The sequence below is a fragment of the Solanum lycopersicum genome, chromosome 5 (genome assembly GCF_036512215.1).
Source record: "Solanum lycopersicum chromosome 5, SLM_r2.1".
Classification (NCBI taxonomy): domain Eukaryota; kingdom Viridiplantae; phylum Streptophyta; class Magnoliopsida; order Solanales; family Solanaceae; genus Solanum; species Solanum lycopersicum.
In genome coordinates, this window is record NC_090804.1 from 37,572,395 (window position 1) to 37,644,483 (window position 72,089).

Sequence of the window (72,089 nt, forward strand, 5' to 3'; positions counted from 1 at the left end):
TTTTTCCTGAAGAGTCTCATTAAAACCCTTAGTATAATCATAACATCAAATAATAGAAAAGAAGGGAAATTTAAAACTTTTACAACCTAAATAATTTTCATAAAGATTCAAGCGAAAGTCATTCTATACTTTATATCAAACAATCTAATACAAATTTTAGAATAAGCTTCTGGGAAACAGCCCATACGATAGTCCAAAACATAAAGAAATGACATAATGAAAGTATTGGTCTCGTCCTCGAAGCTATGAGAACTTACTAATTCTTTAACTATTCTTGCACCTTAGACACCTATGCTATAAAGAAACCCCATCTCCAAAACTATTCTTCTTCTTCTTCTTCTTCTTCTTCTTCTTCTTCTTCTTCTTCTTCTTCTTCTTCTTCTTCTTCTTCTTCTTCTTCTTCTTGACAATTTGACAACACATTACACATGTTTATCACATCATTGGTCCTCTCTCGGACTCGAATCCAAAAAGTAAGCTTGTCAAAATATGGCAATCTGATCCAATATTGTGCTAGAACGTGAAAACCTGATCCAAGTTCTTCCGGAACATTACAACCGATATCAGTTAGCTTGCAAGTATGTGACAATACAATTTCCATTCATACACCACATTCGGAATCACAAGTATATCATCAAGATAATACATTTACATCCTGATTTCATGTCTACATAATTCATCTATCTTAGTTAAAAAATGTGATAAATATTGGTACATTCATATATACATTCAAGTATAACAATGAAGCAAAAACATGCATACATCACAGAATCATAAAACCACAACCATCACCTACCTCGAAATAAACTTGAACCCTATGAGACTTGATTGTTCCCTTGCCGAATTCGTTCCGCTTGTTCATGGTCTACATCCATTGATAATAAATGGGAATCAATAGAAAATCACCAATCATCCAAATTACTAACAATCTATGATCCCTAGATCAAACCCATGATCCCAAATAGTAAAACTAAGTTTAAATTACACCATAAAACCAATCAAGAAACCCTTCCCCATCAATATTGACCATTCGGTTGCATTATACAGATCAAAAAGTGAATTTGTTAAGTGAAAACCTTACCTTTAGCCTCAAGAATGGTTAAAAATGAGAAGGAAAATCCCAAGAGTCGGTCTTTAGATCTAAAAGTTTAAAATTGTCAAATTAGATCGTTTAGGGGTTTATTTAAGGTCTAACTTACACTCATACACTACAACGGCACCCATCCCGTACTAGTGGCATCGCTATAATGCTATAAATTCCCGTTGTAGTGGCACATTCAAACCAGTGAGCTCTCATTGAAAATTACGACTTTAAGTCCCGTGTCGTTTGCAACAATGACACCCATCCCACTATAGCGGTGTCACTGCAGTGGCACACTCCCACTACAAGGGTGAAAATAGGGACAAAACCTTTTTTAGGAATTTCAATTCCCCCTTTTACAATGTAACGACCCTCTTAGTCATTTTATGAATTTTAATAATTATTCTTATATTGATCATTTTTAGTAGTTTGTATAAATAAATTATGACTTATAAGAATGGGTGAAAATATCTTCATATTAACAAAATATTATTTTGTTGCTAATAATAATAGAAAAGGAAAATAAATAAATAATAATAAATATATATATATATATATAATGGCAATGTTGATGGCTGTATTGGACAGAACAAGTTCAGGCAGCCGCCGAGGGAAAAAGATTAAGAAAAGGGTTGGGCGAGTATAACATCTTCTTCAATTGGTTGAAAAAAATTTAGCAGTTTACTCTTAAATCTTTATACTAGTCCAGATCATTTTATTGTTATATAGTTGCTTGAGTCGTGTGAAAAAAAATAACAAAAAGGGAGTGAGCAGTGAATGCTCTTCGATAAGAATTTGTTGCTATGTTCATTTGAATCGATAAGTAGCTAATCTAATATTATGTTTTATAATATGCTTGTTAAATAAGGAAATTGGAAGGAGTCTAGCAGTTTGTTTTCGATGTTTTGGTGGGGATAAGATCTAAAAGTCGTCATTAATTGATGACCAAATTCTTTTTCATTCGAGGGATTGCAATAATTAAAAAAAACAATGCTCAAGAGGTTTATAAGTATGGAAAGGGGTTCAGGTGTTTAATTTTCTCCATTTAAGTTACTATATGTAACTTCATAATAATTTGGGCCTTTCTTTTTTTTTATTGTTACAACTATTTTGGAAAAATTAAGTGTTGGTATTATTATTATTATTATTATTATTATTGTTATTATTATTTTATAACATTAGATATTTGTAATATTATATTATAATGGGTTGAGGATAATCATAGGACAATGATTAGAAGATAAGGGTGGGGAAAATTATAGTTTATATGAATATGCAGATTGTTATATTCCTGAGAGTAAATGCCGATTTTGTAATTAGGTTCTAGTGCTCTACAATTTATTTTTATTAATTATAACTTTATCATGGTTCAATTTTTGAGATGATGGGATATGTTGTTAAATATATGTTCATTATATTATATGAATATAATTAAATTCATCAAACTGGAGGAATTGAGACTCAACCCTAGGCTTAAAATTTGGAAAAAAATTTATAAGAATTGACATACTAAATAACATCAATATTTGAAAACTTAAATATTAATTTGGGTGTTGTAAGCTTCAAAATTGTATCGTGATTATTAATATCAATAGATTGCTTGAGTTGGAAGTTCAGCAAAAGGGGAAAACTCAAGTCTCAGAGTGAATTCTCGATTGATTGAGGCAACTAGATTTCTAAACTCTTTCTAAGTGTATGGAATGCTTGCATTTCTTTATGGTGTGTGTTTGGGAGTAATGGGATTTGGAAGGGTTGACTTGTCCACCTTTATTAAGTTTAATAATAAAAAAGGGATAATAAAAGACAATGTGATTATTTGTTTGTATATGATGTGTCAGAATGATACGAATACTGGTGTTATAATGGGAAGGCTTATTACTATAGAATGCAGATTGTAATTCGAGAATGCCCAAACATATGCGCATTGACTAATATATTATTAATTTGATTTGTTACGTGTGATTGTTTTATTTACTGGACCCCTATCATTGTGATTATTGAGGTGATTAAATGGCAAAGTAACATTTGATTATTGAGATGTTGTATCATCTCCTTACTTGATATCATATTGTGCACATGCATTGACAGGAGATTGGGTATGAGTAAAGGTCTAACATGTGGAGATCGTCCGCGTTGAGATCAAGTAAGATTATTTCGTCACGTGGAGATTGTCCGTGTGATAGAAAAGTTATGATCATGATTTAGGCACGTGGAGATCGTTCGTGAGAAATTTGTTTTATTATGATAGTGTGTTGAGATCGTACACACAGACACGTGGACATTGTCTGTGTCGGTATCTGGACCTCGCGAGTCCCCCATGGGTTATGAACTCTCGATGTATTTTCGAGGAGTATCATGTATATAGGGTTGAGAGAGAAATTGGTATTCTGAGGCATATCATTTCATGGTGTCATATTGCAATGCATCCCATGACATTCTTCATTCTTGCTGATTATGTGTTTTATTGATGGATGGGAATTACTTGATATTTAATTAACTCTATTTGATGAACTTGATCTCGTGTGTTGCTGATATTGTGAGTGCCCTTTTGTGTAAAGTTGTGATTGTTTAATATTGAGTTTGTAGTTAAGTATGTGTAATTTATTAAAATGATTTTAATGAGTTGGGTGCTATGACCACTGTGAACTATTAGGTTGGGCTGATTTCTTTTTGCAGGGTGTAGTTGTGGAGGTTCGGTTGGTGTTTAAGGAGTACTCGTATTTTATCCTCTTAGCTTGACTTTAGACGTTTACTTGCTGTGTACCATGTGGTTTGGTACTCAACCCTTGTTACTAAAATTTTTTTTGTAGGTTACTAGCTAAGACATTGTGATATTTCTCTTCTTCGTGTTTGAGGCTTCATATGGAGATTTGTTTGGTAGTTGTTAGTCATTTCTGCGGACATTCTTACTCTTATTTATGATCTTGTCCTACTCTTAGAACAATGTCATATGAGACTTGTATCTTTCTTCTGATTCATTGGTAATACTTTAGAGACTTGCGCACGTGACAACCAGGTTTTGGGGATTGAGTTAAGTTGAATTATTATTAACCTTTTATTTTATTTCCGCACGTAATTAGGTGATTGAGTTTTAGGCTGGCTTGTCTTGGTGGGATAAGACGAGTGCCATCACATCCATTTTTGGGTCGTGTCAAACACACTTTTAACCTACTACGTAAGAAAATGTCCTCAACGCTAAGATCGATGAACACGATCTACTTATTCAAATTCAATTTCGTCAAGTTGTAAAAATTCAATTACGAGTTATCTATCCATTGATGAAATCAAATTCATATTTAGTCCATGTGATTGCTACTGGATTTCCCTACACCTTGATGACTTTGATTTCCTCCTGATCTGGACAAGGTTGGGAAAATAAAAATACTACGACAACGTTTTTACAGATTAATGTTTCCCTCTTTGGCATTTCTATAACAACTAAAACCGATCGTTACAATGAAATAATGAGGTAAAAAACAAGATAATAATTCAATATTTATCTACTATTGAAGAACTCAAATAAGAGAAGAACAAATGAATTATGGATAGTTTCACTCTTCCAGCTCTACAAGCTTTCAACTCATCTAACCTTGTTACACATGAAAGACGAGGCTCCAGATTTCACAAATAGGCATGAGAACAAGCTGAAAAATCATTCATTTAAACAATTTGAAATGGGCAAATAGACCTGACCATATTCGAGCAAAAAAAGAAGAAGATGAGTGGTACTAAACCAGGTGATAGACAAGCTATGTAATAAAACACGAATAACTACTACGATATTAATCTAACATGAGAGTTCGAACCGACATAAAAGGCATCCATGAGAACAAACAAATTAGTGGAGAGGAGAAGTTGTAATGGCAGTGCATTCTAAATAAAGAACACAAAAGTAATTCAATGAAAAAGAAACAATGATTTAGGTATACTCTATCAAATAATCATGCCTAAAATATTGACACCTTAATAACCTAAAGAAACTTCATCGAAGACTACATATGATTATTTCCATAAAATCATAAGAAAGCTATATTGAAGTAGAAATAATAAGACGAGAATAATAACCTTTTCATGTGCAGTCACGGTAATGGAAACGATGAGGAAACTATGTTCAACCACCTACTTTAAAACTCCATAAATTCAGAAGAGAAACCAAGAGGGTAAGTGAAATTGAGTCCGAAATTGATACTACTCTTTGTTCTCCAGTTTAATTTCTGCTTTCGGTATCTAGCTCTCTCTTCTTTTCTTTGGTAAACTAACTTGTCCACAAGATTTTCTTTAAAAAATGTCAACCCCAAACAAGAAGGAAGAAAAGGATTTTATATAGGTGGAATTAAGGACTATTTAGGAGGGAATTCAGGTGAAATTTGGATAAAAATAATTTGAATTTCAATAATTTCTTAGGAATCAGGATATGAGAGGTTTAATAGTAGTGAACTTGTACCAAGAAAAACAAATTTCGTAGTTGGAAGATGATAAGAATCGCTAGATTTCTGGAGGAAGGAGAAAGGAAGAACAAGATTGATACATCTAGATTATTCTTGTACGAAGAGGATAAGTGAGAGAGGAAAAAGACGACACATCGATTCTGGACTAGTGGAGTTTTGATAAGAATTTTGGGTCGAAATTTGCTTCTCTTATGGGCTTGTTCCTGAAGGAGAAGAGGGGGACGTGCATGTAATGACCTCTTTTGGTATTGTTGTGCACTATTGCTATGTATATTGTATTTTAATGCAGAATGAAATGGGTTGGGTTTGGGTCTCTATGTTTTGAGCTTATGATGGGTCTTGGTAAGGGCTGTTGAAAACTGGTAATGTCCCAAAGTTTGGTATCCAAATGGAACAACTATGAAGAAAGTAAAGGGGTTGGATTGGAATTATTCATTTAACCCAATCGCCTGCAATTATAGCAACATGAACTTAAGAATATAACCAAATTGAGCTAATTAGTTAAATTCGCTCAAATCTTAATCATGAAAAATTTAAATATGATAAATTAACGAGCATCAAAAGCTTAGTAAAACAAAATAATTAACTTAATTACAAACTGTTGGGATTTAGCAAGTGTGAATGGGAAAAGAAAAGAGAGAATATGAAAAGTGAGGGAACTACTTTGGAGGGAAAATGAAAAGTCATTTCTCCCATATTAGCAAAAGAAATGAAAATTATTGTCCTCATAGAAGGAAACACTTCCATTACTTCGTAAAAGAGATAAGAAGAAGATGCCCCCTCGCGCCGTCATCGTCGTCTCTCGGCTTTGGCTTTGGCTTTGGCTTTGGATTTGGCAAATGATGTGATTGATTGATAAATTTTTTGGACAAAATTTATTTAATCAGTTTTTGTTAAATCAAATAAATCCTGTTAATATTATCTCTTATATATTTGCGGGTAACGGTAACATTCCAAAAAGTTGTTATTTTTCCGAAAAGTCGTTACTTTCCAAAAAGTAGTTATTTTTCCGAACAGACACATTTTTTTTGAAAAGTTGTTATTTTTTCCAAAAGACACAACTTTCTGGATAAAATGGGTCTGAACAGATTTCACTAAACAGACATGTTCCTTGCTGAAAATGGCTATAAAAGGAAGTCAATTTTTGATTTTTTCAAACACTGGAAAAAAAAAATTCATTCTCTGCATTTATTTTTCCTCTCAAAATAAAATCAAAGTGTCGATCAACTGAGTCTGTGTGTGTAACGACCTGTTTAGTCGTTTTGAGCAGCAGATTTTATTCTGGAAAAACAGGCTGAGGCGACGGACCCCACGACGGACCGTCATGGGCACGACGGACCGTCGCAGGGTCTCGTTTCAAAACACTTAGAAAATCTGAAATTGGGTACTAAAAATCGACTCTCTGAACTTTGTGACGGAATGGCAGGACGGAGCGTCACAGGTGTGACGGACCGTCACAGACCCTTGGTGGAAATTTGGGTCTCTGAACTCTGCGACGACCTGTAGGACGGACCGTCGCAGGCACGACGGCCCGTCACAGTTTGCATAATCCCAGTTGGAGTCGGATTTCTGGTTAAGTTTTAAGGGACGTTTTTAACTATTCTTGCCTTAATTATAAAGTTCGTGGGTTTATATTAATAACTCAAATTCTTGGGGGTTAAAAGAGGTAACCCTAAGTTAATTAGTGGGGTATTATTGCCATCTTTTATTCTTAATTATATACTAATTAGGGTAAAAGAAAGAGGTTTTGAATAAGAAAATAGAAAGAACAAGAAGGGAGAGAGAGAAACAATCGAGAAGAGGAGGAAAACACCAAGCTTTGAGGATTAACTTGCTTGATTTCAATTCTTCGGTGGAGGTAGGTTATGGTTTTCATGCTTCATAAGTAAACTCTTAATAGTGAATGATATGTATTTGTAGTATTGTAAACCCTACTATATGCTTAATGGTATGTTTGCATGAATATGATTATGTGATTGTGATAAGATAAGCATGATGAAAATATTGAATCCCAAATCTTGAAAAGAAACTTTAATATACATTATTAATGATGATGCCTTGGTATAGAAGAAGACTTGATGAATTAAAGTGATGGGATTGATGATGCCTTGGAATAGAGAAGGCTTGATGATTTACAGAATGATATTAGTGGATCGGAGTGTCACGTTCCGACACATAGTATTAGTGGATCGGAGTGTCACGTTCCGACACATAGTATTAGTGGATCGGAGTGTCACGTTCCGACACATAGAATTAGGGGATCGGAGTGTCACGTACCGACACATGTAGGGGATCGGAGTGTCACGTTCTGACACATGTAGGGGATTGGAGTGTCACGTTCCGACACATGTAGGGGATCGGAGTGTCACGTTCCGACACATAGAATTAGAGGATCAGAGTGTCACGTTCCGACACATAGAATTAGGGGATCGGAGTGTCACGTACCGACACATAGTAGTAAGGGATCGGAGTGTCACGTACCGACACAAGAGGAGGAAAGATACTGAATCTTGAAAGATGATAATATACTCAACTTAATATACTTAATTCCCAAATGAGTATGGTGTTGAGGCTTGAGCCCTCATGGATGAACTTGATGGTACTTATTGATGATTATAATACTTGTTGTTGCTACATGTTGAGATTTATAGTTGATTTACGATAATATTGATATATACTGTTCCCTATTTTGAGTTGGCCGATGATATCTACTCAGTACCCGTGTTTTGTACTGACCCCTACTTTTATGTTTTTCTTCTTGTTATTTGTGGAGTGCAGCAAACGTGCCGTCATCTTCGACTCAACAGTAACTCAAGCCAGTCTTCGTCACACCGGATCTTCAGGGTGAGCAAACGCTTCTAGCTTGGACTGGATCTTCTCCTTCATGTCTTGATGCCTTGAACTTCCGGCATGGACTAGCTTCTTATGTATTTTTAGCTTCTTAGAAACTCTTAGAATTAGTAGTTTAAAGTAGATGTTCTTGTGGTGATGACTTCCAGATTCTGGGGATAATGATAAGTTTTTGAGTTATAGAAGTTGATTATTGATTTTACTTATGAGTTTAAGTCTTCCGCATTACTTTCTGTTGATATTATATTGAAATGTCAAGGTTAGATTGGTTGGTTCTCTCACATAGTAGGGAAAGTGTGGGTGCCAGTCGCGGTCCGAATTTGGGTCGTGACGGTGTGACTTGTTGTTCTTCTTCAGTTCGTTTAAGTTAAAAAAGTTTGAGGTACCACTATTTCTTTAACAGGTTTAATCCATTTTATCTTGGGAGAAATTAATCCATAACCTTGGGTACAGTAAGGGGATTAAATTTCTTAAGGACACACAGTAGTTTCTGTGGACTCGAATTAATTCTTGTATTTTAAATTTTTTCTGCTTCATCTTGTTTCTGTTTCTATTCATTAACTTCATAAATACAATTTATTGTAAGAATAATAATAACACAAACTAAATAATTTAAAATTATAACCATAGCTTAAAGTAGAGTAAATTAATAAAATTATTAACCAAAACATCTAATAATTTTAGAGATGATTTTCAAATATGTATAAAAGACACTAATTATATAAAAATATATTTATTATTTTAAAATAATAAAAATGACTAAATTAATTGCAGTAACTATAAAAGCATTTTAAATTTTTATAAAAAAAAAATTCAATTCGTTTGAAATTGAAGAAGCTCAATGATTGTTTAATAACGTGAAGGTCCCGAATTGGGTTTCAAAAATTGTCCCTCATTGGACTTGGATTGCAGAAAGAAATTTGAGGGAAATGAAATTGACGAATCCAATTTTTACGAACAACGTATTCATCCTTCATAAAAAAGGCTTTTGGTACATAATTTAAGAATTATGGTGAAACTTTTGAAATGAGTTTCCTACATATCTCAATAATGAGGATTCAAGTCACTTGTACTTTGATACGGTTGATTTGACACACATTTTTTAAAGAACACAAATGTTATCTCAACTCAGGATTATGAAGGGATCGGAATGCCCGAGAATAAGATTTACAAGAGAATGGTGGAGTTCAACTGAGTCTTCAACATTGATCCCCATACATATCCATAAACATTAGGAATTGGGATATTTGTAGTTCGACTCCCTCGGTTGAAAAGGAAATATATTATGCTTAATATATCCTTTGGTTTTGGAGGATTGTAAAATAAGGTGAGTATGAAAAGTATGGTTTGAACCTCTTATCCATGAATGTGATGCACTTCACACCCATAATTAAGAACTTTCACGAACATAGTTTCGAAAGCTCTTGGTGCATGGTAACTTGGATTGGAAAGTTGCCTTCGCAAAAACCAATGGTGGAATTTGATTCTCAGCTCGCGTATTAAGAGTTTGATACTCTTCTACGAACTATGTCCGAGCTCACTTCTAAAAAAGTTTCATGTTGTGCTGCATCCTTATAGATGTCATCCACACCCCTGGTTTGATTATAGAATTGATATCCTTGGCTGCTCTCGACAAAGACTGAAATAAACTTGTCACTAGAAATTACAATTGAAAAAGTGGTAACATCTCTTACGACGCTTTTTTGGTTATGTTCTTTCACATTTCAGTGGATACTTTATTGTCTTGATTTTTTGAAGTTACTCTTTCTTTGAAAGATGTCATATAGGTATAGTCAGTATATGTGTGCACACTCAAAGTGGATAATTAGTAGATGTTTTGCCGCTTTATCTAGCAACTTCAATAAAAAAAATAAAGAAATATCAGTTACATAATATAATGAGTATATCTTTATGAATAGGTATACAAAACATTTTGAACTATATTACAAAATAAATAAGTATTGAGAGTAAAAGATAATGGATACCACATTCGAACACCGTGTGTTCATTATGACTCATGATTAGAAGAAGATTTAGAAATGTTATTTCTTGTTTTGTGCATGGATAACTCCAATGATCTCTATTGTGATCTACATAGCTTGACGATAATCCAATTTTAATGAGGTGGATGCTCGATAATATTTCAAATGTAACATAGTGGAAGCTTGATATACTCCAAATATTATTATTTGGAGGATCCATAATGTTCCAATTCTAAAGAGGTTGATGTTTGATAATATTCCAACTACTAAGAGAAGGATTTTTAGATAATATTAAAATTGTAACGAGGTGGATTACTCGATAGTATTTCAACTATAACGAGGTGGATCACTCAATAATTTTTTTCAGCTATAACTACGTGAATGACTCGATAATATTCTAACATTAACCACGTGGATGACTCAACATTATTTCAAGTTTAACGAGGTGGATGAATCGATATTGTTTCGACTGTAATCAGGTGGGTCACTCAATGATTATCGATAAAAATTCAACTTTAACAAGGTAGATGGCTTGATAATTATCCCATTATAATGAGGATGATGGCTCGATGAAATCAAACTGTAAAGAGGTGGATTGATGATGATTGTCCATCTATAACAAAGTAGATGACATAACAAATACCCAACTATAACGAGGTGGATTGCTCGATCGTTATCAAATTGTATAGAGGTGGTTGACTCAATAATGTTCCAACTATAACGAGGTAGATGAATAGATTATTATCCAACTATAATGAGTTTGATTGCCCGATGAATATCCAATTCTAAAAGGTGGATATGTCGATGATTATCCAACTATAACATGTTGGACTGCTCGGTGAATATCCAGTTGTAACGAGGTGGGAGGCTCGATGATATTCGATTCGCAACTTACACTAAGAAAAATTCAATGTTGTGGTGAATCATTTTTTCATGTAATCTAAACATGTGGTATGATTTGATAATTCATCCTCTTGGATGCTCTCGATAAAAAATGAAATAAAGTTACTATCAGAAACTATAATTTAAATAGAGAAGTGACATGCTTTACCGTATTCGCCAAATAAACTGACATCAACCTCCTTCAATTTTGACGTAGTAGATGGTTACATGATATGATGTTATATTGATGATGATGCTTCATTGAAAAGATGATGATTCTCCATTGGTATGATGATATTGATGTTCCTCAAGAAGATAATATTGAAGCTTCATTGAAAGGATGATGATTCTTCATTGATGATCCATCGGCATGATTATGTTGATATCTTTCTCAGTGATAATGTTGATGCTCCCTTTATAGGATGATTATTCTCCAGTGGTAGGATGATGTTCATGTTGATACTTTGATATGATGCTACTACTACATGGTAGGATGATGATATTCCATTAATAAAATGACAATAATGTCCCTCTAGGTGGTTGAACTGTCTAATTTGATAATATTATAAAAATATGCCTCAAGGAGGTTGTATTATTTCATTTTATGATACTGTAGAAATGTCCCTTTGGTTGTAAAGATGATGTCCTTCTGCATGTTCCCATGTCGTGTCTGATATCAACGAGATCTGTGAATATTCTTCAAATGCTATTGATGCTGAAAAATGTAATTTTATTTCATTGAAGAAGCTTGTACATGTTGACAATGATGATTTTCCTGGTTCCTATTCCGAAAACATCGTTTTCATTGTGACTAGTGCTTTGTTGGTAATTCGTTCAAGCTGTTGTTGCTCGTATTCCGAACTCTCTCTTTTTCATCTGAAAAACATTAATTACTTTCCTGCATCCATAGAAGATTTTTCAATTTTGCAAAGCTCCTCTCTCTTTTGACTTCTCCGTATTTGTTGAATGGAGGAATATGGTGAATCTAAGCCAATCTTATAAACCTCCGTCCACGGAAAAATTGTTAGTTTTTAAAACAAAGTGATTTGTGTTGACTTCTTGAAATGCTTGCTCATTGTCTTGCTATCTGCAGTTGATCACTTCTACATTGACAAGACAAAACATTTTATGCAACAAAATTTGAAGCATATAGATAAAATCTTCAAGTATAAGGGTTTTAAAAATCTTTAATTGAAAATATACTACTATAAACATCTGTATGTACCTGCTCTAATAGTGAGGAGGAGGTCTATAGTACCCCTCACCTCCAGATTTTGTTTTTCATTAAGGACTCTTAAGTACATATTTTGTAGGAGATTGCGAGTTGTAATAAATCTATGATGAAAGAAACTCCCATAAATTGAAGAACATAACATAATCATATAAGTGTATGCTCTTGTTATTTTTTTTAATGATTCTATGTCACGACCCAAATCCGGGCCGTCACTGGCACCCACACTTACCCTCCTATGTGAGCGAACCAACCAATCTAAACCGTAACATTTCAATATAATATAAACAGAAAGTAATGCGGAAGACTTAAACTCATTAATAAAATCAATAACTATTATTATCCCCAAGATCTGGAAGTCATCACCACAAGAACATCTATGATCAAAGTACTAAACTAAGAGTATTCTAAAAAGCTAAAACAAGTAAAAGCTAGTCCATGCCGGAACTTCAAGGCATCAAGACATGAAGAGGAAGATCCAGCCCAAGCTAGAAGCATTAGCTCACCCTGATATCCGGACTAATGAAGACTGGCTAGAGTTACTGTTGAGTCGAAGATGACGGCACGTTTGCTGCACTCCACAAATAAACAAGAAGAAAACATAAAAGTAGGGGTCAGTACAAAACACGGGTACTGAGTAGATATCATCGGCCAACTCAAAATAGAAATCAATATATACCAAGTAATATCATAAAATAAACTATGATACTCAACATGTAGCAACAACAAGCACTATATCATTAACAATTACCGTCAAGTTCACACATGAGGACTCAAGCCTCACTACCATACTCATTTGGGAATGATGTTCATTAGATTGAGTATATTAACATCTTTCAAAATTCATTATCTTTATTTCTCTTGTGTCGGTACATGACACTCCGCTCCCTCATATTCATTAATCCTCTTGTGTCGGTATGTGACACTCCGATCTCCTAAATCTACGTGTCGGTTCGTGACACCCGATCCCTTAAATCTACGTGTCGGTTCGTGACACCCGATCCCCTAATTCTACGTGTCAGTTCGTGACACCCGATCCCCTTATTCTACGTGTCGGTTCGTGACACCCGATCCCCTAATACTACGTGTCAGTTCGTGATGCCCGATCCCCTAATACTACGTGTCGGTTCGTGACACCCGATCCCCTGATCTCCTTCTATCAATTCATCAAGCCTTCTTTCTTACCAAGGCATCATCAATCCCATTATTTTAGTTCATCACGCCTTCTTTTATACCAAGGCCTCAATATTAACAAAGAGATTAGGATTTTGCAAGATTTGGGATTCAATAACTTTATCATGCTTATATAATCATAATTATATAATTACATTCATGCAAGCATACAATTAAGCACATAGCAGGGTTTACAATATTATCAATACATATCATTCACTATTAAGAGTTTACTACGAATATCGTAAGAGAAACCATAACCTACCTTCACCGAAGATTAGTGATCAAGCAAGCAATTTTCTCATGATCTTGGCTATCCTCTTCGTTTTCTCCCTCTCTCGATCGTTTCTCTCTTTCTCATCTGTTCTTTCTATTCTTTTCTTATTCAAACCCTCTTTCTTTTACCCTAATTAACATGTAATTAAGTGTAAAAGATCACAATAATAACCCACACTTTAACTCAAGGTTACCTTTTTTATCCTCCAAGAAATTGAGTTATTAATATAAACCCACGAAATATGTAATTATAGCAGGAATAGTCCACAACGCCCCTTTAAAACATAACCAGAAATCCGACTCCGACTGGGATTACGCAACCTGTGACGGGCCTTCGTGCCTGCGACGGTCCGTCCTGCAGGTCGTCGCAAGGTGCAGAGACTCAATTTCCACCAAGGAGTCAGTGATGGTCCGTCACGCTTGTGACGGTCCGTCCTACTATTCCGTTACGAAGTTCAGAGAGTCGATTTCAGTACCCAATTTCAGATTTTCTAAGTGTTTTGAAACGAGACCCCTTGACGGTCTGTCGTGCACATGACGGTCCGTCGTGGGTTCCGTTGTCTCAGCCTGTTTTTCCAGAAATAAAATCTGCTGTTCAAAACGACTAAACAGGTCGTTACAATAGATACCAATTTACCCATCGTTCGTCCCCGAACGATCACAAGAAGGAAAACAAGGGCGAAAAGGAGTACCTGAATCTGTAAACAGGTATGGGTATCTTTCTCGCATATCTGCCTCCTTCTCCCAAGTGGCTTCTTCAACCGGTCGATTCTTCCATTGCACCTTGAGTGATGCAATCTCCCTTGACCTCAACTTGCGAATTTCCCTATCTAGAAAGGCAACAGGCTCCTCCTCATAAGACAAGTTCTCATTAAGCAAAACTGAATCCCAACGGATAATATGGTTTCCATCCCCATGGTATCTTTTCAACATCAACACATGAAATACCGGATGCACTCCGGACAGCCCTGGAGGCAAGGCTAACTCATAAGCCACCTCCCCTACTCACTTAAGTACTTCAAATGGACCAATATACCTTGGTCTAAGTTTACCTCGCTTACCAAACCGCATCACCCCTTTCATCGGTGAAACGTTCAATAAGACTTATTCACCCTCCATGAACTCTAAGTCTCTAACCTTTCGATTCGCATATTCTTTTTGCCTACTTTGTGCCGCTAGAAGCTTTTCTTGAATAGATTTCACTTTCTCTATCGAATCCCGCAAAAGATCAGTACCCCAAGGTCTAGCCTCGAATGCATCAAACTAACCAATGGGAGACCTACATCTTCTCCCATATAGTGCCTCAAATGGGGCCATATCAATGCTTGAGTGATAGCTATTGTTGTAGGAGAACTCTGCTAAGGGTAAGAAGTTATCCCAATGACCACCAAATTCTATCACACACGCACGAAGCATATCCTCCAACACTTGAATCGTTCGCTAAGACTGACCATCGGTCTGAGGATGGAACGCAGTACTAAGGTCCAACCTAGTACCCAATTCCGCATGCAATGTTTTCCAAAACTTAGAAGTAAACTGCGTACCTCTATCTGATATGATGGAGAGTGGAACTCCATGCAACCGAACAATTTCTGAGATGTAAAATTTTGGCTAACTTCTCTGCATTATAAGTCACCTTGACCGGAATGAAGTGAGCAGACTTAGTTAATTGGTCCACAATTACCCAAATAGAATCAAACTTTCCCAATGTCTTTGGAAGACCAACCACGAAATCCATTGAAGTTCTCTCCCACTTCCATTCAGGAATGGGCATTCTCTGAAGTGTTCCTCCGGGCCTCTGGTGTTCATACTTTACTTGTTGACAGTTTGGACATTGAGAAATAATATCAACAATATCACGCTTCATTCTACTACACCAAAAGTGTTGCTTTAGGTCACGGTACATCTTGGTTGCACCAGGATGTATAGAATATCCGGAACTATGAGCCTCTGTAAGAATGGTGTTGATCAAATCATCGACACGGGGTACACACACCCTTCCCTTAATCCTCAAAACACCTTCCTCATCGATCGTCGCTTCTTTAGCCTCTCCTCGCAACACTTTATCTCGGATACGGATCAATTTTTTATCATTAAACTGTCTTCCCTTAATCTTGTCAAGAAAGGAAGATCTTGCCTCCACACAAGCCAACAATCCTCCCTTCTCATTTACTTCTAATCTCATCAAGTCGTTAGATAGAGTCTGAACCTCTCTAGCCAATGGGCGTCTAGAAGCTTTCAAGTGAGTTAGACTTCCCATGCTTCCCACCTTTCTACTTAAAGCATCCGCTAGAACATTCGCCTTCCCCGGATGATACAAAATAGTGATATCGTAGTCCTTCAGTAGTTCCATCCATCTCCTCTGTCTCAAGTTCAAATCTTTCTGAGTAAAGACATACTGTAGGCTACGATGATCCGTATAGACCTCACACTTAACCCCATATAAATAGTGTCTCCATTGCTTTAATGCAAACACTACCGCGGCCAATTCCAAATCATGAGTTGGATAGTTACGTTCATGCACCTTTAATTGTATTGAAGCATAAGCAATTACATTCTTCTCTTGCATTAGCACTGCACCCAAACCCGAATAGGATGTATCACAATAGACAATGAAATTCTTACCTTCCACTGGCAAGGTGAGAATTGGTGCAGTAGTCAACAGAGTCTTGAGCTTCTGAAAGCTTTCCTCACACTTATCCGACCATACGAATGGGACATTTTGCTTAGTCAAGTTCATCAGTTGGGAAGAGAAAGAAGAGAATCCCTTGAAAAATCGGCGGTAGTAGCTAGCTAACCCAACAAAGCTCCTTATTTCTGACACATTAGTAGGTCTTACCCAATTCTTCACTGTCTCAATCTTAGAAGGATCCACCATCACTCCATCCTTAGAAACCACGTGCCCCAAGAAGGACACTGCATCTAGCCAAAACTCACACTTGGAGAATTTGGCATAAAACTTTTTCTCCCTCAACATTTCCAATACCATTCTCAAATGCTCTTCATGTTCCTCCTTACTTTTAGAGTATATCAGTATATCACCAATAAATACGATCACAAATAGATCCAGATATGGCTTAAAAATCCCATTCATCAATCTCATGAAAGCAGCAGGGGCATTCGTAAGACCAAAAGACATCACTACAAATTCGTAATGCCCATACCTGGTTCTAAAAGCAATTTTTGGCACATCCGTTGCCCGTATTTTCAATTGATGATAACCGGATCTCAAGTCAATCTTAGAGAAGACACAAGCACCTTGTAACTGATCGAACAAGTGATCAATGCGAGGAAGAGGATACTTGTTCTTGATGGCTACCTTGTTCAACTGCCGGTAGTCTATGCACATCCGAAAACTCCCATCCTTCTTCTTCACAAACAAAACCGGAGCACCCCAAGGGGATGCACTTGGTCTAATGAAGCCTTTGTTCAATAACTCTTGAAGTTGTGCCTTTAACTCTCTTAACTCCGCGGGAGCCATTCTATAAGGGGGTATAGAAATTGGGCGAGTACCCAGTTCAAGATCAATACAGAAGCCAATATCCCTATCCAGTGGCATACCGGGAAGATCTGCAGGGAACACATCCAGAAACTCACGGACCACTAAAACCGACTCAATCGAAGGTACTTGGGTAGTGTCATCCTTGAGATGTGCCAAGAAAGCTAAACACCCTTCACTAACCACTTTCTTAGCCCGAAGAAAGGAGATCATACGCACCGGATTGGAAGTGTAGTCACCCTCCCACACTAACGGATCTGTCCCAGGCTTGGCTAACGTCACTGTTTTAGCATTACAATCCGCGATCGCAAATTGCGGAGAAAGCCAAGTCATACCCAGAATTACATCAAAATCAACCATTTCTAAGATAACCATATCTACATAAGTGTTGATCCCCACAAAATTCACCAAACAAGACCTATATACCTTTTTAACTACCACAGACTCACCCACTGGAGTAGAAACACGAATAGGCATATCAAGTAATTCATAATGTCAATTTAGACCATTAGCAAATGAGGAAGATACATGAGAAAATGTGGATCCAGGATCAAACAATACAGAAGCCATGCAATCACAAACCAGAAGATTACCTGTGATGACAGCATCAGATGTCTCCGCCTCCGATCTCCCAGGGAAAGCATAACAATGGGCCCTTACGTTTGTTTGTCCGTTGCCCCTACCATGTTGTGATGTAGTGGCTCCAGTTTGCCCATCACCCCGGCCGTTTTGGTGACCACCATTACCTCGACCACCACATCCTCCAGAATAACGGCCTCTACCATGACCACCTCTACCTCTAGCTATTGGGGGTCTATAACTCTGTTTGGGACAATTCCTCCTAATATGTCCAGTCTCCCCACATCCATAACACTCTCTAGAGTCAAGCATAGGTCTCTCAGAGAAGTGTTGACCGGTCTGAGGTGGACCCCAACTACAGTCTGTAGTGAAGACTGAATGGGTCGAACTGAGTAACCTCCGGAACCCTGTCCTCTAGAGTAAGGACCATTAAACTCACCTCCCTTTCGAAACCTCTTTGATGTCGATGCCATGGTGAATTCATCTGGCTTCACTCCTTCCACCTCTACCACGAAATCTACCACTTCTTGGAAGGATTTTGCCGTAGCCGCTACCTGTAAGGCTGAAATCCACAAATCTGACCTCAACCCCCTCACAAAACGACGAATCCGCTCTTGTGGACTGAAACAAAATTGGGTGGCATACCTTGATAGTGCACGAAACTTAGCCTCATATGCATTGACCGACATCCTACCTTGCTCTAGGCTCAAGAACTCATCCCTTTTCCTATCCCTCAAAGTCCGGGGGATATACTTCTCCATAAACAAACTAGAGAATGAGGCCCAAGTCATAGGTGGTGCCTCTGTTGGTTGACACTCAATATGTGACCGCCACAACATTTTGGCGTTCCCTTGAAACTGATAACTCACGAACTCAAAACCAAACCATTCTACTATACCCATCTTGTGTAGTAGCTCATGACAGTCAACCAGAAAATCATAAGCATCCTCAGATTCAGCACCCTTGAAGACAGGGTGTTTCAATTTCAAGAACTTACTGAAAAGTTCATGCTGATCATTTGTCGTTATAGGCCCTGTAGTCAGACGAGGAAACGTTCCTATTTCCAATGGAACATCAATGCTGGGAGCCGCAGTAGCCGCATGTTGTACCTCTAAAACCGGAGGTGTTGGTGCAGAAAACACTGGAGGTGCCTGACCTTGATCAGACAACCCACTGAGATAGGCGAGAACCTGATTGATCATCTGTTGGGTAGGTTGGGGTGGCACTCCCTCATTCTGCACTTGTTCATTTTCCCCATCCTCCCCTTCTCTTATTACTTCTTCAGTCAGTGGAGGAGTCACCGCCCTAGTATCAGATGGGCTAGGTGTTCATCCTCTTCCCTTAGAGGACGTCCTCCCACGACCTCTACCACGGCCTCTTTCCGCTGCTCTTCCTCGAGCTACAGCCCTAGTGGCTGGCTCAAACGCACCCTGTCCCGCTGGTACTGGTGTTGGTGTTGGCGTAGTCGTTGCTCTAGTTCTGACCATCTGCGAAATAGTGTGGAGATGGTCAGATACCAATTTGTATCACCTAGATACCAATTGGACCCAAGTAATAGCACGAAAGAAAGAAAGAAGAATGGAATTTTTCTAAAGTGTTATAGCCTCTCAAAGAAAAGTAAAGGCGTCCCCCTACCGTTCCTTAAGACTCAACTAGACTCGTTCTTGTGTGATGAGACCAACGAACCTAATATTCTGATACGAAATTTGTCACGACCCAAATCCGGGCCGTGACTGGCACCCACACTTACCCTCCTATGTGAGTGAACCAACCAATCTAAACTATAACATTTCAATATAACATCAACAGAAAGTAATGTGGAAGACTTAAACTCATTAATAAAATCAATAACTATTATTATCCCCAAGATCTGGAAATCATCACCACAAGAACATCTATGATCAAAGTACTAAACTAAGAGTATTCTAAAAAGCTAAAACAAGTAAAAGCTAGTCCATGCCGGAACTTCAAGGCATCAAGACATGAAGAAGAAGATCCAGTCCAAGCTAGAAGCATTAGCTCACGCTGATATCCGGAGTAATGAAGACTGGCTAGAGTTACTGTTGAGTCAAAGATGACGGCACGTTTGCTTCACTCCACAAATAAACAAGAAGCAAACATAAAAGTAGGGGTCAGTACAAAACACAGGTACTGAGTATATATCATCGGCCAACTCAAAATAGAAATCAATATATACCAAGTAATATCATAAAATCAACTATGATACTCAACATGTAGCAACAACAAGCACTATATCATTAACAATTACCGTCAAGTTCACACATGAGGACTCAAGCCTCAATACCATACTCATTTGGGAATCATGTTCATCAGATTGAGTATATTAACATCTTTCAAGATTCATTATCTTTATTTCTCTTGTGTCGGTACGTGACACTTCGCTCCCTCATATTCATTAATCCTCTTGTGTCGGTACGTGACACTCCGATCCCCTAAATCTACGTGTCAGTTTGTGACACCCGATCCCTTAAATCTACGTGTCGGTTCGTGACACCCGATCCCCTAATTCTATGCGTCGGTTCATGACACCCGATCCCCTAATACTACGTGTCGGTTCGTGACACCCGATCCCCTAATACTACGTGTCCGTTTGTGACACCCGATCCCCTAATCTCCTTCTATCAATTCATCAAGCCTTCTTTCTTACCAAGGCATCATCAATCCCATTATCTTAGTTCATCACGCCTTCTTTTATACCAAGGCCTCATTATTAACAAAGAGATTAGGATTTTGCAAGATTTGGGAATCAAAAACTTTATCATGCTTATATAATCATAATTATATAATTACATTCATGCAAGCATACAATTAAACACATAGCAGGGTTTACAATATTATCAATACATATCATTCGCTATTAAGAGTTTACTACGAATATCGTAAGAGAAGCCATAACCTACCTCCAACGAAGATTAGTGATCAAGCAAGCAATTTTCTCACGATCTTGGCTATCCTCTTCGTTTTCTCCCTCTCTCGATCGTTTCTCTCTTTCTCCTCTATTCTTTCTATTCTTTACTTATTCAAACCCTCTTTCTTTTACCCTAATTAACACGTAATTAAGTGTAAAAGATCACAATAATAACCCACAATTTAACTCAAGGTTACCTTTTTTATCCTCCAAGAAATTGAGTTATTAATATAAACCCACGAAATATGTAATTATAGCAGGAATAGTCCAAAACGCCCCTTTAAAACTTAACCAGAAATCCGACTCCGATTGGGATTACGCAACCTGTGACGGGCCTTCGTGCCTGCGATGGTCCGTCCTGCAGGTCGTAGCAAGGTTCAGAGACTCAATTTCCACCAAAGAGTCTGTGACGGTCCGTCACGCCTGTGACGATCCATCACGCCTGTGGCGGTCCGTCCTGCTATTCCGTTACGAAGTTCAGAGAGTCGATTTCAGTACCCAATTTCATATTTTCTCAGTGTTTTGAAACGAGACCCCTCGACGGTCCGTCGTGCCCATGACGGTCCGTCGTGGGTTCCGTCGTCTCAGCCTGTTTTTCCAGAAATAAAATCTGCTGCTCAAAACGACTAAACAGGTCGTTACATTCTACTTGATGCACAAGATGTTTATTAACTTGATCTACGGTTCATATTGTACTTCTCAAGTAAATTACTTGAAGTTGAAAACCAACAAATCTGAAAATCTTTAAAGGTGAGTACATAATTTGCAAAGTAATCTGTATTTTGAATAAAATATGTGATTTGAATAAATAAGGATAGTGTAAACAAATTCTTATTGTCCCTTATAGGAAATGTCACAATTTTTTGGAAATGTTTAAACCATTCGGAAAGGTCAAAAGCTTTCTTAAAAGTCACTATTTTTTATAAAAGTCATAACTTATCATAAAAGTTAAAACTATTTATAAAAGTCACAATTTTTCATAAAGTCACGCATTTCATGAAAGTGGATTACTATTTTTTGTAAGTCTTCATAAAATTAACAACTCTTTTTAAAAGTCATATCTTTTCATTTAAAGGGAAGGATATATTTATAATGTTATAACTTTACTTGGCTGCATTTGATAATAATTTGGTTTTATCTGTTGTTATTCAACTTTATTTTATTTAATATTATGTTACCATCATTTTGACTATAAAGTAGGCAGTGCTAAATTTTATTTATTTTTCATATTGTTTTTGTTGTTACAAGTTTTGTTGCTAGTGGTTATTTTATTTGTATTTCATTGCTCATGTTGTTATGTCAAAAAGTATTATTTAAATATTGCATGTTACTTTATTTTGTTCTTGTTAGCTTTATAAGGTTGTTTTGCTGCGATTATTTTTATACATTTATATATTGTTGGTTCCATATAATATTGAAAAACAAGTTAAATTTGGCAGTTGAAGAAATTCCTGTTGAGTTTCATGGCCTCCCATGTAAATAAGAATTTTTATTTTTAAGTTATTATTTGATTTATTCATTCCTAAATTTTTACTAAGTGTCTTTACAGGTACAGAGAGTCGCTTCCATTGAAGCCATTCCAATAGAGTTTGAATTATTAATTTTATTTATTTATTATTATATATATTGTTCACGATAGGCTCACATTAGTCTGTTTCTCCTATTATTTTGTTTACTTTATTATTTGTGTATATAGTATGTTTACTATACTTGTAAATTATATTTAATCTTCTCCTCAATTTAAAAAGAGAATTAAGGCTGGATCAATATCTGTGAATTTCGAAGGATGCCTAACACCTTTCGTTCGAAATAACTTGAACCCCTTACCTAAAATTAGGCGGCAACATCTTTTAAGATTTATTTATTTTTTAAATTCTTTAAAATTGAGTTAATTGATTATTTTTGGAGTCACCACGACGTTTCGTCCTATTTTAATAAAGTAGGGATGCAAACAAAAGGTAGTTATCACGCTTCAACTAGGCAACCATTGATTCATTTCACTGTGTTAGAAGTGATCATTCTCCCTCTGTTTACTATTGCATGAACTCTTGACAACTTTTCATAACCACCACCATCAAGATAAATCTTAACCTAATTGTCAATTTTAACGACTTTAGCCATCAATTTGTCAAAATCCTCTTTCCTATAAGCCTTGGTCATTTAATAGAACACATCACTTAGTACGTTTTTGATTCTCTTAAAGTTTGAACAAACATTTTCCAAAGGTGCCATATGCATGAAAAATTATAAAATTTTTGAAAAACAGTTCTGACATAATAAATATGCTTTCGTTTCTATCTGATACAACACACATTTGTTTCCTCTCCCCAAATGCACTTTAAACTGTTGGAAGAACCATGTCTAAGAACAAGCATTTTCACTGTCCACCACTTCATAAGCTAACGGTAATATGCATCCTACTCATAAGTAGATTGCAGGTTTATTAATTTCTAAATACACAACTATCCATATATAAAGTATCAAAATCAAGTAACCATATTTATGACATAATAAATTATAAATTTTTATATAGAAATCATACCTGCATCATCAAGCGTACTTGCTAATACAAAAGTTCCTTTATAAGCTCCACCAAGTTGTGCATTGTCAACAACAGTTATTGGTATATAGTAGTCAAACCCTCTCATTATTGATTTTAACGATATGAACAAATACATGAACTTATTCCTCCGACTTATGTGTTTGTATATAAGAATTTGGATACATAGTTGTTAACATATATAGATATTTAGGCAACTGTCTATATCCATTCACATGTTTACCCCTTATCATCTCTAATGCGCTCTCCTTAGCATGCCATGCTTGCTGGTATGAAATATCAATTCCATACAGTGCTTTAATATCCTTAATAACATCATTTTGGTGTATGAAATTTTTTTATGATTGTGTCATTTAGATGCTGTCATAACACTTATAAACACAATTGTAGATTGAACCTTTTTCAATAACCTATTCCTTATTAGACATGTATGCTCACTATTGAAGCACCTGACTTTGAATAAATCTGATTTCTTCCTAAATTGTGCACTGAATCTCCAACAACCATCTTCTAACAAACACAATAATCTGTAGTTGCATTTTTCAAGATAATTAGTAGCATGCATAACAGATATATTAATACAATAGATTCTTCACACAAGGAGACATTAAAGAAAAGTAGTATACTGATACATCAAATTGACTGCAATAATGAATCATTAGTGTTATGCGTTAGCATAAGGTGAAATGGACCTGATACCTTATGTCAATCTTAAATTGATAAAAAGATTAAAAAACATTAACTAGTAAGTATTCATCAATCATACTTGTATCTGATTTACTACATTAATGTATCATCATTATTTAATGTATCATAAATTTACCCAGAAATGTATCCATACTATTTCAACAAAATACACTGATACATAATAAGAACAATCATATATTGATACATTAACATATGAAAGAAAGTAGTTCAATTATTTCTGGTACATTTTAATAATATTAGAAAAAATCATACATACAAAATTATATTATATGTTAAATATGCATCAATTCATAAACACATGATTCATTATCAGCTGTAATGTGATAATGTATCTTGATTTTGATATGCTTACATAAATACCTAATACTTTTTATAATAATTGTACTGTAATTTACCATTCTGAGAACTCAAAATAACATTTCAAGCATTTAATGAGTTAATCTAATAACAACTAAAGTATGATGAGTGATTCACCAAAATTCAAATTCATGAATGAAAATCAAGTTTCATACCTCTTATTATCAGATCTCTTTAATTATAAATTTAAGACATATTTTATTTTGTATTTTGACATTATAGATACTAGAGCGACTTTATCCTTTTACAATTTGATCCATTTCCACGTCTGTATTTTTTATATCAGATATGTAATTCATCACCTCAAACTCTGGTATATAATACAAATCACCATTTTTTGAATCTATCAAGTTGAGAGGGAGTGCATGCCTTTTCAACTCCTTCAACACTGACGATTGAACCAGTCGATAAATAAAAACTTTCATTATCACAAACATCCTTATCTGTTGTATTGATACAGAAGGGATACATCTAAATCAAAACACGTGTTTCTTCACCTCTACGTACAGTTTTACTCCCATATCAATCTTTATACTCATTGGAGAGGATTTTCCTTATACAATGTGTCATATTTCCATTTTTTCTCGACTCATCAATATTCAACTCAGCCACAATTGTTGAAACTGGATTATATTCATGAAGAGAACATGGTTATAAACCACTATCCCATAACTCTTGTATCTTTCATATTTAATTTTTCTCTCCCAAACTTCAGAATGGCTCAACAAAATTTGATATATTCATTATCTATCCGATCAAACTCACAAAAACAAAATTGGTTCTCGGTCAAATATTGCATTATTTAAACAGAGAAAAAGACGAAAACGATATGAATCTTTGAATTGTTATTTGGTTTGTTATTTTGGGAATCATATTTCTATCATTGACATTAAGAGCCATAATGATTAGTTTGATTTAAAGAATTAATTTTTTGATTCTCTATTTTTATTTTAAATTAAAAGCGCAACATAAAAATATATAACCTTAAATTAATAATGTATCTTACCCACTTTAATGTATCCAAACTTCAATTATTCTATCCATCTGTTTTTTTAATTTTTAAGAGATTAATGTAATTAGAAAGTTAATAGGGATAGATTGCAATTTCATATTAAAAGTATGTGATTCCTACAATTTTAACAAAAAATAATGAAAAAATGAACAAGGACTAAGCCCAAAAGTTAAATTTTCCAAAGCTATCACGACCCGAGCCTACATGATGGATGTGATGACTCTCAACTACCATTGTTGGCCTTGAGAAGACCATTGGCCTGACTTACTTAACTCAGCGAAAGACTTAAATCAATGAAATAAACTCATTGAATAATATAAATTATGTATGTTGTCAAAAATGACACTTAAGTCTCATAGTAAAATATGTGCAATACAAGGAAGAGACTCAAAACTAAACTCTCTATGAAGCTCTATAATATTAAGATGGATGTTGGTAAAAACTCCACAACATTCTATACTTAAAACTGAAAAGCAATAGATGTGACATTTAGAATTCAAGGAGGCTCACCACTAACTCCGAATGCTCATCTGGATCAACGAGGTAATGGATGATGCTGACCCTGGTTACCTGCATCTACATCACGATACATGTAGGCCAACTGACATCAATACATTGAATGTAGGAGTATGTGAGTTGGAATACTAACAATAACTTAAGCTTGAAATGAGGATGAAAGAATACTTATGTTTACTATGCTCAACTCATAGGTAACTTAACTTAATATCAATATAAAAATCTTGTAAGCAAAGAAAAAAACTAGTTCATTAAAAAAATGCAATATCAACTTACTTTATTTGTATAAGAAATAATATAGTTTATGTGGGAGATTCTTGCTCAAAACTCTTTTGGAATTCTTAGTTTCCTCTTAACTTAAATGTGAAAAACATTTATAAACTCTAAAGGAATACTTAGTTCCCTTATAACTTTTGAGAAATGAAACTCAACTCTTTACACTCTACAGAACATGAAACTTGAGTCTGCAGGCGAAGTTAAAACATTTACTAAAGACTCTTGAAACATTAAGGAACTTTGATTTTGACTAGCTTTTTAACCTTTAGACTTGACTTTTATTAACTTCGATTTTGATCTCAGCTTAACGTGAATCAAATTATGATTTCAAGGTTACGATTCTCGTTTTTGTGATTCCTAGGTGCTTAAAAATCACTTGAAGTAATTAGAATCACTAAAGAGTGTTAATACACCAATTCTGGTGCATCTTGGGGGTGCCTTACCTCGCCTCCTGTTCAAATGGGACTCGTTGCGCCTGGTGCTACCCAGGTGTGTCTGACGTCTTTTTCCTCTCGTTTTCAATGCTAAACCCTCTTAGCCTCCATAGTTCTTTTCCCAAACCCTTATTAGCATTAGAACCTTAAATACCCATAGATATAACTTGAAAAGCAACCCAGAATTACAAATCAAACAACAATGGGCATTTAAACAACTCAACCAACATGAATTCGACAAGATTCTTTAAGAACTCACTTCTTAACTTGTAAGAAATTCTAAAACCATTTAATTGAAACAAGTTTTGTAAGTGCGTGAACTAATTCATCACAAAATATCTCACATAGCTTGATAGGTATTACTCCCGATGAGATCCACTCGAAAACCTTGTTGTTCCTGGCGAATCCTTGGCTTTTCACCCTTTTCCTTTACCTTTCTCTCTTCTCCAAGCCCTAAGCGTGATTTCGATTTTCCAAAATTGAGTTAAGAATTGTTTTTACCCCAAATAACCCCTCAAAGCCAAATGGTAAACTAATTGGTGAAAAAACAAGTTTGCCCTTCTTTAATACGGATTTAGAATATCCTTACTTCAATAACCTAACTTCCGATAGGCATATCTCCCTCATACGATATCAAAAATGCACAAACTCGGTGGCGTTTAAAAGTTATATCCCATGGATTTCCAACTATATAAAGAACTACCTCTAAATAATATTGAGCTAGAAGTCATGGACATTTTAAAATAACCAAAAGTAACTTTTTTAACCTTGTCAATTTTCTAGATTTTTCCCTTTCATCAAAAAAACGAATATTTTTAGTTTCTTAGCCTATTCCTAGCTATTTCAAATTGTCAGATGTTGCAATATTTCCCCTTGGGAACATTCATCTTTAAATGATATTTCTTTCACTTAGCTAAGGATAGTAACATCAAGTTCAACACCCAACAAACAAAAACAAGTCACCACATGCTTACTCATAGTTTAAAAAGTACTAAGAAGAGAATTAGTACGTTGATCTTTATTCTCTTCATAGATGTAGATATCTCTTCTTCATATCCTCTTCATCTTTCAAAGCCGCTTCTTCAACTAATTGGTTCCTCCAAAGGACCTTGATTGATGAAACCTCCTTTGTTCTCAACTTGCGAACTTGACGATCTAAAATCTGAACTGAAATCTCCTCATAGGATACGCTATACTTGATCCCAACATTTTAAGTTGGTACAATCAGTGAAGGATCGCCCATGCACTTCTTAAACATAGAGATATGGAACACTAGATGAATTGATCTCAACTCTTGTGGTAGTTCTAACTCATAAGCTACATTAACAATCCTTTTGGCTACTGTGATAAGGTCAAATATACCGGCACATAAATTCCCCTTCTTACCAAACCTCATGACACCCTTCATGGGTGAAACCTAAAAGTATACCCAATCATCGACCTCGAACTACAACAACCTTCTCCTAACATCTATGTAGGATTTTTGACAACTCTATGCCGTTTTAAATCTCTCTTGAATTACCTTCACCTTCTCCATAGCTTGGTGAACTAGATCTTGTCCTATCAACCTTTCTTCACCAAATTAGAACCCACCAATAGATGATTTTCATGTTTTCCCATAAAGAGATTTGTATGGAGACATTTTGATCCTCGAATGATAACTGTTGTTGTAAGCGAACTCAATAAGGGGTAGGTGATCATCCTAATATCCTTTGTAATCAATAACGAAAGACCTCAACATACCGTCTATGGTTTGGATAGTACACTCTGCATTCCCATATGCCCGAGGTTGAAAAGCAGTGCTTAAGTTAATCTTTGAACAAAAACCTTTTTGAAAGATTTCCAGAATTTTGCTGTAAAATGCGCACCTCTATCTAAAATGATTGAAACTGGAACTACATGAGGTATCACCACCTTATGAATGTATAACTTTACATAATCCTCTGCCGAGTGATTGGTCTTTACCAGGAAAAAGTGGGCTGATTTTGTCAATGTATTTGTTTTACGAAAAAACATACAAGTAATGTAAAAGTGACTAAGTTTAAAAAAAATCAATTAATCTTATAATTTAAGAAAAAACGAACTTCCAAATTAACAGAGTCGCCACTTGATTTTTTAGTAAAAATCAAGAAAACTTAAAATTATTTTTCAAAAGATTTAAAACAGATAAAAATCAGTTGGAAAGGGTTCGAAGTTCAAATATACATCCCGAGAAGGTATAAGGCCCTCCGAATGCCCGCTAACTCGCTGTTGATCTTCATTTTGACTAAAATGACTTTGAATTTTCCAACATTCATTATATAAAGATCATTTTTATCACTTCTATTACTTAAAATTATTATTATATTTTAATCAATTAGTGAAGAGAAAGAGATTACTTTAATAGAGAGTGACTAAAGGTAGTTGATTAGGATTCGAATAATGATAAAATAAAGGTTACGTAATCCATAAAAAAAAATTTACATTAATAATTTATCATTTATCATTTAAATTATTTATCTCTTTTTAAGGGAGAATAACTAAGGGTATAACCTAAAGGGATAAACTTAGGGGTTGACATAACCAAGAAGTAGAAATAAACCAAGTAAAATTATATGTATAAATAAATTTTGAATATATGTATATAAATGAAAATGATTGGCTATCGTTGAAAATCAATTAAATTGAAACCAAAATGTTAGTCAAACATGAATAAACAAAGAGAGGAAGAGGGATAGAAAAAATTTAATTTGGGCTAATCAGCCCAAATCCACAAATCTGATTGGCCAAAATTTTCCCCTGTCCTATGTTTAAGCAGTGCTTGACCCTTGTAATTTTCCTTCATACACATGCACTTAAAACATTTGACTTATTTGCCCTCAAAAATATGTATACTATTCGGGTATACTGCTTTATACAAGGCATATCCGACCCATTTGGGCTTTCCTAGACCGGCAATTTTTGTTGAAATTTATGCCTTGTATTTTGACCTACGTTTCACGTCATTGCGCCTACATATTGTATATTTTGACTGTGTATCAGTGTATATAGTCGGTTTATCAGCATGCTTTTGACTTTTCCGGGTTGAAAACATTGATTTCCAGCATTTCCTTTACTGTTCTAAACCTGCAAACCTATTTAGAGAGGGCTGGCCGACTGGGAGAGGGTAGGATTGAGCATTTGTGGATCAATAAATATCGCAATGAGGTGAAATGGATTCCGAATGGACTCGAGAAGATTTTCACATGCAACAACAAATGGAAGAACGTTAGAAAGGGGAAATGATTTTCAACCCACACACAATCTAACAACTAACAACAAATGGGAGAGCTTTTTTTTTAAAAAAAGAAATACAATCTAGTAGCTAACTTTTGCGGAAGAAATACACACGTCACATGGTACCAAACCGTGGGAGTTCTTGACATAGGATGCTTATCATGTATTAAAAGAAAAGAAACTAACCGAAGTAACCATTGAAGTTGAGATAAGCATGTTCATTGAACAATTCTTCTTAACTAATAAACAAATAAAATGTAGCAATATCAACTATATGGGAGCCAAAGAAGAATACCACTAGTAGGCTCAAACGAATTAAGTAGCAAACATAACTTGATAGTGGCATAAGAAAGCTATAACAGAAAACTACCTTTAAGCATGTCTAAGTATAATTTTCAACCTATGATTTGACTCCCAAAACATCAACAAAAATATTTATCACTTATCAAAATTTGTTAGGAAATAAAAAAAGTGGGTCATGCGTAGTTTAAGTAGGTATGAGGATAACAAATCCTTTACTTAACACAGTAACTAAATGATATAATTATATGACCAAGATAGCAACTAGTATACCCAATACAACTCGAGCATACAATAATCTATTTCTCATGGCGAATAAGAACGCTGTTAGGAGAAAGAAATCAAGTTACATCAACACATACTCAAATGAAAGATTCGCCTAGGAGAACTTAATGTGCAAAGAGGCTACAACTAACAAGCCACATTGGTTCATCCCATCCTAAACAAATAACTCGAGTAAGAAGAGAAATGAATAAAGACTTTACACGAGATGAACAAGCAAAGGAAGGATATACTCTAAGAATACAAGAATAATGAAAAAACAGACCATGAATATTCAAACAAGCAAACTTGATACGATAGCTAACAAAAAATAATCTCAAGATGCACAGAAGCAACAAAGATCGATATGAGAAGGCAAAGCCGAGAACTATAATAGTGGTGGACAATGAAATTGCAAATGAATAGCAGATACAACAAAATGACTCCAAATAACTAGTGTTTCGGCTTCATTCATACAACTTAAGACGAGAAATGATGACTCAAACATTGAGCGCAACACAATAGTGCCTACTCATGATAGTAAGAAAAAAAACTAAGAAGGGTGAAGGTTCAGTTAGGAAGATTAAGAAAATGAAAACAAGAAGCGTAACAATTTCTAGACTGGGAAAAACATTCCAAACAAAAACACACAGCCTACACATGCATTCTCGGACCATATTCCCGAACCACAACTATGGAAGAAACAAGAGTAAACTTGAAATATTCATAATTCAATCCGACTGTAACAAATAGCATCCAAACTCTAAGGAACAAAATCGACAGACTTCTTATTTTCTGTTCTCAATCTTCAAGGTATTCGAGGACGAGCAACCCACATGTACAACACACTGCTTAATCATGAAACACACCACTCGAAACCAGACAAAACTTCAACATATTATCAAAAGTAACTCAGAAAAGACATAGCATAACATAAACCAGATGGAGAAATGGCAGCAGAGAATGTCATATTTGTGAAACAAAATGATAATTATATGATGTGATATAAAGAGAGTTCATCTTCTCCTGTGCAGCAAACAAGAGATGAGCTGCTCTAGAAGATTCCACCACCACACAACTCGAATTTGAAGAATAACCAAGAGCTCTAGGCGAATCTTCGACTCAAAAATCCAACTCAAACACAACTTTGGTATTTCTATTTCTGTATATTTCTCTCTATTTTGCTCAAAACTGCTATGAATAGTGTTTGCCAAAATGAATCTCCTTCCCCCTTTTGATGAACAAGAAACAATTATATATAGAAAAGGACTAAGGTTTCGGATTCATGGAGGAAAAAGAGTGAAAACCTGGATGAGACCTTAGTCCCCAAATCAAAATTTTATTTTTTAATCTTTTCGCGGATTTGGAGAAGCCACTTTCCCCCCCAGAAATTCTTCCTCATCCCAAAGAGGAAAGGGAGATGGATGACTCTGATCAATCATCCGTCCTTGAAGCAACGTGGAGTGATATCAAGCCATTGAGGACGACTTCCGGATGTTGCGAGGATGAAATTGCATGTCTGTCATTGCAAAGCATTTTGCAGAAGAGTACAAGGCAACAGAAAGAGACGTTGGGGTCGTACGAGTCACGCGCCAATGGCTACGTCTCTCAATGCGCACTCAATCATTGAGCTTAGACACTATGCTGCTTCCGTCGTTCATTAATACGTTTATACTAGTTTTGTAAAATTGTAGAAAAATGTATTACTTTGGTAAATTGTTTTATATAATGACATAGTTTGGTTAAAAAGTCTCGTCCTTTGGATGAAGGAACATACGCGGGTCGGTTTAAGGGATTATAATGGGCCGGGTATTTTTAATTGGAAGGAGGGGTGGAAAATTGGGATTATGTATTGGGTAAAGGGTAGATGGACTTACTGGAAAATTGAAATGGGATGCGAGGAATTATGTGGGTTGGGATTAAGATAGCTAAAAATGTTTCAAGGTCCCAAAACTCTTGGTAGAAAATTCATGAATTGGTAATTTGATTTATAACGTAAGTATATTAAATTTAATTTAGCACATTCCTTCTAAACAAAATAAAATTTAATCGACATTAGTTAGTTAACGAGCTTCTTAAACTTAACGAGAAAAATTAATTTGCTTAATCAAAATATAAACAATTAAGTAATTAAACTAATTAACAAAGTACTTAATTAAATAAATATTTTTCCGACAATTTTCAAATATTTATAAGATAAGCTAATTATATAAAGGATATATACACTATTTTAAGATTATAAAAGCTTCAAAAATTACTTTGAAATGAATAGAAGAACATTTTGAATTTTATAAGGCTAATTATTTTAACTAGTTCAAAATTTAGGAAACTCGTGAGTTAATTTGACGGGGAGGGTCAAAATTAGGTGTCAACATACCTCTCTAAAATAACTGTGCATTGTTGTGGAACTCGGATGAATGGAATATCTGTAGCTATGATCTTCCTCCATGATCCACTCTTAGAGTCTATCAACCCTAGGTACACACAATCTACCTTGATACTTTAGCACACCTTCTCACCCTTGTTCAAAAGGTAATACTGTTGCTTATAAACGTTTGTCTTTAAATCAAGTAATATGGGTCCTTGGTCTTGTTTTTCTTTCACCAACGACACTAGTGATGATTCAGCCCCATTGGTAACAACTATTCCTTTTTCGGTGGCATTCATAAGTCTGACTCCCGGTTGTGCAAGTCTTTGCACATCTTTTGCTAACTCCCTCTTTTCTTCGTCAAATTGGGAGTTACTTGTTAGTATCAAATCCATACAGACACACTTGATGAATGAAGAACAGAAGAACTTGCAAGAGAAAGAGATGAGAGATCTAGAGAGAGAAAGAGGGACACCAATATTTCGTGGTAACACCCCGTGAGTAAACTTCCACGGCGGTGGGGTATATATATTAATAATTTATAGTATTTTTGGTTACAGAGAATAAATGGAAAATAAATAGTATAGCCTAAAATATTAATCGCGTAAACATTAATATATGATAGTATATCAAAGATTAATCAGGTTCCACAACCTAACAGTACTCCATATAAATAACCTTCTTAAAGAATCATCAAACAAATTAGCCTTACTTGGATGACAAATATTACTCATATCATAATCCTTGAGTAATTCTAACCACCTTCTGTCCCTGAGGTTGTGCTCTTTTTAGGTAAACACATATTGTAAGCTCTTATGATCAGTGAATATATCAAGATGAAAAATATATAAGTTGTGAAATTATATTTTCAAGGCAAGAACTACAACAACTAATTCTAAGTCATGAGTTGGATAATTCTTCTCATTTGTCATTCTACATGAGAAAACAATCCAAACCAACTCTTCATGTATCAGAATATACCACAAAACCTTGTGTACCCTCAAGTAAGGTGAAAACTGGGGCAATAGTCAACCTTGTTTTTATTCCTAAAAGCCTTTCTCACAAGCTTCAGACCATTGAAATTTAATTTTCCGACACAACCTACATTCACAAACGATAGTTGTTTAGAAATTGAAAAAAAAATTGAGACTCTATTGTTTTTTTACGTATTATGTGATTTTTATGATTCAACTTGTTCAAGGGATATGAGATAGATCAAAACCCCTCTACAAACCTTCTATAGTAGCCAAACCCAACAAACTCTTTATATCAGTTGGATAGTGGGTCTAGTCCAACTCTGAATTGCTTCTATCTTTTGGGTATCAACTCTAATTCCATTGTGGGAAACCATGTGTACCAAGAATTCCACATACTTAAGCCAAACTCGCACTGGAAGAACTTTGCATACAACTCATTATCTTTCAAAGTCTGAAGGACTATCCTGAGATGACTAGAATGATATTATTCATCCTTGAATAGATTAGTATATCAACAATGATGACGATAACAAACATATCTATATAAGGATTGAAGACTCTATTCTTAAGATCTATGAATGCTGCAGGCGCATCAGTCAACCCAAATACATGACCAAAAACTCATAATGCCCATATCTGGTTCTAAAAGTTATCTTTGGAATGTCACAATCCCTAACTTCAACTTATAGTAGCCTGATCTGAGGTCTATTTGTTAAAAAAAGGTGGCACCTAAAGTTGATCGAATAGATCATTCATCCTCGAAAGAGGATACTTATTATTGATGGTAAATTTATTCAATTGACGGTAGTCTATACACATCCTAAGAGAAACATCTTTGTTTCTCACAAACAAGACCGGAGAGTTCCAAGGTGAGACACTTTGTCGAATAAAACCCTTATACAACAGATCTTTCAATTGTTCTTTCAACTCTTTCAACTCTCTAGTGCCTTCTATATGCCGGAATAGATATAGGATGAGTATCGAGAATGATGTCTATGTCGAAGTATATTTCTCTTTTAGGAGGGAGTTTGGGTAGATCATCAGAAAATACTATTGGGAGCACTTTTACTAGAGGAACTAACTGAAGGAGGTGCCTCAACACTTTAGTCATTTAATCGGACTATGTGATAGATACAAACCTTTGGAAGGTGCAAAATGAAATAATCCTTAGGCACTGCTGAACTACTACTCCACTATATAACTGACTCATTAGGAATATGAAACTTGACAACTCGATTTTTGATGTACTGTGGTTTCACTGTACTTCCAATGCTTTTTCCTTAAGATTGGTGTGTGTCTAGAGCCTTTTTGTAGTATGTTTTATATGATTCTGTCTTTGTTTTGTAGGAAAGTTGTACAAAACTGAAATGTAGAAGGTTGTGGAAATTCAGTGTAGATTAGACCTACGAAACCATCGACAACCCATCATCTCATCAACGGACCATAGGTGATGATCGTCAATTGAGGGTTCAAGCATGTGGAAGCAACTCGAGGAATTCTTACCAAGTGTGGGGCTACAGAAGGATCAATGGTCCGTTGACTGATTGATGACCTATCTTTGAAAATAGTTGATGTGATAACAGAATAACGCCGCACCCGGTGTTAAAGAAAAAGCTAAGTATGGAACAACGAGATCATCGAATGACTGTAAATGAATCGATGGATCGTGTTATTGGTCTGTCGATTGGATAAGAGAAGATGCAAAGGAAAGACTTTAAAAAGATGCTAAGTATGGACCGACGGAGGCAGTCGACGGTCGTCAATTAAAGCCGTATTTTCGACAAAACTTTCCTTATTTTGAATTATTTTTTATTTTGGACTTTTTTTATAAATAGAGTGTAAAACCTCATTTTGGGGGTTAAATTGAACAAAAGGAAACAAGAGTCACTTTTACAAAAGAGAAAGGAATGAGAAAATAATGCAAAGATGACAAGAAAAGTAGGGCATAAGAAATAATGAAATAGGTAGGAGGCTTAGCCGTAATGTCAAGGAGGGAAATAAGTCACTAAAATTTACCCATATGTACTATACGTGACCCTGATCGTATGTTAAAAGCCAAGAAAGTCCTATCGTGATACTAAGAGTCTAGTATGGTGAACTTAAGCAGCAAAAATAAAGGTTAGCCTATGGCGACAAGTACCCACTAGGTGTAAATTTGTTCTGAGCGTGAGTGTTGATTAATTATTCTTATACATAAAATTGAAAGCAATGTGTGAAAAAGGCGGATATATTATGAAGTAAGGGCACTAGCTACATTATCGGTAAGTTGTACCGTGGTGAGAGACAAAGAATTGAGGTGTCAGTGCATGGTGAGTCTTTTTCATGGTCTGATCCATAAGTGTAAGCCATCAAGACTAAGCGAAGAAACATGCACTAAAGTAATAAAAAAGTTGGGATTGATAACTATATTATTGCAGAAGCTTAAAAAAGGGATACTTGTGTACAACATGTTGTGTTGACTCATAGTGCATCGCTTGAGGACAAACAACGAATTTAAGTTGAGGGTGTTGATATACGATGGTTTCTCGGTAATTTTAATACCCTAGTACTCGCTTTCCATTTACCCCACCACCAAAAAAAATGCAATTGTCCCAATGCATAAGAAAATAAAGAAAGGGTGGTAGGTGAAGCAATCCTGGGGCGTATAGCGCCGAAGATCAATAAGCAGATGGGTCCGGTTTCCTTAAACCTGCACAATTAGTAAGGACACCCTCAATAGTGTCCACAACACCCTCAGTGGTGCTCCTCTGAACAACCTCTACTTTTGATCTAGACTCCCAAGCAACCAACTCTCTAGCCCTCATCTGATGGGTCTCCTCATCCAGCAACGACGCTCTCCTCATCCAGCAACGACGCTCTCCCCGCAACCTCTAAATCTATCCTCTCCTTTTCCAAGCACGAGCATCCTCACCTCACTGGTGTGGTGAAACGGTCTCTCTTGTCTTGCAAACGAGGCTCACACGGTTGTACAGTGGTAGCGGTGAATAGTGTAGCAAGCTTGTGTCCTCTAATTTCTCAACTGGAGCAGACTCAGGCTTAGGTAACCTCATCTAAAGGATTCTGTCCATATAAGCCCACAGACTCACCAAAACCTCCTAAAGAGTGGTCAGATCAATGGTAGGGGCTGGATGGTCTAGAACTCAGATCTTGAATGCATCTAGGCGCTGATGGAATGCCCGAATCTTCAGATCTTTCTACTGTGCTACATTCTTCTCAATCCAGTTATCACCCTTGGCAATAGATTTCTGCATCTAATGTTGTATATGGTGCAGCAAGGTGGCCATCTGGGCGTCTAGATTCCAGACCCGAGCAAGCGAGACTAGTGCTACTGAAGGTGGGGTTGACCGGGACGAACTACGCGCCTTACTGGTGCCAAGGGCAGACTCAGCCGGGATGGTGTCAGTAGGATCTAAAGTAGCATGATTAGCCCCTTGGACAGATCCTACCGTCTAGTGACTACAGATCAACTCTTGGCCCATGCCTTGGTGCCGCCTCATTGGAGTCATCCATGATGAGACCGATATCAAATGTTCTGGTAAGAGTATGGAGGACATATCTGTGCCTAATGGGCCCTCTAGCATCCTTGTGCAGCTGAAAAATCAAACATGGAAACGGGTAAGTGGTAGAGAACTTAAAAGTCATCTCATGGATGACGGAGATCAACAATTGTGACACATCGAACTCCAACCCGGCTACCAGAGTTGTGACCAAGAATGCTGTATCCCCAAGTGAGTATGTTATCCGCAGCCATGCAGGATAGGCGGTGGTGGAAAAACAACCAGAAGAACAAGGATGCAAACATGACATTTTCCTTCTTTAGAGCCAATCTGCTCCATCACAATCAATAGAGAGTCGCTGTGCAATCCACCTCTTGGTTGACTCTCTAAGTTCTCCGCTCTACTAAAAGTGTCCACTCTTGACCACGTCCCATCTGTATTCGAACTCAAGGGTGAGGGGAACCCTATTAGTATCAATGGATCCACCGTATAAGAAGCGGTAGATGGTAGGAGAAGAAATGCCCACCCAACAGCCTCGAACACGATCATATGTGAGTGGATGTTATTTGGCAGGGTTAGTCTTTCTATCCAAAGAACCTCAGAGAGACGCTACATATGAAGCGTAGAACTCTCGCACAATATCCTCACAATAGGACACCATACTCCTCGCCATCCACTCGAGCCAGTGGCAGGTAAACAAATCATGCACTGCAGGGACTGTGGAATCTCCCTGTAAGAACTCGCCCCTCAACAGCCAACGTGCAAGTCATCACTCCCATATTATTCATTAATTTGGCATCCCTGCATATCTGGTACTGACCATCTACAAACCACCGGTTGGTCTCATCAGCAACCGGTGCAGGGATATGATGCTGCGGTGCAAAAGCAGACTTTGAACTCTGGGCCTCATTAAATAAGGCATGACGGGCAGGCATGGCTGGGGGAGTGGCTCCCTATGATCATGAAATGGAGGTTGTAGCCTCATTTTACCGTATAGAGTTCGCCAACTCTGAACCGGAAGCCTCCTCAGAGCTAGATGATTTCTAAGAACACGAGGTAGACCTAGACGGTGTGTCGGGCACTATGCGCTCCTCATTAGACTGGGAGGCAGTGAATACTCTGGCTTCCACCTTCTGGGGGTCGCCTCGAGTGTCTCTAGCAGATGATGTAGGGGTCCTGGTGCCAAGGGGCACGTATTTTGACTGACCATTTAGCTGAGGAGATGGTGCCACATACATAAACCTCCCCATTTGGTAGACTATGTCTGGTTTCAGGGTCATAAGTACACAAAACACACCTTGTTAGGCTAATTAGAATCAATCTACAAAAGCAATAGAAGCATAACAAAATATGGAAACACAGGACACACAGTAGTGCAGAACTTCAAAATTGGGGCGACGGGCACAATAGACGGCCCATCGATGAATCTACTCTCCGTTGATAGAGTCCACGTGTGAAAACTTGATCAAATTTTAGTAGTAAACTTTCCACCTACTTTCAGTGAAAAACGACGAACGTGCAGAATTTCCCATTAATTAATCAAAGCACCGTAGTCCACTTGCGTTATTTAATACTTTGAATAATTCAACATTTTTCAAAGATCAAGGTTTCAGTTAGCGATGAATGTGCAGAATGGTCCGTCGGTGAAACAAAGGACCGTAGTCCACATATGTCGTTCCATAGTTAAATAGTTTCAAGGGTGAACCACCAATGGACCCCATCGATACTCCTCAATCAACCAACAATATATAGACGGGGTCTTGTTGGATTTGTCAGAGACACGATCTGAGGTCTTTGTTTTACCCCAAAAATGGTCAATTTCAAGCATACATAAGTTCACCCAACATGCAATAACAAGCAAATGAAAAATGTGTCATACCTAGGGCTTCGATTTTGAAAATTTTGACCACGGATTCTAAGAGACTAACAGTCCCTAAGTTGGAAAAACAAGAAACTAGACCGTACACAGATTCCACATCCAACCCATTCACTTTCTATCAGTCTAAGGGACATAGAACCCAATTTTTAACAAGATTAACATGCAATATTGTCTCTAAGTGAAGACCCACATACCATCTAATCGATTCATCACATGAATGAACGAGAATTCATAAAGTAGAGAAAAAGGAAATACATGGAAGTAGTAGTGGAGTGAATGAATGAGTGATCTTGCACAACCAACTAGCGTGCCGACTATGAACACCGACCAGAGAAATAATGGAAATAGAGGAGAAAATGAGGAGGTTGGGGTTTGGAAAATCCAGGAGTTTCAGAATGTTGGAAATATAAATAAAATGGAAGTGAGTGATTGTGGAAGTTAATGGGGCATTAAGGGAATAAGGGAGGGAGACAATTGATGGGAATTTGAAAACATGTGGGAGGATAAATGAACAGTTATTTTGTTATATAGCCGGTCGGGCCGGGTTGAGTCGATCCCTTATGGTACCCCATCGATGGACCGTAAGTGAGTCTAAGGATCGATTGTTCCCTAACTTATACAAAACAGTAAAACATACCAGGGATCTACGGGCACCATCGACAGTCTGTTGATGGATTGACGAACCGTCATTTGGTTCGAAGATCTGTGCACCCATTAAGCCATTCTTTTTGTGTTTGCACCCATCAAGACATTCTTTTTGTGTTTGCTAGACATTTTTCTAGAAACGGGCCCTAACTACTCTCTAGTCAACAGACTAAAAACAATATAAGAAAATTACACATGACATTGTGTAAATCAATACGAAACAAAAGAATACAACTATTCCTACAAAGAAAAGAAAAGAAATATTGTTTGCTAGAGGATATACATTGGGTTGCCTCCCAAGAAGAACTTGATTTAATGTCGCGGCACGATGCAAGACCCTTGATTACTGAGACTTCATCAAAATGATATTCCTCAACCACTTCATGGGCACTCTCCGCATGCCCTAAGTAGATCTTGGTTCTTTACCCTCTACCGTGAACCTTGCACCCTTCTTGTTTTCCAATTCAAACGCTCCATGTCGGAACACGTTAGTGATCAAGAGTGGACCAGTCTATTTGGGCTTGAGTTTGCCCGGAAACTAGCGTTGCATAGAGTTAAATAAAAGTACCAAATCCCCAACAACAAATTCGCGCTACTCAACCTTTTGGTCATGGTACTTCTTCATCTTCTCTTTGTAGAGGGATGAACTTTCATATGCTTTTAAGTGAAACTCATCGAGTTCATTCAACCCATTAAGTCTAATTTCCAATCCTTCCTTCAAATCCATCTTCACTTTCTTCATCGCCCGCATAGCCTTGTGCTCTAACTCAACTGGCAAGTGACAAGCCTTACCATATACAAGTTGGTATGGAGACATACCTATGAGAGTCTTGTATGCTGTCCGGTAAAACCGAAGAGCCTCATCAAGACTCCTAGACCAATCCGTTCTATTAATATTTACCATTTTCGACAGGATCTGCTTGATTTCTCTGTTGGACATTTCAACTTGCCCGATAGGTTGTGGATGGTACGAAGTGGATACATTGTGGAGAACCCCATAGTGTTCCAATAAACCTTTGAACAACTTGTTGCAAAAGTGGGATCCTCCATAACTAATAATGGCCCTAGGTGTGCCAAATGTGGAAAATATGTTCTTTATCAAGAACGCGGTGACACTCTTCCCTTCATTGTTGGCAAACTCTATGGATTCTATCCATTTTGACACATAATCTACTGCCACAAAAATATACTTCATCCCATGAGAACTCACAAACGGGCCCATAAAATCAATTCCCATACATCAAACAACTCAATTACTAGAATGGGATTCCAAGGGAGCTCTTGCCTGCTCGAAATACCTCTATCTCTTTGGCATCTTTCACATGCATTGCCGAACTAATGAGCATCTTGGTTGATGGCTGGCCAATAGTACCCACACTGCAAGATCTTATGGGATGTACGGATACCACTATGATGCCCTCCCACAGGCAAGGAATGGCATGCCTCCAAAACACAACATCTCAACTTCCGACACACAATGGCAAATAAGCCCACCAGCACAACTCCGATATAAGTAAGGATCATTCCAAAAGAACTTTTTCACATCATGCATGCACTTTTTCATCTAATGAAAGGACAAGTCCCACGGGACTATATCACTAGCGAGATAATGTGTAAAATCAGCGAACCAAGGAATCAAGTCATGAGAAGCGACAAATACATGCTCATCAAAGAAGGTATCATCAATTTCAGCCTTTTCACCCAGCTTCATCCTCTAATTTGGACATGTGTTCATTAACTTGATTGTTTATCCCTTTTCTATCTTTAACCTCAAAATCAAACTCTTGCAATAGTAACACCCATCTAATTATCCTTTGTTTCACATCTTTCTTTCCCATCAAATACCTCAAAGCGGAGTGGTCCGTATGCACCATAACTCTTGTTCGTAGCAAATAAGAGAGAAATTTTTCGAAAGCAAAGACCACCGCGAGGATCTTGTGTTTAGTCACAGTGTAGTTCTTTTGAGATATATTGAGGGACTTACTAGTATAGTTGATGGGGTGAAGGATTTTATCCCTTCTTTGTACCAATGCAACACCAAGAGCAACCCCACTAGCATCACACATCACTTCAAATGGGTTACTCCAATCCAGAGATATAATTACGGTCGTGGACACCAACTTCTCCTTCAACTCTCCAAATGCCTTTAGAATGGTTTCATCAAAATCAAACTTACATTTCTTCTCAAGTAACTTGCATAGAGGATGTGCAATTTTTGAAAAATCCTTAATAAATCTCTTGTAGTAGACCGCATGCCCAAGAAAACTTCTCACACCTTTTATAGAGATGGGAGAAGAATGTCTCTCTATAACCTCAACTTTGGCTTGATCAACCTCTATCTCCTTCTCTGAGATGCGATGGACAAATACAATACCCTCCATAACGATGAAGTGACATTTTTCCTAATTTAGCACAAGGCTACAATTTTCACATCTTTTGAGAACCTCGACCAAGTGACTCAAACAATGATCAAAAGAGTAGCCAACAACGGAAAAATCATCCCTAAACACCTCAATAGTGTTCTCCACCATATCGGAGAATATCGATATCATACATCTTTGAAAAGTAGCTAGTGCATTATACAACCCAAAAGGCATCCTCTTGAATGCTAATGTCCTATAGTAGCAAGTAAAGGTGGTTTTCTCTTGATCCTCCGGTGCAATAGAGATTTGACTATAACCCGAATAACCATCAAGAAAACACTACCACACTTTTCCTGCAAGCCTATCTAACATATGATCCATGAAAGGCAAAGGAAGTTTGACCTTCTCAGTCCATGCATTCAACTTCCGGTAAATCATACATACTCTCCATACGGTCACCAACCTCATTGGTACAAGCTCATTCTTCTCATTAGGGACCACTGTCATTCTCCCCTTTTGGGCACACATTGAACTGGGCATACCCAACTACTATCCACGATAGGATATATGACTCTGATATCCAACCACTTTATAATCTCCTTCTTAACTACCTCTTGCATATGTGGATTCAAATGTCTTTGGTGCTCAATACATGGCTTGTGATTGGGTATGAGTTGGATTTTATGTGAACAAATACCGGGTGAGATCCCAATAATATCCGCAATAGTCCAACCAATGGTTCGTTTGAATCTCTTTAAAATTTTTGCTAGACACTCTACTTGTCTGATACAATGATTAATGGCAAAGTGTCATCTTTTCCCAAGAATACATACCTCAAATGAGATGGTAGAGACATAAGATCTAATTTGGGGCCTCTTCAATATATGGTTTCACGGGGGATACTCGCGATACTTCATATCTAACACCAATTTCATTTGTTTAAACCAAAAGTCACCTCGACCAAGTGCCGCAACAAATTACCCACACTCTTTAATACCATCACTCTCAAAATTCATGATCACTACCGCTAGTGCCTCAACACCAAGTTCCTCTTCGATTTCTACCTCAGTCGTACTCTTAACCCTGTAGGATATAGCAGATATTGTTTAAACCTCACCACTATGCTTCATGGACCTACAAATGTTGAAAGTGGCTTCTTCATTATTTCACCTAAACATCATTTACCTTTTTCCATGTCAACCAACGCCTAACCGGTAGTAAGGAAAGGACTCCCAAGAATAATAGGCACCTCAAAATCCACCTCAAAGTTAAGAATCACAAAAATTTGCCGGAAATATAGTTACAACAAACAAACTTGCTCTTGGGTCTGGAAAAGCATAAACATCAAAAGTAAATACTTTGATTACACCTGTGAAATAATTTCGAGAGTTCTCTTGATCTGGGTGGAAGATATTGCATAGAGGCGATTTTCCGCTGCTCCAATACCAGAAGCAGCTCCTCTATGTGTAACCATTTTTAGTGGAAAAGATGATGAAGATTGGGCTTTGTTGCTCAGATTTCTACTCCCATGTATGTTTTTAAGGCACTCCTTTATGAACTGACCCTCTGGAAAACACTTAAAGCAACTCGTATAGCCATTACAACATTTTCTTGGGTGGGTTCTGCGACGCTTAGCACATGCAAAAGCCAAACTATCTCCTTGTGCCACACTTTATTGAGACTTCGTTGATCTAGCTTTAAAGTTATGCAAATTCTGGCCATGATGCTGAATTTGTTTCTAGCAGCACGCGTACTAGAATATCATGATGCGTGCTCCTTTTGTTTCTGACATTTTGGCCGATTCATATAACCTTTATGCTTCCCAGGCTCATTCATAGTCTTAGCTTTTACACTTCCTAGTCCCTTAGCATCTCCTCTTCGACCTGCTGCATATAAACCATTAACCTAGATATGTCCATCTCTCCAATCAACATCGCAACTCTTCTCTCTTTTCTTGATGCACCACCCAAGACAATGACAAACAATCTCATGTTTTTTCTCCTATTCCAAGCCATTTACGGAGCATAGCAGGACAACTGGGTGAACTTCAACCCATACTCATGTACACTCATGAAGGACTCTTTCAGTGTAAGAAACTCCCGTACCTTAGCCTATTTCAATTCTCGGGGAAAAAAACATCCCAAGAAAGCCTCTTCATAAAAGGACCAACACAGATATGGTGCATACTCATCTCTGCCCTTCTTCCACTAGTCGAACAAAATCCTAGCCACATTCTTCAGTTGATATGTTGCTATCTCAACTCTTTCAATCTCAACAACATGCATCACATAAAAAACCTTCTTCATCTCTTCCACAAAATTATTCAGATCCTGAGTAGTGATCGAACCCGTAAAACTGGGAGCATTTATCCTCAAGAATTCACAAATCCTCGAGGTGTCATCCTCTTCTTGTCAAGCTCCTCTCTGTTGTCAAACTTTATTAGTCACATCTTGGCTCAACCTCCGAATAGTTTCACGGAATTCAACATTTGTGACTTCGTCTTGAGGTTACACTTTTAGTGCATTAGGCACCTCTGGTTCCTAAACATTCCTTCTAGCAGTACTAACCCTGAATACTCGTCGTAGAGACATGGTAATTTTGTAAACATGCACTAGCACCAATTAAAGAGAAACATTTAGAGATGAATTCTAACGCACAAAAAGAAATATGATACGAGTGTGGAATTCCTAAATGTTGCAGCCTCCTAATTATAGATACGACGGACTTCACACAACTGACTAGGAATATAGAGACACGAGTTAATAGACTCACTAGAACTCTTGACCTCTGGGTTATAATACCAAATTTGTCATGCCTCGAGCCTACACCTTGGACGTGGCCGACACTCAATGAGCACCTCTGGCCTTGAGTGGACCCTTGGCGACTTACTTAACTCATTAGAAGACTTAATTCAATGGAATAAACTCATTCAATAAGTTTAGTTAAGTAAGTTGGACAAAAATGAAACTTAAGTCTCATAGAAAAATATCTGCAATAGAAGGAAGAGACTCAATACTAAACGTTCTGACTCTCTATGGATCCTATAAAATACTAAGATGGATGTTGGGATAAATACCACAACATCCTATAAAGAAAAACTTAAAAGAAATAGATGTGTCCTAAAAAATTGAAGGAGGCTCACCATAGATTCTGAATGTTAACTGGTTCAACGAGGCACTGAATGATATTAATCCTGGTTACCTCTGTGTGCATCATGATACAATGCAGTCCAACTGACATCAGTGCATTAAATGTACGAGTATGCAAGCTAAAATGCTAATAACAATTTAAGCTTTGAAAGAGTAATAAGGAACACTTACCTTGGCTCTGCTCAACTCATAAGTAACTTTACTTAATATAAAGCAATAAAACACATTCAATATATAAAATATTGTAGAGCAATGAAAACACTTAGTTCATTAAAGAAATGCAATAGCAAACATACTTTACTTGTAGATAAAATAATATTGTTTATCTGTCAGATTGTTTAACCGACAACCACCAGTACGATCTTAAGTGGTGATACATTGTCTTTCCCACGCTACCAAAATTGTCCTATACTTTTCTATCACATAGAAATACTTAACATAGTGGTTCAACTAGCTTCACTTATGTGATAATCTACAAGTATGACCGGTTAATACTCATGATGACTACATGGTTTTCAAGGAGACTTAAGTTGATATGAACTCTCATACCCACTTCGGTGCTCAAATATGCTCCCCAAAGAAACATAAGCTCATGCTTTTAAAAAAACAACTTTCTTCTTTTGGATGAGATAATTTCTCAACACTTAGCTTTTAGAAAGCTCTCTTTGAATCAATGTTACCTTTTATTGCTCAAAACTCTTTTGGAAAATATTTATAAACTCTTACATATTACTTAGTTTCTTTATAACTTTTGGGAAATGAAACTCAACTCTTTACTCTTTACATAACTTGAATGTTGAGTCTTAAAACGAAATGAAAAACTTGATAAATACTCTTGAAACTTTAAGGAACTTTGCTTTGACTAGCTTCTTAAATTTTAAACTTGAATCTTAACTTTTTCAACTTTAATTTTAACTTTTTCAACTTTGATCATTGCTTTCCTTGAATGAAATTATGATTTCCAGGTTATGATTCGTGTTTTGATGATTCCTAGGTGTTTAGAAATTACTTGAGGTAATTAGAATTACTGGATAATGTTAATACACCTTAGAAAGGCTTAAATAAACTAAAGTACAAAAATTGGGAAAAAAAGATTCGATTCTTGAGATTTCGAGACACGCAGCTCCTGACCTCAAGTTCAAAGGCCTCATCCTGGTACATTGCAGGTGCGCTAGGATAGGCCTCCTGTCGCAGATGGGGTGAGTCGTGCCCAGTTCTTCCCACGTATGTCTGAAGTGTTTCACCTCTCATTTTATCAATACGAAACCCCCTAAACCTCCATAGTTATTTTACCAACCCATTAGGATCATAAGTACCTTCAATACCCAATAGATCTAAGTCGAAAAACAACATGTAATTGTGAATCAAACAACAATGGGAATTTAAATAACTCAACCAACAGGAATTCGACAAGATTCTTCAAGCACTCAGTTTTTAACATGTAACAAAATTCTCAAACCACTGAATTGAAACAAGTTTGGCACGTGGGTGAACTAAACCAACATAGATTATCTCATATACCTTGTTAGGGATCACCCCCGACGAAATCCACTCGCAAACCTTTTCGTTCTTGGTAGATTTTGGACTTCTCTCCCTTTTCTTCATCCTTTGTCTCTTCTCTAAGCCTTAAGAGGGATTTTAATTTTCCCAAACTAAGTTAGGACTAGTTTTTACTCCAATAACCCCTAAAAATTAAAAAAGATAATTAATTGGTGAAAATACTAGTTTTCCCTTCTTTAAATACGGATATGGACTTTCCTTACTTAAACAGCCCAACTTCCGATAGACAAAGTATGTCGAATAGTTCAGTGTAGCTGATTGGAGAATTACGTGCCCATATTGCTGCTAAAATTTCAAGGAATTCCAAGACGAGGCAACTCAATATTTTCGCCACCAGTTCTTTGTGATTGATCGGTGAACCAGTTGTGGACAGTTCATCATATAGAGATCGAATCTCACACACATAGTCAAAAAAGATTTGCTATCCTTATTGACTCGACTTAGATAGAGAAGGAGGCTGAATATGCGACAATGGATGCAATTGTTGCATCAATAGAGGCCTTAAGAGCATTTTGAATCAATTTATCTTGTCGATACAAGTCTTTGTTTACGGGATTGACAGTTTTAGTTGCGTTAGTGACGATTGTTTTTTGAGGAGACAACATTGTGCCATTAAAATGACCATAGAGGTCATGGATATCAAGTAGCATGACAATTCTTCCTGTCCAAACTGTAAATTGTGGCTGCAAGACAATTTAATTGGAAGTTGAGAGGCTGGGTTAACTTAATGAGGTATTTAAGTCAGGGAAAACATCAACATTCACAACTGGTGTGGAAGAAGCCATTGACGAGGAACCAAAAAATATTAATCATTAGATAAAGACAGAGAAATAATGTAGAATAAAATATATGTATTTGATGAGACTATTGTAGAGTTTTTAAACGAATGGAATAAAAAAAATTAGCCTAAACTAACTCCTAAAATGTAGTAACAAATAGACGCATATAAAATAACCAACTCCTGAATAAATTGAACAAACCTAATCATAATCACACAATGCGAAGTAAAAAAATTTACAATACTAGTAAAATTCTAATGTTAATGCACTATTACTTCGAAATCAGATAGCATTCAATATGTGTTGTCACAGTAGACTACAGAAATAAGATTTTTTATATATTGAAGTTGTAACTAATTGAAAATTATTAAATTTAAATGAATTAAAGAAACCAATTATTCCAATTGATTTAGAACTTTTAATCTTGAATAAATACTTTAAAGAAACTGGATACCCTCAGACATAACAACCTTGTAATGACCCTCATAATGAACTAGGTTGAAATAGATTTTCACTAGTATTTCATGAGTTAATAATGTGTTAAAATAGCTAATTTTAATGTTTGAAGTTAGTTTGGTAAGTTTTTAAGTCAAACATCAAGGGACGTCCAAGACATTAGAAGACTAGACGTCCACGTGTTAAGGTGAGTTCTTGTGTGCCATGGCTTGTTTGGTGAGTTGTTTGAAGTCCAAAATTATGTGGGAGGGACAAAACTTCCCAAATGACGTTCTTCTTCAATGGACCGTAGTCATGTGGACGCTTCATCGTACTAGGGGGTAGCTTCACTCTTATTGGTGGGGAGATATGCCCGTAGAAGCTAGTCTATGAACTAGTAGATGCCCCAGCAGGATGGGCTGCTAATCAAACAACTCCCGTAGCTAGAGTCTGTTGATGGTTGCGTGTATAAAGCTATCAAGGACACAACTAGGTTTGGGATGTTTTCATAAATTCACCTCAAGTCTTTTATGAATCATGAATGACTATTGTAGGGTCTTTAAGGTATTTTAAGTAGATTTATACTTCTAGACCTAGAAAAGGCTTCGTTTATCAACTATTAAAACCTCTTCTTCAAAAAATAATTCTCTCAAACTCCATAGAATTTAGAATTCAAGGAAGGGCTAGAAGTGAAGGTTTTGGATGTTTTCTTCACCAACATTTCGCGGGTTTCTTCATGGTGAGGTATGGTAGTTCATCCTTGAACCTTCTTTAATTCAAGGAGCCATTTTAACGAGATTTAAAAAGGAATTTTTACCTTCAACTTTTTCTATATTCACACTAAGCATGGGTATTTCGATAAAAAACATTTTAATGATTTCACAAAAAAAATTTTAGTGTTAGTTGATAATTTTAATGTCATAACCTCAATAAACCCATGCTCATGCTTATTTCCAACTTTTAGCTTATGAAGTTGGTTTAGTGTATATATTTAGATAATGTTAGAATTTGATAGAGTTGTGTATATTTATGAAATATTATCATTAACTACTTCCTTAAAGTCTATATTATGATAAATTATTGGGGAAATTTTTAAAAGGTGGTGAAAGCATTGACAAATATATTGTTTAGTTTTTATTCTGAAATGCTCTTGAGTGGTATGGTCCACCTTTAGTGGCGGTGTTTACTTGACTTATATTTATATATGTATGAATGTGTGTATTGTGAGTACGGACATGAAGGCTTAGTATTTGAATTAAAGTTATAATGATGAAGTTCATGTTGATATGCTTTGTGAAGCTTTAACTATATATCTCATATAGATTATGTTTAAATGAAGTATGTGTAAATGTGAAGCATGCTTATGTGTGAATGAATAATGATGAATGAAAGCATGAGCAAGTTTAGAGGTCAAGTTGAATCTGGTGATTATGTGAGAGGTGTGCTCACATATACTCACACACACACTTAGAATGAATGAATGTAGTTAATGAATGCAAATGGGATATTTTGGGATAAACAATCTTCGTGAGTTGAGATGAAGTGTTTAGTAGCAACCACATTATTCTCAATACATTCCTAAGATAGGTTGGGGGATGGATACACTTCGTAAGTAGAGATGTGGTGTCCAGTAGTTATCCTTAACCTATAGTAATGAATGTTTAAGACTGTGGGGGAGTTATGCTTAGCATCGAGAGGATTTGAAGAAGGGTGGTTACACATCGTAAATTGAAATGTTGTATCCAATGTACCTCTTGAGACGAGTACTGCTTGTTGGTAGAGAATGAATTACATAGTAGCAATATACTTATCCCTTAACTACACGTCTACGTAGGTGTAGCTATTGGAGAATCCATGTAAAGGCTAAGAGAATGACCCTACCCTACGCAAGTAGGGATCCTCAATCTGGTAGGGGTTGATATTGGGATTCCATGTCTAGATCTCATCATCTATGTCTGTTAAATAACCCCACAAAATAATGTAATGAAATTAGTCTTCTAAAGGGTGTACTACTTAAGGTAGGTGGTGGTATGGGGCACTATCTATCCATGGCATAAGTATGCATTTGGAGGGAGACTTGGTGTCTTCTTTGGTTAAATTATTTGAATGAGTCATCATATGATGTAAATGAAGTTAGGTGACTAAATTTCTAATGTTAAGAAAGCATATTAAGGTTATGTCTTGTATGATGAAGTTTATGAATGATGAATGTGGTGTGACTAATATAATGGAATCCTCAAGGAGCACTTGGTTGGTGTAGTAGTATGGGATGCTACTTGCAAATTGCACTTTGTGTAACTTGTGGGTTGTCTTGGAGAAGGGTTCTTATGTAAAGTCCTTAAATGCAAGTATGTTCCTCTGTGACTTTTATATTAAATTTTGGTTTGTTAAGAGTGGTGAAGTATACCATCGTTGATGGTCTTAAGAATCACTTAGCTGTGTATTGAAGAAATAGTATGGGCAGTTTCTTCATGTCTTACCTTAGTGAGTTTTAAGAAAACTTTTGATAGGGAACCTCAAGGGAAATGAGATCTCCCCAATATATAATGAAATGAGTTCACTGTAAGGATTTATGAGTTCATTGTAAAATGTTGTCTTATGTTACAATTATGGAAGTTTTACCTTATGTGATAATTGATGAATTATTTGTTGTTTTACTTCTATACTCATGAAGATTTTACATGTCTATCATAAAAGATTTATTTCTATAAAAATTTCATCTTTTGTATATTTTTGCATAATGCCATACATAGTACAATTTTTGTACTTACCCCATACTTTTCTATACTCTATAAGTATAGGTTGGTGGCAAGTGGAAGTTTAGGAGACAAAGATTGGGAAGTTGGCTCTCTCAAGACTCGGTATGTCCTTATATATTCAAGGACGTAGTCTATGTTTCTTTAGTTTCTTCTTTTAAGACTTGTAAATAGTTATTATGTATTTCTTTCAATGTAAAGGGTCGTGTCCATAAGATATTTAAGATGTGTCTTCAAGTTGGCTTGTGATAATACGACTTATTCCATAGTATTGCATAAAATATGTTTCTTATTATTACTGTTTTGAAAAGTTTTAATTCCGCATTACTTTTCATTCCTTATGTATTGAATGATAGCTAAGAGGCTTCTACAAGACATCTGAAGGGTCAAGTATGCCTCGTAATAAATCAAGAGTGTTCCCTTCCTCTAGCATGTACTTGCGAATTGCTAGAAACTTGTTATTAGAGCATAATGTTTTGTGAAATAGTTTTAGGTCCAATGTCTCACAATCCACGTCTAGTAGAGCCTTGTTCATCGGTGTGAGTCTCGACACATCCATGGGCAGGAGGCTATAAGGCGATAGAAGTTTCATCTTCTTTATTATTCTAGTGCCTTTCCATTGAGTTGAGTTTTATAAGATGTATTTCTCAACCTCTTCTATTGTGTTTATAGGACATAAGTACGAGGAGGACACTCGCTAGAATGGAGGAGGGAGGACTATCTAATGAAATAATTCCTCCCCATGGTTGGTAAATCCCTATTAATGACCAAGAAGATGTGAATGAGACGGTTCCTATTAAAGTCCTCAAGAGCCTCAAGTACCCCAAGGTCCTCAAGCTTCCATGTTGAAGGGTATATGACTTATTCGGAGATAACGGCTTCCCTTATGGATTTGACCTGACTTATGACGAGTCAAGCTCATGTCTTCACTAATCATTTGGTTGCTCAAGGTAACCTATGCGGACGACATCAACCCAATGAAAGCACTCCCGCTTCTAGAATTTGGGATTTCATGAGGATGAACCAACTACTTTTTATAGAACCAAGGTTTATGAAGATCCATAAGGTTTCATAGATGAGGTGTTAAAGGTGGTGGATAGTATGGGTGTGACTCATAGAGAGAGAGAGCGGAATTGGCTGTTATCAACTAAAAAATGTGGCACAAGTGTGGTTTGAGCAATGGAGGGATGAGAGACCTAAGATTTGGTAGATTGGGAAGTTTTCAAAGCTTCTTTTCTTGATAGGTTCTTACCCTTAGAGTGGAGGAAGATAAAGTTGGTGGAATTCTTGAAACTCCGTCAAGTGGGAATGAGTGTGAAAGAGTACTCTCTCAAATTCACCAAACTCTCTAAGTATACCCCAATAATGGTATCCAACTATAGGGATAGGATGAATAAATTTTTGATGGGAGTGTCTAGATTTGTTGAAAAATAGTGCCTTACGGCAATGCTCCTTAATGATATGGATATCTCTAGGCTCATGGTGCATGCTTAAATAATTGAGGAGTCGAAGCTTAGGGAAATAAGTAGAAAGGGAAAGAGTCCTATATTGAATGGACCAAGTCACCCTAAATATAAGAAGAGGTTCTATCATCAAGAGTCTTCCATGGGGAACAATGATAGGGATTCCAACAAAAATTCCCAAGGAGGTGTCCATGATTTTGAGAGGTCTAGGTGTGAAACTTGTGGGAAGGAATACTTGGATAAGTGTCTTGCCGGAAAGGATGGTTGCTTTGGGTGTGGTAATAAGGGTCAAAAGATGAGCGATTGACTAGCATCAAGGAAAAATTTAAAGAGGTCAACCAAGCTCCTCATGGTGGTATGGATCCTAATTCTCCAAAAAGGAACAATTTTTTTGGATTGGAATTAAAGGAGAAGACAAATATAGATTGAAATCCCTTGTGAGTATAAATTCTTTATGGTTGTTTGATTTACTTTATATGGTGTTACCTATGTGGGGGAGTATGAGTTGAGTAAATAAGTAGCTGGTATCCTTCATATTTTCCTTCTATACATATTCAATCTTGAGAGTTAGAATGTCATAGTAGCATATTGCATGGTGTTTAGGAGTCTAGTTGAGATGAATCTCATTGTTCTCCTTGAATTGTGCAATCCATGATATTATGTAAATGTTTTAACAATATTTTATATGGTATTGTATCTCAAATTATCACGCCTTCATCGTTAATTTCTTAAAAGATGAATTATTGAATTATTGAGCATGCTTCACTGTGAGGAGTTGGGGCTTAGTGTAAAGAAATGAAAATTGGACAAAATTGTATTTCCGTGAAGAATGGTTACAATATGTGTAGAAATGATATATGTGAGCATGTCTAATGTTGGAGAAGGTATTTTCTTCCATAAATGAAGAGAAAAATAAAGAAAAAGGTGTGTGCTTTGAATTGTGGAAATTGTTCTAGATAGTTGCCTGTTTTACTAAAAATGCTTACATAAGTGTAGTTTGTGTTCCTTGTTATTTTGGTTCGTTGTCTATGACTTTTTTGACCATGATGTCATGTGTTATATGCTGCTAGTTGAGTCCTTGATGTCCTTAAAAGTGTTTAGTGTCATTCAAGGACGAATGTGTTTCTATGTGGGCAGAATGTAATGACCCTCATAATAAACTAGGTTGAACTAGAGATTCAAGAGTATTTCATGAGTTAATAATGTTTTAAAAAATAATTTTAATGTTTGAAGGAATTTTGGTAAGTTTGGAAGTCAAACGTCAAGGAATGTCCAAGACATTCAACGACTAGACGTTCATGTGCTTAGGTGAGTTCTTATATGTCTTGGCATGTTTGGTGAGTTTTTTTGAATCCAAATTAATGTGGGAGAATCCTAAGATCTAGAAGACCATATATAGGGTTTTAACGTATGGGTACGATTCTACCTAGGACCCCAAGGGGACCCAAAAGAGGACCCCAATATTTAGGCTAAATCTGTTAAAACTGCCCAAAATACGCCCTTCATCAACGGACCGTACTTCTATTGGAGCACCGTCATCCTGGGTCCTAGCTCCACACTTAGTGGTGGGGATATATTCCCTTTGAATATAGTACCTGAACAAATTAATGCCCCAGTAGGACGGGCTGTCGATCAAAAGATGCCCTATAGCTAGGGTCCGTCGATGGTGGCTTGTGAAAAGCTGGCAAGGACCCCATGTATTTTATGAACCTTGGATGATTATTGTAGGGTATTTAAGGTAATATAAGTAGGTTTATACTCCTATACCTTTACAATACTTCATTTTTCAAATATCAATACCCCTCCCTTAAGAAAGAACTCTCTCGAATTTAGATAATGTTAGAAATTGTTAGAGTTGTATATCTTTATGTTTTATTATGGTTCTTTACTACCATAAAGGCTATTTTATGATGAACTATTGGATAAATTGAGAAAAGGTTGTGAAATTTTTTATGAATGTTAATTTGGTTGTATTGTTTAGTTCTTATTGTGAAATGCTCTTGAGTGGTATGGTCAACCTTTGGTAGCGGTGTTTACTTGAAGTAGATGGATATATGTGTTAATGCGTGCATTGTGAGTATAGACTTGAAGGCTTAATATGTGAAGAAAAATGATAATGATTCTTTTCACGTTGGTATGCCTTGTGTAGCTTGAATTGTATATCTTATAGAAATTTTTTAAGTATAAAGTATGTGTATATGTGAAGCATGATAATGTGTGAATTATGATGAATGTATGTATGATCATATTTAGAGGTCAAGTTATGAATATGATGATAATGTGAAAGGTGTGCTCACATGTACTCACACACACACTTCCAACGAATCAATGTAGTTAATGAATGTAAATGGGGTATTTTGTGGTACATACTCTTTGTGAGTTGAGATGAAGTGTTTAATAGAGATCTCATTATTCATTAGAGGTTCTTCAGATAGGTTGGAGGATGGGTACACTTCGTTAGTAGAGATGTGGCATCCAATAGTTATACCTTAACTGTAATGAATGTAAAGACTCCTTGGGGGAGTATGCTTAGCACCAAGAGGATTTGAAGAATGGGTGGTCAGACTTTGTGAGTTGAGATGTTTTATCCAATGCACCTCTTGAGACGAGTACTCCTCGTTTTTACAAAATGAGTTACTTAGTAGTAATCTCCTTATCCCTTAACTATGTGACCGCATAGGTGTGGTTATTGGAGAATCCATAAAAAGGCTAAGAGAATGACCCTAAACTAGGCAAGTGGGGATACCTTATCCGGTAGGGGTTAATATCAGGATTCAATGTCTAGATCTCATGGTTTGTGTCGGTTAAAGCTAGCCCCCATAAAATAATGAAATGAACTAACTCTTCTTAAGGGTGTGTTGCATAGGATAGGTAGTGGTATGAGACGATATCTATTTATTGTACAATTAGACATTTTGAGGGAGTCTTGGTGTGTCGTTGTGTGAAATTGAATAAATGAGTCATCATGTGACGGAAATGAAGTAATGTGACTGAATGTATAATTTTAAGAAATCATGTTAAGGTTATGTATTGTATGATGAAGTTTATGAATGATGAATGTGGTATGCCTGATCTAAGGAAATCCTTAAGGAGCACTTCGTGGGAGTATTAGTATGGGATGCTGCTTTCACATTGGACTATGTGTAACTTGGGGGTTGTCTTGGGGAAGGGTTCTCATGTGATGTCCTTAAATTCAAGTATGTTACTCTAGTGTCTTTGATATTTAATGTCGATTTCTTAAGAGTGGTGAAGTATGCCATCTTTGGTGGTCTTAGAAATCACATAGGTGTGTATTGAAGAGATTTTAAGAGCGGTTTCATGATGTCTTACCTTAGCGAGTCTTACAACAACTTTGGATAGGGAAACTTCAATGGAAATGAGTTCACTTTAAGATATAATGAAATGAGTTCACTGTGAAGTTTTATGAGTTAATTGTAAAGTGTAATCTCATGTTACAATCATGGAATTTTTACCTTATTTGCTAAATGATTATTTATATGTTGTTTTACTTCTATATTCATGAAGGTTATACTATATATCATTAAAGCTATATATATACTAATATGTACTCTTTTGTATGTTTTTGCAAAATGTCATAGTTAGTACAATTTTGTTCTAACCCCATACTTTTCTATACTCTATGAGTATAAGTTGGAGGCAAGTGGAAGTTTAGGAGTCAAAGCTTGGGAAGTTGACTCTCTAGACTTGGTATGTCCTCAAATATTTGAGGATATAGTTTATGTTTCTTTAATTTCTTGTTTTTAGACTTGAAATGATTTATTATGTATTTCTTTCAATGTAAAGGACCGTGTCCCTAAGATATTTAAGATATTCCTTTAAGTTGGCTTGTGACGATGAGACTTATTCCGTTGTATTTTATAAAAGATGTTCCTTATTATTATTGTTGTGAAAAGTTTTGTTGGCTGAATATCAGCCATATGTATAAAGTAAGAGTCTTTTTATTTTTGTCGTCTTGCGTCGGCTGAAAATAGCCAAATGTACAAAAGTCGTAAAGTAAATAGTTTGTCGGCCAATCATGTAAAAAGTTTGTCGGCCAATTATGTAAAGTAAATAGTATGACGGTGTAATTTATGTGTATAAATAGAGGAGCTTTCCTCATAAATAAAACACACCTTCATCCTTACATCTCTCATCTTTCTGAATACTCTCTCTTTACGCTTCCACCCCTCCATTGGTATCAGAGCTATATAACTAAATAATTATGGAAAACAAATCAACTATGACAAATGATCCACAAAAACAGGTATACCATTTTATATTTATGAGTAGCTAAATTAATTTATTCCTGAAAATCTCTTTTTAATTATAATTGTTTATCATGTTTGAATAATGTTATAATAACCATCTTTAGAAAGTTTGCTACAGAAATATTCTTCGAATAAGTATGCCCAGACTATGCCATCCTAAGGTTGAAACCGGTAGGCAGAGAAGGTCGTTTAGGAGAGTAAACAAAGTTGAGGCGCTGTTAGGGAAACTAATCAAAGAAGAAAGCTGTAGTAGTGACCAGACAAGATGAATATTAAATCATTATTTTTGCATAATAAGCAAGTATAATTTATTAAGAGGTTGGAAGGAATAAAATTTTAGTGAAAAATGAAAATAATAAAAATGGAAACATACCTATTAGACGATAATGTTGATTATAAGATATTACTACTCTACATACTAAAAAAATTGAATACTGATATAAAAAGAGAAATTTATAATAAATTATTAACATATGAGATAATAGAAATAACAACCCAAGGTTGGACTGAGTTAACCATACAAAGCATACAAGATGAGCTTTATTATGACATGTATGATTTATATGATGATTTAGATATTGGAAATTAAATATGACTGAATATTGGCTAAGGCGATATGGTAGGAATTACAGGTTAAAAAAGATTAGATATCCAGATAAATTAAGTAAGCTTTTTAAAATATTATATAAAAAGTTATGATGAATAAAAATAAAAATATTAAAATAAAAAGAACTAAGATAGATAAAAAGGTAAGAAACATATGGAAAAAATTTAAGATCTTTATATATAGAATATGAACTATCACAACTAGTCAAAACAGATAATGATAGAAAAGATCAATTGATAAACATAATTTCAAAAATAGAATATAAATATGTCTGCTATTTGAAAAAACAGTATGAACAGAGAAATCTATAAACAACAATTAATAGAAGAAATAATGGAAATAATGGTTGAAAAAGAACAAGAATTACAACAAAGAAAAAGAAGATTAGAAGAAAACATATTAGCAGGAGTATGTAATAAATCACTACTAGCACAAAGAAAAGATATATCCATGTTAAAATTAGAATTAGATTGTCTTGAATATGAGTTACAGCATAATAAAATGCATAGATTATAATGAATAAATAAGAATTTGCAGTAGACGAAAAAACATACGAAAATAAGGACGGAATGATAATAAAAATAATATTTTCAAATCTAGGAAGAAGATATAAAAAAATAGGAAATAATTTATACTTAATGTTAGAAAAAAAAACGGCAAAATTAGAAGATAGTTTAACAGCTATGATAAGAATAACAAAAGAAAACGAAGAAATAGACAAATCAAGAGAAATTGAAAAAATAAAAATACAAGCAAAACAAGAAGTACAACATTTAGAAGAAATAAAAAATACAAGAATAAGTGAATTAGAAAAAGAATTAGCTAGGTTAAAATTATTATATGAAAATAAGCAAAAACAAAAGGAAAAAGATAAAGAGCTTGAATTAACTAATGAAATAAAAGAAATGGAACAAAAATTAAATGAAGATATTGAGGTAAATGAAGTAAATGAAATAGATGAAAATGAAAATGACCAAAAATCAGAAATAACTGACATAAGTGAAACATATACAGAAATCTTAGAACAGACAAATACACTAAAAAAATTAGAAATAAACACAGGAGATATAAATAGACCTAGTACGTCAAGAGTAAAACCCCCAGATAATAGTCCCAGAAATAGCCCTAGAAGTAGTCCTAGGTGGACACCACCAACTTATTATACAGAAAGTTATCAACAATCAGATAGAAATAATGCAATATGGAACAGTAGATTAAATAAGAATTGGATACCGAAACCAATAAGTGAACAATATAATTTCTTAGAATTAGATTGCGTCACAGACATAAATAAAGCAATATTACTATGGACAGGAAATATATCCAAACAGTTAATAGATAACAAAATAGAAAGAACAAAAACACCAAGATATATTGAAAGAACATTCATATGATTGGCAAAATTATGGATAGAAAATCTACCCCGAGAAAGTTTAGAAGTACTTAGAAATGATAAGAAAATGGATGGATCCCCATCAGCAACAAATATAGATATACTAGACAAATATGAATCAGCAATAAGAAATGAATTTGGAGGTATGACCACGGATATAAGAGAACAAAATAGAGAGAAAATAATAAATAGACAACTTATGACAAAATTGGCTATATGTAAAATGTGTTATATAGAAGAATATACTTGTGCATTTAAAGAATATTATTACAAAGCTAAATACAATTTAGACGAAGCAAAAGAAATAAGAAAACAATATTTTACAAAATTACCAGAACCATTTAGCACAAAAATAATAAAGGATTGGAATAATGAAGGAATGGTAGATACTTTAGGAGCTAGAATAAAATTTCTATCTCAATGGTTTACACAATTATGTGAAAACCAAAAAGAAAAATTAAGAATGGAAAAAGTACTAAATAAAAATTTATCATGCTGTAAAAATAAAATGGCACCACAATTTGGATGCACAACTAAAAAACAAAAATCTAAAAGATATAAAAATTATAGAAAAAACAAAACTATATATAAATATAAACAACCAAGACGAAGGTATTATGTAAAAAATCATAAAATAAAAAGACCATACATACCAAAAAGAAAAATATCCCAATGTACTTGTTATAATTGTGGAAAGATAGGACACATAGCTAAAGATTGTAAATTACCCAAAAATCCAAAAAGAAAACAAATAGCAGAATTAATAATAGACAATGAAAAATATATGTAAATAGAGTACATAGATTATGAATTAAGTGAAAATGATAGTATATATGAAGTATCAGACATAGAAACTGAGAATGAAGAAGAAAATATTAACATAGATAATAACGAAACAGATGAAGAAATATAATGTCTGAAAATGAAATAAAAATAATATCTAAGGAAGAATATCAAGATGAAGAATCATCAGAACAGAAAATTATATTTGATAATACGATATTTGAACAAATAAAAGGAAAAGAATTAGATTTAAGTGTTGAAAAAGTACTAGAAATACCTATTTTAAGAAATTGGTTTAAAAGACAAAAAGAAGAATACTATGTAGTTAGTCAAAAAGAACATATCATAGATTGTAAATACACAAGAGGAAAAGCATATATACCTATAATAAATAAAAGAATGATAAACAAAGAAATACAAGATATAAAAGCTAAAACACCAATAAAATATGTACATTTAGGAGGAACAGAAATATTAATAAAAGCCTGCTTTAGAGAAGGAATAGATACACCTATAGAAATATATTTAGCAGATGATAGAATTGTACACCCTATAGAAAAAAGCATAATTAGTGCAGTAAAAGGAAACTTAATATATCAAAAATTTAAGTTTACAATAAGTGCTAATTATACAGTATCATTAACAGATAAAAATATAGATAGATCATTAGTTCTATATTGGAAAATGTCTGGAATAGAAATAGCACCAGGGAGCAAATTATTTACAGCAAGATGTAAAAATTTATATATATTAACAACAAAGCATAAAAAAACAGCAAGAAATAAAATTAATAAAATAAAAATAGAAAATCCTTTTGAAAAAATAATTACTGTAGTAGACAATAATAACTATAGCTATAAAGAAATTGATATAGAAGAAGATTTAGAGATAGTAAAAGAAAGATTAAGCACTTCAAGCGTACCAAATACATTGACAAGAGCTACCTCATCAAGGATGAGTACATCTAAAAGAAAATATGAAATTCCACAAAGCTTATTAGATAAAGAAGAAATAACACCATATCATTATTTCATAACAGGAATAATAGACCAAAGAAAATATAAAATATTAATAAATACAGGACAAGAAGAAAATTATATAACAAGAGAGTTAGTATTAGAAGAAGAAATTATAAGAACAGGACATACATGCCCTGGACTACCTAGTGAGATAGTGAACACGAATGAAGAAACAACAGAAAAAGAAATAATTATAGGAGGAATACCCTTAGTAATACAATTTAAAATATACCAAGGAAATCATAATATTACATTAGGAATAAAATGGTTAGAAAAAGTCAAATCATACAATATAGAAAATGAACAATTAACAATAACTTGTCAAAATAAGAAAATAATTATAAAAAGGACAAAATGATTAATGAAAATATTTATGCTTGCAAAAATTATAGTAGAAGGATATCACAACAGATATTATACCCCAATGATAGATACAGGAGTAGAAGCGAATATATGTAAATATAATTGCTTACCAGAAGATAAATGGGAAAAATTAAAAACACCTATGGTAGTAACGGGATTTAACAATGAAGGAAGTATGATTAAATACAAAGCAAAAAATATAAAAATACAAATATGGGATAAAATACTAACAATAGAAGAAATGTATAATTTTGAATTTACTACAAAAGATATGTTATTAGGAATGCCATTTCTAGATAGATATTATCCACACATAATAACAAAAACACATTGGTGGCTTACTACACCATGCGGAAATAAGATAGGAGCAAAAAGAGTAAATAGTAAACAACGAAAACCGTGAACCAGCCCCTCTTCAGTATAGGCAGGTCTTTCTTTAGAACAGATTCATTCCAGAACAGACCTATGGAATCGATAAAAGGAAGTGAAAAGATAAACCAAGAAATGGAAAATATAAATAATAAACAAATAACGCAATTAGAAATTATTATATTTGCTATAGACAAAGTCAAATTAATTAATGAACAACTAGAACAATTATATAGTGAAGATCCATTACAAGGATGGGAAAAACATAAGACAAAAGTAAAAATTGAATTAATAGATGAAAATAGTATAATAACACAGAAACCATTAAAATATAACTTTGATGATCTAGAAGAATTTAAAATACATATAAATGAATTGTTAGAGAATAATTACATAAAAAAAAAAGCAATAGTAAACATACAAGTCCAGCATTTATAGTAGTAAAACACAGTGAACAAAAAAGAGGTAAATGTAGAATGCTCATATATTATCGTAATCTAAATGCTAAAACTAAAACATACAATTATCCGATACCAAACAAAATACTAAAAATAAGACAAATACAAGGATATAATTATTTTAGCAAATTTGACTGCAAATCAGGATTTTACCACCTAAAACTAGAAGAAGAATTCAAACAATTAACAGCATTCACAGTACCGCAAGGTTTCTATGAATGGAATGTTTTACCTTTTGGATATAAAAATGCACCAGGTAGATTCCAACATTTTATGGATAACTGTTTTAACCAACTAGAAAACTGTATCGTATATATAGATGACATATTGTTATATTCTAGAACACAAGATGAACAAATAACATTATTGGAAAAATTTATACATATAGTATAAAATACAGGTATAAGTTTGAGTAAAAGAAAAGCAGAAATTATGAAATCACAAATAAAATTTCTAGGAATACAAATAGATAAAAATGGAATAAAAATGCAAACCCATATAGTACAAAAAATAATTAATATTGATGAAAATATAGATACAAAAAAGAAATTACAATCCTTTCTAGGATTAGTAAACCGGGTAAGAGAATATATACCAAAATTAGCAGAACATTTAAAACCATTAAATAAAAAACTTAAAAAAGATGTAGAATATCATTTTGATAATAAAGATAAAAAACATATAAAAATTATTAAGAATCTATGTAAAAAATTACCAAAACTATATTTTCCTGATGAAAATAAAACATTTACTTACATTGTTGAAACAGATTCGAGTGATCATAGTTACGGAGGAGTTTTAAAATACAAATATGAAAAAGAAAAAATAGACCAATGGAGGGGTGGAAGCGTAAAGAGAGAGTATTTAGAAAGATGAGAGATGTAAGGATGAAGGTGTGTTTTATTTATGAGGAAAGCTCCTCTATTTATACACATAAATTACACCGTCATACTATTTACTTTACATAATTGGCCGACAAACTTTTTACGTGATTGGCCGACAAACTATTTACTTTACAATTTTTGTACATTTGGCTTTTTTCAGCCGACGCAAGACGACAAAAATAAAAAGACTCTTACTTTATACATATGGCTGATAGCTCCGTTGCATTTGGAGCATTTGTGGTCTGGATATTTGTTGCTGATAAGTTTGCAATACCTTATTAATAATCCTTCTGAAATAAATCCTTTCTTCAAAGCTCTCGTAGATGGTTGTTCTTCTGGTTGTAACAATGACAAAATCCATCTTTGAACTTCGTCCATATCTGATTTTCTTAATTCTTTGGAGTTTGCATATATCATTACCTGATCTCTTGCATAATAGCTCCAAATAGCATTGCCATTTAAATAATTGTTTGCTAGCTCTTGTATAATCGTAGCTATACCAATTATTCTTTTATTTACATAAAAATTAGGTATTTCTACTTTTGGTATCTCATTTTGTTTTTCTATTTCTTCTGGAATAATCATATCTTTTGTTAATCCTATCTTTACCACCTGATGCGAATAATTCTTTCCTATTTATTTCCCATTTTATTTGTGCTTCTGTATAAGAACCTGAATAATATCTACAATGGTGTTCTATTTTTTCTTTTTCATATTTGTATTTTAAAACTCCTCTGTAACTATGATCACTCGAATTTGTTTCAACAATGTAAGTAAATGTTTTATTTTCATCAGGAAAATATAGTTTTGGTAATTTTTTACATAGATTCTTAATAATTTTTATATGTTTTTTTATCTTTATTATCAAAATGATATTCTACATCTTTTTTAAGTTTTTTATGTAATGGTTTTAAATGTTCTGCTAATTTTGGTATGTATTCTCTTACCTGGTTTACTAATCCTAGAAAGGATTGTAATTTCTTTTTTGTATCTATATTTTCATCAATATTAATTATTTTTTGTACTATATAGGTTTGCATTTTTATTCCATTTTTATCTATTTGTATTCCTAGAAATTCTATTTGTGATTTCATAATTTCTGCTTTTCTTTTACTCAAACTTATACCTGTATTTTTTACTATATGTATAAATTTTTCCAATAATCTTATATGTTCATCTTGTGTTCTAGAATATAACAATATGTCATCTATATATACGATACAGTTTTCTAGTTGGTTAAAACAGTTATCCATAAAATGTTGGAATCTACCTGGTGCATTTTTATATCCAAAAGGTAAAACATTCCATTCATAGAAACCTTGCGGTACTGTGAATGCTGTTAATTGTTTGGATTCTTCTTCTAGTTTTAGGTGGTAAAATCCTGATTTGCAGTCAAATTTGCTAAAATAATTATATCCTTGTATTTGTCTTATTTTTAGTATTTTGTTTGGTATCGGATAATTGTATGTTTTAGTTTTAGCATTTAGATTACGATAATCTATGACCATTCTACTTTTACCTCTTTTTTGTTCACTGTGTTTTATTACTATAAATGTTGGACTTGTATGTTTACTATTGCTTTTTTGTATGTAATTATTCTCTAACAATTTATTTATATGTATTTTAAATTCTTCTAGATCATCAAAGTTATATTTTAATGGTTTCTGTGTTATTATGCTATTTTCATCTATTAATTCAATTTTTACTTTTGTCTTATGTTTTTCCCATCCTTGTAATGGATCTTCACTATATAATTGTTCTAGTTGTTCATTAATTAATTTGACTTTGTCTATAGCAAATATAATAATTTCTAATTGCGTTATTTGTTTATTATTTATATTTTCCATTTCTTGGTTTATCATTTTGTAACGACCTGTTTAGTCGTTTTGAGCAACAAACTTCAATTCTGGAAAAACAAGCTGAGGCGACGGACCAAACGACGATCCGTCATGGGCACGACGGACCGTCGCAGGGTCTCATTTCAAAACACTTGGAAAATCTGAAATTGGGTACTGAAAATCGACTCTCTGAACTTTGTAACGGAGTGGCAGGACGGACCGTCACAGGTGTGACGGACCGTCACAGGCCATTCACCCAAAATAAAGTCTCTGAACTCTGTGACGGGCAGCAGGACGGACCTTCGCAGGCGCGACGGGCCGTCACAGACTGCGAAATCCCAGTCTGGTCGAATTTCTGGTTAAGTTTTAAGGGACGTTTTTGACCATTCTTGCCTTAATTATAAAGTTCGTGGGTTTATATTAATAACTCAAATTCTTGGGGATTAAAAGAGGTAACCCAAAGTTAATTAGTGGGGTATTATTGCCATCTTTTATTCTTAATTATATACTAATTAGGGTAAAAGAAAGAGGGTTTGAATAAGAAAATAGAATGAGAGAGAAAGTTGAGAGAGAGAGAGAGAATTGAACGAGAAGGGAGAAACAAAGCTTTGGGAAAATTCTTGCTTGATTCAATTCTTCGGTGGAGGTAGGTTATGGTTTTCATGCTATTCATAGTAAACTCTTAATAGCGAATGATATGTGTTAGTAGTATTGTAAATCTTCTATATGCTTAATTGTATGCTTGCATGAATGATGTGATTATGTAATTGTGAATAAATAAGCATGATGAAGCTATTGAATCCCAAATCTTGAAAAGAAACCCTAATCTACTTTGTTAATGATGATGCCTTGGTATAAAAGAAGGCTTGATGAACGAAAGTGGTGAGATTAGGGGATCGGGTGCCACGTTCCGGTACCAGGATAGAATATGGATCGGGTGTCACGTTCCGACACCAGGATAGAATATAGATCGGGTGCCACGTTCCGGTACCAGGATAGAATATGGATCGGGTGTCACGTTCCGACACCAGGATAGAATATGGATCGGGTGCCACGTTCCGGTACCAGGATAGTATATGAGGATCGGAGTGTCACGTTCCGACACCAGGATAGAATATGGATAGGGTGCCACGTTCCAGTACCAGGATAGAATGAGGATCGGAGTGTCACGTTCCGACACCAGGATAGTATATTGAGGAGCGGAGTGTCACGTACCGACACGAGGGGAATAAAGATAATGAATCTTGAAATATGTTAATATATCCAATCTAATGAACTAAATTCCCAAATGAGTATGATGAGGAGGTGTGAGTCCTCATTGATGTGCTTGGTGTTGTAACCAAGGGTTATGGTAACTGTAAATGCTGCATGCTATGGATATTAGTTGATTTTATGATATTGCTTAATACATACTGTTTTCTATTTTGAGTTGGCCGATGATATCTACTCAGTACCCGTGTTTTGTACTGACCCTTACTTTTATTGTTTTCTTCTTGTTTATTTGTGGAGTGCAGCAAACGTGCCGTCATCTTCGACTCAACAGTAACTCAAGCCAGTCTTACTACATCAGAAATTCAGGGTGAGCTAATGCTTCTAGCTTGGACTGGATCTTCTTCTCCAAGTCTTGATGCCTTGAACTTCCGGCATGGACTAGCTTCTTATGTATTTTTAGCTTCTTAGAATACTCTTAGTTTAGTAATTTGATTATAGATGTTCTTGTGATGATGACTTCCAGATTTTGGGAATAATAATAGTTATTGATTTTATTAATGAGTTTAAGTCTTCCGCATTACTTTCTGTTGATATTATTTTGAAATGTTAAGGTTAGATTGGTTGGTTCGCTCACATAGGAGGGAAAGTGTGGGTGCCAGCCGCGGTCCGAATTTGGGTCGTGACAAACTTGGTATCAGAGCATTAGGTTCGTTGGTCTCATCACACAAGAACACGTCTAGTAGAGTCTTAAGGAACGGTAGGGGGACACCTTTACTTTTCTTTGAGAGGCTATAAGACTTTAGGAAAATTTCACTCTTTCATTCTTTCTTTCGTGCTACTACTTGAGTCCAATTGGTATCTAGGCGATACGAATTGGTATCTGACCATCTTCACTCTCTTTCGCGGATGGTTAGAACTAGAGCAACGACTGCGCCAACACTAACATCGGCAAGACAAGAAGCGTCTGAGCCAGCCACTGGGGCTGTGGCTCGAGGAAGAGCAACGACAAGAGGTCGTGGTAGAGGTCGTGGGAGGACGTCCTCTAGAAGAAGAGGACAAACACCTAGCCCATCTGATACTAGGGCGGTGACTCCTCCAGCGACTGAGGAAGTAGTAAGAGAGGGTGAGGAAGGGGAGAATGAACAAGTGCAAAATGAGGAATTGCCACCCCAACTTACCCCAGAGATGATCAATCAGATTCTCGCTTATCTTAGTGGGTTGTCTGATCAGGGTCATGCACCTCTAGTGTTTTCTGCACCAGTACCTCAGGCTCCGGAGGTACAACATGCAGCTACTATGGCTCCCCGCATGGATGTTCCATTGGAAATAGGCACGTTTCCACGTCTGACTACTGGGCATATAATGACAAATGATCTGCATGAACTTTTCAGTAAGTTCTTTAAATTGAAACCTCCAGTCTTCAAGGGTGCGGAATCTGAGGATGCTTACGATTTTCTGGTTGACTGTCATGAGCTACTACACAAGATGGGTATAGTAGAACGGTTTGGTGTTGAGTTCGTGAGTTATCAGTTTCAAGGGAAAGCCAAAATGTGGTGGCGGTCACATATTGAGTGTCAACCAACAGAGGCACCACCTATGACTTGGGCCTCATTCTCTAGCTTGTTTATGGAGAAGTATATCCCCCGAACTTTGAGGGATAGGAAAAAAGATGAGTTCTTGAGCCTAGAGCAAGGTAGGATGTCGGTTACTGCATATGAGGCTAAGTTTCGTGCATTATCAAGGTATGCCACCCAACTTTGTTTCAGTCCACAAGAGCGGATTTGCCGTTTTGTGAAGGGGTTGAGATCAGAGTTGCGGATTTCAGCCTTACAGGTAGCGGCTACAGCGAAATCCTTTCAAGAAGTGGTGGACTTCATGATAGAGGTGGAGGGAGTGAAAAGCCCAACTTCAAGAGTTGTTGAGCAAATTCTTCATTAGACCAAGTGCATCTCCTTGGGTTGCTCCGATTTTGTTTTTGAAGAAGAAGGATGGGAGTTTTCGAATTTGTATAGATTACAGACAACTAAACAAGGTAACCATAAAGAACAAGTATCCTCTTCCCCGCATTGATGACTTGTTCGATCAGTTACAAGGTGCTTATATCTTTTCTAAGCTTGACTTGAGATCCGGTTATCATCAATTGAAAATACGGGTAACGGATGTGCCAAAGACTGCTTTTCGAACGAGGTATGGGCATTACGAATTTATAGTGATGTCTTTTAGTCTTACGAATGCCCCTGCTGCGTTCATGAGCTTGATGAACGGGATTGTTAAGCCATATTTGGACCTCTTCGTGATCGTATTTATTGATGATATATTGATATACTCAAAGAGCAAGAAGGAACATGAAGATCATTTGAGAATGGTATTGGAAATGTTGAGGGAGAAAAAGCTTTATGCCAAGTTCTCTAAGTGTGAGTTTTGGTTAGATGCAGTGTCCTTCTTGGGGCACGTGGTTTCCAAGGATGGAGTGATGGTGGATCCTTCTAAGATTGAGACAGTGAAGAATTGGGTAAGACCTACTAATGTGTCAGAAATAAGGAGCTTTGTTGGATTAGCTAGCTACTACCGTCGATTTGTCAAGGGATTCTCTTCTATTGCTTCCCAACTGACGAATTTGACTAAGCAAAATGTTCCATTTGTATGGTCGGATGAGTGTGAAGAAAGCTTTCAGAAGCTCAAGACTTTGTTGACTACCGCACCTATCCTTACCTTGCCAGTAGAGGGTAAGAACTTCATTGTTTATTGTGATGCATCCTATTCTGGTTTGGGTGCAATACTAATGCAAGAGAAGAGTGTGATTGCTTATGCTTCAAGGCAACTAAAGGTGCATGAACGTAACTATCCGACCCACGATTTGGAATTGGCTGCGGTGGTGTTTGCATTAAAGCAATGGAGACACTATTTATATGGGGTTAAGTGTGAGGTCTACACGGATCACCGTAGCCTTCAGTATGTCTTTACTCAGAAAGATTTGAACTTAAGACAGAGGAGATGGATGGAGTTACTAAAGGACTACGATATTACTAACTTGTATCATCCGGGGAAGGCAAATGTTGTAGCGGATGCTTTAAGTAGAAAGGCGGGAAGCATGGGAAGTCTAGCTCACTTGCAAGCTTCTAGACGCCTACTGGCTAGAGAGGTTCAGACTCTAGCTAATGAATTGATGAGATTAGAAGTAAACAAGAAGGGAGGATTGTTGGCTTCTGTGGAGGCAAGATCTTCCTTTCTTGACAAGATTAAGGGAAGACAGTCTGGTGATGAGAAACTGCGCAGAATTCAAGATAAGGTATTGCGAGGAGAGGCTAAGGAAGCACAAATTGATGAGAAAGGTGTTTTGAGGATCAAGGGAAGGGTATGCGTACCCCGCGTCTATGATTTGATCAACACTATTCTGATAGAGGCTCATAGTTCAAGGTATTCTATACATCCGGGTGCAACCAAGATGTATCGTGACCTAAAGCAACACTTTTGGTGGAGTAGAATGAAGCGTGACATTGTGGATTTTATTGCCAAATGTCCAAACTGTCAACAAGTAAAGTATGAACACCAAAGGCCCGAAGGAACACTTCAGAGAATGCCCATTCCGGAATGGAAGTGGGAAAGAATTTCAATGGATTTTGTGGTTGGTCTTCCGAAGACAATGGGTAAGTATGAATCCATTTGGGTGATTGTTAATAGGTTAACTAAATCTGCTCATTTCATTCCGGTCAAGGTCACTTACAATGCAGAAAAGTTAGCCAAACTTTACATCTCGGAAGTGGTGCGATTGCATGGGGTTCCACTATCCATCATATCAGATAGAGGTATGCAGTTTACTTCTAAGTTTTGGAAAACATTGCATGCGGAATTGGGTACTAGGTTGGACCTTAGTACTGCGTTCCATCCCCAGACCGATGGTCAGTCTGAGCGAACGATTCAAGTGTTGGAGGATATGCTTCGTGCGTGTGTGATAGAATTTGGTGGCCATTGGGATAGCTTCTTACCCTTAGCAGAATTTTCATACAATAATAGCTATCACTCGAGCATTGATATGGCCCCATTTGAAGCATTGTATGGGAGGAGATGTAGGTCTCCCATTGGTTGGTTTGATGCGTTCGAGGTTAGACCTTGGGGTACTGATCTCTTGAGGGATTCGATGGAAAAAGTGAAGTCTATTCAAGAAAAGCTTCTAGCGGCGCAAAGTAGACAAAAAGAATATGCAGATCGAAAGGTTAGAGACTTAGAGTTCATGGAGGGTGAACAAGTCTTGTTGAAAGTTTCACCAATGAAAGGGGTGATGCAGTTTGGTAAAAGGGGTAAACTAAGTCCAAGGTACATTGGACCATTTGAAGTACTTAAGCGAGTAGGAGAGGTGGCTTATGAGTTAGCCTTGCCTCCAGGGCTGTCCGGAGTGCATCCGGTATTCCATGTGTCGATGTTGAAAAGATACCATGGGGATGGAAACTACATCATCCGTTGGGATTCAATTTTGCTTGATGAGAACTTGTCTTATGAGGAGGAGCCTGTTGCTATTCTAGATAGAGAAGTTCGCAAGTTGAGGTCAAGAGAGATTGCATCCATCAAGGTGCAATGGAAGAATCGACCGGTTGAAGAAGCCACTTGGGAGAAGGAGGCGGATATGCAAGAAAGATACCCACATCTGTTTAAAGATTCAGGTACTCCTTCTCGCCCTTGTTTTCCCTCTTTTGATCGTTCGGGGACGAACGATGGGTAAATTGGTATCTATTGTAACGACCTGTTTAGTCGTTTGGAGCAACAAACTTCAATTCTGGAAAAACAAGCTGAGGCGACGGACCAAATGACGATCCGTCATGGGCACGACGGACCGTCGCAGGGTCTCGTTTCAAAACACTTGGAAAATCTGAAATTGGGTACTGAAAATTGACTTTCTGAACTTTGTAACGGACTGGCAGGACGGACCGTCACAGGTGTGACGGACCGTCACAGGCCATTCACCCAAAATCAAGTCTCTGAACTCTGTGACGGGCAGCAGGACGGACCGTCGCAGGTGCGACGGGCCGTCACAAACTGCGAAATCCTAGTCTTGTCGGATTTCTGGTTAAGTTTTAAGGGACGTTTTTGACCATTCTTGCCTTAATTATAAAGTTCGTGGGTTTATATTAATAACTCAAATTCTTGGGGGTTAAAAGAGGTAACCCTAAGTTAATTAGTGGGGTATTATTGCCATCTTTTATTCTTAATTATATACTAATTAGGGTAAAAGAAAGAGGGTTTGAATAAGAAAATAGAAAGAGAGAGAAAGTTGAGAGAGAGAGAGAATCGAACGAGAAGGGAGAAACAAAGCTTTGGGAAAATTCCTGTTTGATTCAATTCTTCGTTGGAGGTAGGTTATGGTTTTCATGTTATTTGTAGTAAACTCTTAATAGCGAATGATATGTGTTAGTAGTATTGTAAACCTTCTATATGCTTAATTGTATGCTTGCATGAATGATGTGATTATGTAATTGTGAATAAATAAGCATGATGAAGCTATTGAATCCCAAATCTTGAAAAGAAACCCTAATCTACTTTGTTAATGATGATGCCTTGGTATAAAAGAAGGCTTGATGAACGAAAGTGGTGAGATTAGGGGATCGGGTGCCACGTTCCGGTACCAGGATAGAATATGGATCGGGTGTCACGTTCCGACACCAGGATAGAATATGGATCGGGTGCCACGTTCCGGTACCAGGATAGAATATGGATCGGGTGTCACGTTCTGACACCAGGATAGAATATGGATCGGGTGCCACGTTCCGGTACCAGGATAGTATATGAGGATCGGAGTGTCACGTTCCGACACCAGGATAGAATATGGATCGGGTGCCACGTTCCGGTACCAGGATAGAATGAGGATCGGAGTGTCACGTTCCGACACCAGGATAGTATATTGAGGAGCGGAGTGTAACGTACCGACACGAGGGGAATAAAGATAATGAATCTTGAAATATGTTAATATATCCAATCTAATGAACTAAATTCCCAAATGAGTATGATGAGGAGGTGTGAGTCCTCATTGATGTGCTTGGTGTTGTAACCAAGGGTTATGGTAACTGTAAATGCTGCATGCTAAGGATATTAGTTGATTTTATGATATTGCTTAATACATACTGTTTTCTATTTTGAGTTGGCCGATGATATCTACTCAGTACCCGTGTTTTGTACTGACCCCTACTTTTATTGTTTTCTTCTTGTTTATTTGTGGAGTGCAGCAAACGTGCCGTCATCTTCGACTCAACAGTAACTCAAGCAAGTCTTACTACATCAGAAATTCAGGGTGAGCTAATGCTTCTAGCTTGGACTGGATCTTCTTCTCCAAGTCTTGATGCCTTGAACTTCCGATATGGACTAGCTTCTTATGTATTTTTAGCTTCTTAGAATACTCTTAGTTTAGTAATTTGATTATAGATGT